We start from the raw sequence: 72,089 nt of genomic DNA on the forward strand, positions 1-72,089 counted from the left end.
GTGATACAAGAAGGACTTCTTGTACAAGAATGGTGTATAAGAAAATAGACTCTGCATACACACATACTTTTACAAATCTCCACAAGCAGCCTGATACATGTATCGTTGATTTTATCTGCCCCCACTTGTCCCACCTTTGCGGTAGTTATAAACAACCTTAACTACACATTCGGGAGATTTCCACTGCACCTCTCTGCCCCCACCTAACCCTTCCCAACTTCCTTCATGCTTCTGACTTGCCATCAGTGCAATCTACTTAGTGCTAACACTTGCCTCACCAGCATTTACATACTTAACACATGGCTTAACCACAAACCTCATCTGTTACCATGTGGTACATGAGTGGTGCTGTGGTCTAAACCACTGAGCCTCTTGGGCTTGCTGATCAGAAGGTCAGCAGTTCAAATCCCCATGAGCTCCTGTTGCTCTGTCCCAGCTCCTGCCAACCTAGCAGTTCAAAAGTACACCAGTGCAAGGAGATAAATAGATACCATTGCAGTGGGAAGGTAAATGGCATTTCTGTGCACTCTGGCTTCCGTCATGGTGTTCCATTGTGCCAGAAGCAGTTTAGTCATGCTGGCCACATGACCCAGAAAGCTGTCTGCGGACAAATGCCGGCTCCCTTGGCCTGAAAGCGAGATGAGCGCCACAACCCCATAGTCGCCTTTGACTGCACTTAACTGCCCAGGGGTCCTTTACTGTTTACCTTTACCTGTCATTGCCTGCAACTAGGAGATGCAACTGTTAGAAGCTTACAACAAGGAAACATTGCATTTTCCAGAAATAAGCCCTAGATTTGCACTGCTTGCTTTGCTATTTTCTTTGCTTTTTATTTTATTTAGCCAGGGTGCCTCCATTTTCTAACAAACCTAGCAACCCTAGCTTCCAGAGGTATCTGGGTAGTCAATGCTGACTTAGAATTAGACTTAAATATTGTGGTCTTTTTGTAAAATATCTTGACCTCATATCTGTCTTCCTCCAAAACAGTGCTGCCTGTGCTTAACTTAAAAGCAAGGGCAACTGTTTGCATTGTTGTTTGTTGGAAATTTGCTTGGGACTTCAACAGTAAATAGGTATGAGTCAACTATGGCACAAGTGGCCCAATAAATAGGTCATAAAGACCTTGGAGGAAGCTCTTGGTATAAATTGAAGATTACTGATAATATCTATAACAGTATGTGAAAGCGAAGTTTATTTTGGTTCGGTGGAGAGTTCCAGAGAAATGATAAAATCCACTGCCAACCATAATGTTTGTCTCTGCCGTGATAAGTGATTTCGAAGGGAATATTTTCCCACAAGAAAAGAAGAAAGTTTTGTTTGGAAAGATATGGAATTAAAAAAAGGTAAACACTTTCTGTTTATCCAGTAGTGGGAAATTAAAGAGATACAAGGTCTTAAAAAGTTAAATTAGGTTAAGTCTTACAAGCCATATGGGAGAAGAATTAGCTTCTCAGTCAAAGAAATAGTCCTGGAAAAAAAATGTAATTAAACTGCAAACAGTATTTCTTCATGAGGAAATACAAGTTAGCAGAATCCCCCCAAGTATTGCATATGTGCATGATTTTGAAAAACAGTTTAACCAAATCTGGCAATAAAGTCACAATAAATAGTCCCAGTGTAGATTGCATTGGAGTGTGTGCCATTGCTTCTATGTACTGTTTTGCCAGATGCTATTTATCTGAAAGAAAGCTATTTTTTAACAAAAGTGGGCCTGACCACGCTACAGAGGCCCACTATGTGGTTAGCATTTTAAGGTGTTGCTGACTGGCCGGGCAGGAGCAATACCCAATGACAAGCCATCCAGCAAGGCACCACCCTCGTAGCACCGGTTTGAATGGTCCTATTGGCCAATTTAAATGGTCCTTTTTGACAGGAATCAGCCCAGTGGCTCCAAGGCCACAGGATGATTCCCCACACTGGCTGTTAAGCGTTTGAGGCTTAGCATTGTGGATTGAGGCCAGAGCAAATGTTGCCCCTGGGAGTGTGGTGAGTGGCCATTCTTAACCAAAAGTTTGCAACCTCAAAGAACCGCATGCCCATGCATTTAATCTATTTTATTGGAACTCCTCTAACTTCTCAATTGATTTGCATCTTAGTGCCAAAACCAAAGTAATAATCTCTTCTCCCACCCCACCCCCACATTAGTAATTTAACCATTTGCCTCTGCTGGAGTCCTGATCGGGATAGGGTGCATTTGTCCCAATTCATACAGTAGTTGTGTATTTCTGCCATGGCAAGAGTAAAGGGTTAAGTCCCTTCTTCCTTCTCCATCTTCCCTGACATCACATTCTGTGCCACACCCCCAGCACGGCTATTTACATTTAAAAAAAAAAAAAAATCTGCTTCGAATCCCCGTGATGGGGTGAGCTCCCATTGCTCTGTCCCAGCTCCTGCCAACCTAGCTGTTCAAAAGCATGCCAGTGCAAGTAGATAAACAGGTACCACTGGGGTGGGAAGGTAAATGGCTTTTCTGTGCACTCTGGTTTCCGTCACGGTGTCCTGTTGCACCAGAAGCAGTTTAGACATGCTGGCCACATGACCCGGAAAGCTATCTGTGGACAAACGCTGGCTCCCTCGGCCGGAAAGCGAGATGAGTGCTGTACCCCATAGTCAAGTTTGACTGGACTTAACCATCCAGTGGTCCTTTACCCTCTTTTTACCTTTATATTTGTATGTGTTTTTTTTTGGGGGGGGGAGGTATTGCCACAAGCAGGTATGGACTCATGAGATTATTTTTGGTCTATTTCAGTTTTGGATGTATTCATTTCTAATTTTGTTCCATCCAATTTCTTTATTTTTGTTCATGACACACCCACACACAAAAATTAATATTTAAATACAGTGGTACCTCGGGTTACAGACTCTTCTGGTTACAGACGCTTCAGGTTACAGACTCTGCTAACCCAGAAATAGTACCTTGGGTTAAGAACTTTGCTTCAGGATGAGAACAGAAATCACACGACGGCGGCGCGGTGGCAGCAGGAGGCCCCATTAGCTAAAGTGGTCTTCAGGTTAAGAACAGTTTCAGGTTAAGAACGGACCTCCAGAATGAATTAAGTTCTTAACCCGAGGTACCACTGTAATACTGTATTATGTGGTCATCCAAGGTATGACTCTTAATACAGTTTCCCAGTCTTCTTTTACAGGTAGTAGCCCATGGGGACACTCATCTTTATTCTGTGCAGCAGTTCTGCATTGCAAAATTCAGATTAGTGTGAAATCCAAAGAATAATTGTGTTCCCATCCACCCATCAGTCCAAGAGCTGTAGATCAGGTCAGTTCACTGTGGAATATAAACAGTCAAATTCCTCAAATATTGCTAGTAACAACAATCACTTAATGAGCTGATTAACAGAGTTTTCATGTTTCATAGCCAGCATGTCATCATGAGTAGATACATTGCTGACCTCTGCAGTGCAATGCTTTCCCCAAAATGTTAATGGAACTCTGCACAGCCCACCCCCAGAATGTGCATTAGTTTTCAGAAGAGAGATAATGTAATTCAACTTTGGTTGCAGACATATTTTTGTTATTCTGTTAATTTTATTTCAGGGCAGAAAAGGTTACTATAAAAGTAGGTAAAATGGAAAGAGGGAGATGGAGATGAAAAGTGTCAGAGAATATGTGGTTAAATTAGTGCATTTTATCACACCTGGTTCATATTTTTAAAAAAATAAAAATAAAAATTGAAAGGCAGTTTTTTGCAAAATGTGGAAAGATTTTGGGACAGACTGTACACTATAGACCTCAGCTGTTTTTTTTTTTATTTTTTTAAAAAATGCATTTTTAAAATTGGGTTTTATAAACAAGAATAATGTTATACAAACAAGTAAATCCAAATTTTCTCGTGTCATTTGTATATCACAAAAATTGCATAATGAAGGTGGGAAAGTATCTGCAACTTGTTTCATTATTAGTGGTTAGTGTGTATATGTTCTTGGTTTATGCATTGGTTTTTGAAAGGGATAATAAAGATTTGCTTTGTAAGGCATTGTTATTGTTTCCACTGGGCAGGCAATAGTAAGAACTGGGAAATGACATTTTGTGGACCAGATGGAATGGAAGTAGTTGGCAGATTTAAATATCAGAGAGAGTAATGGGTCCTTTGAGATGTGAAAGGGAGAAAATGGCACTGCTTTATACAGAGAACACACTTTCCCCCCATACTGACACAATCCGAAAGAATTTACTGGGTTAACTAATGGTCACTTGTCTATCAGCTAAGATATTGATCTCCAACTGGTACATTGGGAACTTAAGGTATATAGGGAGATGGGGGTCACTACCACTGAACAAATATGTTGTGTAAATATAAAATGTGGGTCCCCAAGTGCATGTCTGGGCTAGAGATGTCTCCCAGGTCTGAAAAGGCGAAGGACTGCACTGCATGTGTTGTACCAATTTTGATGATTTTTCTTTCTTTTTTACTACATCCTTGCTTTTCTATGAAAATTGAAAACAAAGCATTTTTTAATAATAATAAATTAATAATGATAATAATAATAATAATGATAATAATAATAATGATAATAATAATAATAATAATAATAATAATAATAATAATAATAAACACTTAAAAGTGGTTCCCATGGGATTAAAGATGGATTTCAATTTTAACTTTTGGAACAGAACTCTACAAATGATGCACGATTAATAGTGTCTGGACGTTGCACTGTGAACTTTCGCTACCCCCTGTTTCAAGGGCTCTGCATGGCTGCTGTCAGTTTCTGCTTCCAACCTCTAAAACCACTTCAGTTGACTTGCAACTACTTCTTATCTCTTTCCACCAGCCACAGGGTCCAAATAAAAGCTTCCCTCCTGCAGATTGCTTAAACCTGCAGGAAATGTGCCTTTCTTCATAAGAGCAAGGATAGGCAGGCAGGCAAAAATAGGATACGAGAGTGCTCTGCTGAATAAAGTGCAGAGATGCAACCATAGAAGCAGGTTGCTTTTTCGCTGCTGTGTATTACCTTTGGGTCACATCAGACAGTTACAGCCCCATTTAAAAATAATAATAAAGATGCTATTGTCTCTAAAGAGGCTGGGCTGAGTTTTCATTAGGAGGTAGAAAGAGAGGGTTATTTCTTCCCTTCATATATGCATACTGCTACTCTTTCAACAGGAATCCACTCCACATCATGAAGCAGTGCAAATAATTCCCCAGGTACATTTCTGGCACTATGATAATGACCAATGAAGCCGTCGTTAAGTCAGTGTGGGCCATATGTAAAAATTCAGAGACCCACAGTATTCAAAAGACTTTGGAAAATAATAGCAATGTACATCCATGGACTGCACGTGCGGTTTCAACTTTCAATATTTTTAAAACCTGAAAACTGCTTTGCAGTTGAAATAGCTGCACTTGTTTGTGGAAAGATGATAGTCATTTTGGGCTTAGATTAATATCTTCTAAAATCAGCAGTAGTCTGAAGACTAATAATAATAATAAGTCTGTAGGCAGGGGAATGGATTTTTAATATTGGTATGATTGCTAATTTGGTGAAAGGCAGGTTATATACTATATATTGCATCTATATTTCCTTTAGGGGCTTCAAAGTAGCATACAGTATATTTGTAGGGACGAGGGTGGAACTGTGGTCTAAACCACTGACCCTCTTGGGCTTGCTGATTGGAAGGTTGGTGGTTTGAATCCCCCCTGATGGAGTGAGCTCCCATTGCTCTGTCCCAGCTTCTGCCAACCTAGTGGTTCGAAAGCATGCCAGTGCAAGTAGATAAACAGGTATCACTGTGGCAGGAAGGTAAACGGCATTTCCATGCGATCTGGTTTCTATCTCGGTGTTGTGTTGTACCAGAAGCGGTTTAGTCATGCAGGCCACATGACCCAGAAAGCTGTCTGTGGACAAATGCCGGCTTTCTTGACCTGAAAATGAGATGAGCGCTGCAACCCCATAGTCACCTTTGACTCGACTTAACCATCCAGGGATCCTTTACCTTTACCTTTACCTTACAGTATATTTGCTAGAAAACATATCCTCCCTAAGCACTTCCTGGACTTAAACCTGCGCATCATCAGCCTCCAACAAGGAGGCTGTACTTTTATGCCTTGATCTGAAACTGATAAATGAGTCTGATGAGGAAAGCAGAGACAATGAAGCTTTTTTCTCATACACTAGCTTTTTTCTCATACACACAGCTCTAGAAATCAGTGTTCTCCATTAAAATTGATCAGGAGCAACAGAATTCTTACACGTCTACAACCTTCATATGCATTCCCTAAAAAAACTCTGTAAGTTTCCTAGAGGCATCCAACTTTCTGCCATTGGAGACAGAGTGCTGGATTTGACAATCTTTCAATGTGAGTCAACAAACCAATTCATATGATCTTCCCATTTCTATTTCACAAATCCATCACCGTTCTATGCTTTGACCTCTCTTCAAAAGGGGACTATATGCTTTTCATGGATGTCTTCCAATGACTAATTTCCTAATGCTTCCACATGGCTCTGCAACTCTGAGAGAACCTACATACGAGATGTAAATTCAATAACCTACATGACCAGATGGGCTTGCTCCTTATTGTGAAAATGGTATGTTCTCAAAGATTTCCTTCTGGCTACATTCCAAAGAAGGAAACAATTTAATTATGTGCTAGTGCTGCGAGGGCCATTAGATTGCTTAAGGTTGAGCTTTCAGAAGAACCGGCACTCAAGTCCATTGAAGATTATGTGTATCTCCAACCGTACATGAGTCAATTAATAATGTGAAAATTTTCAACTAGAAGGAGGGCAGGATTAGTTCTTATGACAGTTTGTTAATTGATTCCTGTAGATATAATGCAGGCCATGATGACACCAGAGTCTAATTTTATTGAGTGGGATGTGAAGAAGACTGGGTGAATAATATTTCTCATAAAGTTCATTTTATAATTCCAGGTCCTGCATTGTGATTTTCATTTAAAGTATACCCTCTTATTTTCTTATCCCAAATGTCTTAATTAAAATTGATCCAAGTGACAGAATGTTAATAACACATTCAGTTATAATAATTTAAATTGGTTGTTCATGAAGGACTCAGGCGACAGGGCAAAACATCAGCTCCTAGGAATGGTAGTGTTGTGGCTGTTCCCTAACACATTTTGTGCCAATCCATTATGATGCTGTACCAAATTCACTAACAATGCAATCCTATATGAGTCTACTCAGAAGTAAGTCCCGCTGCTTTGAATCTTGCTCCTGAGTGTTTAAGCTGCATATTTATATTTTATTGGTTTTTCACCATTCCTGATTTTTTAAGAAATAAAATCTTGCTGTGAGACACCCTGAGAACTTGATTCTAGTTGGTCTATAAACACTATAAAAATCAACAACTAGATGAGTACATATCAGATTCATCAGCTCCTGCATTGCTTCCAGTTCTCCTTCAGTTTGGACTAAATGATATATCATACAGAACCAGAATTGAAATAAGGGCCATCACATATACTAAACAATTTTTGTTGCATCAAAAAACACAAAATGAGGTTCTTCCTTAAAAAACTGTGTGCTTATGTAGATGAGGGACCTTACATAGGTTTAACAAGAAAAGGAGTTATGAAAAATGGCAGATATAATTTTAAAGGGGACATAAATCCTTTCACTTCATGATATGAGAGAACCTCCTAATGCAGGTTAAATAGACCCAGAGGGGAAGTTATCCTCGAACAGTTTTCAGTAGGATTTTATTCTTTGAAGTTGCTAGCACTGGATACTGTCAGAGATAGGATATTGGGCTAGATAAACGGCTGGTTTGATTTAGCGTGGCAATGCATCAGGACTCTGCTGAATCAGCTCTGCTGATTTCAGGGACAAAGAGCAGTTCAAGTGGATCAGATATACTCATCCTAGAAAGGAACAGGTCTGAATTTCCCTCCCTGGTTCTCTTTAAGTGGCAAGAAGCATAACCTTGAGCAAGCTAATTGCTCTCACTGTGCATTGATTTCTTTATCCCAGCCTTTGTCAACCTGTTGCACTCCAGATACTTTAGACTACATCTCTCATCAGCCCAAGCCAGCATGACTGCCATGTGGCCTGGGGTTAATGAGAGAAAACATCCGGAGGGCACCAGATTGGCTGATTTAGTCCCAGATAAGCAATGACATTCAATTTTTCATGGGTCTATTTGTTTCCTTTTTTAAAAAAATTAAATGTATGTCCTACTTTTGACCTGTCAAAAGATGTCTACATGCAATAAACCCAACAGGAAACAATTTGGAATGAGTCAACAATTATTAAAAGAAACCAAAGCTACTATCAACTATTTCCCATTTTATCCCAAAGCCTGGTTGTAAACAGCCTCCTAAAAAATGGTAAGCATGCTGGCCTGATGTGCCTCATTTGCTGAGAAATGCTACACAGAAGGTGTTACTGTGGAAAATTTTAAGTTTGACCTGATTTTGATCAGTGAAGTCCAAGACCTTAATGCACATGGGGAGAAAGCTTCCTTTAGGGAACCTCACTCCAGGCCATTTTGGATTCTGCAGGGAAACACTTTCAGTATGAATTGGTCCTGCAAATATAACTGAAAGCCAGTGCAGTTCCATGCTCACCCATGCTCTGGTACAGGATCATGGTCACCACATTATGTTGGTGCTGACCTTTAAAGCCTCCAATAGCCTTGATCCTGTATACCTGAAGGAGCATCTCCATCCCTCATCTTTCAGCCCTGACACCGAGGTCCAGCTCTGAGGGTCTTCTACCAGCTCCCTCAATGCGATAAGTGAAGTTACAGGGAACCAGGCAGAGGTCCTTCTTGATAGCGGTGCCTGCCCTGTGGAATGCCCTCCCATCAGATGTCAAGGAGATAAACAACTACACAACTTTTAGAAGACATCTGAAGGCAGCCCTGTATTAGGAATGTTTGATGTCACATTGTGTTTTTATGTTCTGTGGAAAGCTGCCCAGAGTTGGCTGGGGCAACCCAGTCAGATAGGTGGGCTACAAATAAAGCAACAACCTATTACTGGAATGTTTGTATACTTTTCAAAGGTAGCCCTAAGCAGATTGCATTACAGTGGTCCAAGATGGAAACTAACAAGCATATATTATAGTGGCCAGATGTCCACCCTCCAATATCAGGAGAACCTGTGTCCCTCTAGCATGGCCAATGGCCAGGGATGATACAAGTTGTTACCTAAAGAGGAACAGATTCACCATATCTGTCCTAGCAACAGACATAGTTGGCAAACTGGACAAAACCAGTAAGACTTCTTTCTGCACCAGTGTTCCATACTGATGTTCAAGCAGCTATGTTGGGTCCAGGTGAATCTCTAGACCAAGGGTAGCTAACTATGGCCCTCCAGATGTTGTCAAACCCTATCAGCCTTAGCCAGCATAGCCAATGGTCAGGGGTGGTGTGGGTTGCAGTGCGATAACATCCGGACAGCCACAGGTTACATACCCCTGACATAGATTGTGGGACTATTCCTGAAGGAGGTTGTGATCCCATAAAGAACAGGTTGGTCCCTACTCCCCATATCAACAAGGGTCCCCAAAATCAACAACTCTTTCTTATCAGGACAGAGCTTAAGCTTACTACCCCTTATCCAACTGCAGGCAAGAATTCACCACCTCCCATGATCTCTATTAGAGGAATTCGATTTGAATAACATCTATTTGAGGAATTCAGTCTCTGTGAGTTCCACTATGAACTGACATAATTCACACCACTCAGACCAAAGTTTAATGGAATGATGCGGTTAAAACAAATGGAAGATCTATCTAGTTATGTAATTTGTCTAGATCCTGAAATCATATTTCTTGGTAGTATTAAAGATCATGTACAAATGTCAAAACAGCCAAAATTTGGGTCTATGCTTTTAACACAAAGATCTTGCTTCTAAATGGAAATGAGGAGAGATCACCCTTTTGATAACAGAAGGGTGAGATGCGCAATGATGCACAGATTAATTAAATTAACAGCGTATGTGCAAAGCAGATAGAACCCACAAGCGAAGCATTTTTAAAAGTGTCCATTTGTCTCTTTAAAGTGTCTCTTTTAATGATAATTGGAGTAAAAAAAACTGGGTTGGTTAAGAACTTGAGCCAAATCCGAATGTATTTGTGGAAATTATCTGCTGTTAGTTAGTAACATGGGCAAATGATTTGTGTATGTTTTCCCTCTGTACTTGCTATAAAGTGCTATGCATGGCAGTATTAATCTCCATCTAGGATTATTGTAAGTATGATTTAGGATTAGTTAAAATCAATTTCAAACTTTTTTAAAAAAGGATACATCTGGGTCAGGGGGCTATTCCCATGTGGGGTGGTAGTTCATCTATCAGTTCATATGACGGAGAGGTAGAAAGTTATAGTATTATTTAGACTTACCAGTTGCTTGTTACCTAAAAGATCTCCAAATAACTTACATTTTAAAACATAAACATAAATCCATTATATCATTTTAAACAATATAAACCATTAACATTCTCATTCAGACAATCAAACAATTTGTCTGCAATCACAGACAAATAAAAACAACATTGCCCCCAGCCCCACAAAGTGTGCTTTGGCAGCACACTAACATGAGAAAAAAATGGTGGGTAGGAACAAGTCTTCACCTGGGATCAAAAGATGTCAGCCAATGTCCCTGGCAGACCACAACAGAGAGAGTATTCCAAAAATGGGCAGCCAGAACTTGGAGAGGTTTATCATATACAGCAGCAAAGAGGAAAATATTTGTGTTGTGGGTAATTTGGGGGGAGGGGAGATCCAGCAGTAAGTGGGGACTTCTCTCTCTCTCTTCCTCAAACCTAGTGGGCTGCCACGAAAAGGAGAATTCTGTTTTGTTAGGGGTCTGAACTGATTGCTTTCAGAGGGCTTCACTTCTTCTCTTTCTCCTTCCATCTAGTGGAGTAGTGTGAGGGTGCTGCAGAGGATTTGTTCCAAGCACAAAATTGTTAGGTCGTCCATAATTTCAACTCCCGGTGCTGCCTCAATACAGCTGCATGCTTCCGTCACTGGGCTCCATTGAAAACAGGAACCAGGAAGTGAGCTCTCCAGACAACGGAATGACTCTTCTTTTATTATCTCTGCAGCTGCAATCTCCTGGGTGACGTGGATGCCCTTAGGCAAATGAATGTGCATGGATACTCTGTCAGTTTCCCTCCTCTCCAACCAACCGCACCTCCGTGTGGCCCCAGCCACTGGCAACCTGCACTATGCCACTGCTTCAATCACTTTATTGCAGCTCCCCCTCCCATTTCTCCCCCTCTGCCCAACTTCCCTCACTCAGGGTTCTCCTCCTGTGTGAAATTATGCTGAGGCCTGCATGTCATCTGTGGCTTTCCCACCCCTTTCCTGCCCTGTGTTACTCTTGGTTTCTGAAATCTTGCCAGAAGCTACTGCAGCTGCCACTGCTTTTCTACCAGTAGTGGAGGGGCTGGAGCTGGTGGGGCACCCATGGGAGCATAGCCTTTTGTGGTTCTTCCACCTGAAGCAGCTGCCTCAGCCGGCCTCACTGGTGGGTCAGCTCTGCTACATTGACCCTAAAGCAAAATAAAATTCTGTGCAGGCCATTATCTTCTTCCTCACCCCTTCAAAGCTACTAGACTAATGACAAACTCTTGAGGGTCTCTGACCTCCAGGTGTCTCTGTATGCTGTAGAGCTTTCGCCAACTGGATGCCCTCATGATGTTTTTGACTACAATTCCCTCAGACCCCAGCCAACTTAGTCCTAGTCCATAACATGTCTGAGGAAGGCTGATTTATAACCTCTCTCACACATCTCTAGATGGATATCTCCTTCTAATGGTGACTACCCACCATCACCAGCATTTTAATGTGCCTAATTTGCCAACGAGAAATTCTATCTGTCTGCTAAAGATAGCTTGGATCAAATAATCAAAGAGATTTCTTTTCACATTCTCAGTGGCAGAGGAGTGATAAGGATGAGAAGGAACAATTTCTTTTTGAGGAATCTAATCGCTCCCGCAATAAAATACAAGCAGCCTTTATAGCCATGCAGGGGAAGTCAATGTGAAACAATTTGTGACAAAAACATGCTTTCCAGTGCAAAACAACTGATAATGGAAACTCCTTGACCTGGATTCCATTTTTCTTCTTTTTGGAGTAACCAATATACTTCAGCAGGAAAGAACAGCTCTCAGATTGGTCCAGAAAAAAGGCAATATACAATTTGTGCATTAGGTGACATGGGTTTCTATTATATATATCTATATAGGAGAACATCAGGAGATATTTGGTTTTTCCTCTCTATTACAAACTGCTTTTTAAAAAAAGTAATATTGAAAGGAAATAGCCTGTGCTAAAACAACTTATGCTCAATATGCAATAAACTTCAACAAGTTCTCTTTCACAGAGGGTGGAAGGAACACTCAATAGCCTGAGTTCTCCTGTGCCCTTTTACTACTGGGGCAGAAATCCAGAAGAAATTGCTCAGGGCCTACTGAAGTAATGAGACATTTGAGTAGCCTAGGTTGCAGGAGCAGCTGCTGGGAAAGTGCATCACTGCAGACTTGGGCTCCCAGCAATGGTGTCCCTGCCACATACTAGTTTGGTTCAAGGAGAAGAAAAGGTTAGTAGTTAGGTCAGATTAGTTTGACTGCATTGCAGAGCATGCTACATTGCATATGCCAGTGCTCCCACCCTTAATGCAGATATTAATATTGTGCAGCTTGAAGCAATTGGATGCACAACAACTGACTCCTTTTGGAATAAAACATTGTCCAGATGCATAAGTATTGATTCAAAGTTTTACTAACCAGAACTTCTTCAAAACAGGTACAAAAAAGAAAGAAAGATCCATCCAAATAATTCCAGAAGACATGGTTGTCAAAGAAGTAGGCCCATCTTCTTAGAAATAAAATAACTTATAATCTGGCAAACAGATCTCTTGCTCTGCATTAGCCTGTATTCCAGCCCAAAGCTGTTGAGCTCCTTGAAGGAGCCATTTTCACATCCTTCTCCCACAGTGCCTGGGGAACAAAGAAAACAGCCACCATCCTTCAGTACAGTGAATTTACAATTTAATACCTTCATCACATGATCTAAAGTTAAACACTCAGTAAAGTTACAAGTGGTAGCCATGTTGGTCTGCCATAGTAAAAAAACAAACAAACAAACAAAAAAAAACCTTCCAGTACCACCTTAGAGACCAACTAAGTTTGTTATTGGTATGAGCTTTTGTGTGCATGCACACTTCTTCAGATGCATGCACAATTCTTTAATTTTGTTTCAACTCACTATAAGAGCAGAGAACATCACAGTTAATTATCAACTAGTTAAAGCTCAGAGAGCTCTCAGTATGCTGCCATGGAGAATCCCCAGTGTTAGCAATACAGATACAGGCATTCTCCATTTCAGTGTCAATGAAACAATTATACTTAAGAACCCTGACCTTGCCAGTGTCATGCCCCACCCCTGAAGCATCCTGGGATATGGCAATGATGCCATTGCCAGGAGGCATTGCCCTCCCTGTCTACTGCTCTGCCAGGTAGATACTCATCCAGGAAGCTTTTTCTACAGCTTTGGTTATCGTAACCAACTTGACTGGATTTTTGTGTGGATAAAAAGTGGGGGGAAGAATTAAGTCCTTTGGCTTCAGCTACTGAGGTGGGAGGTATGATATAAGTGTAATAAATGCATAAATAAATGTACACCAGTTGCCAGCTGGCATCCACCTATCTCGGGAAACAAAGGAAGAGTGTGCCATTGGAGGTGATATCAAACTGTTGGAGAGTTACAGCACCTGCTGTGGCTGTAGAGGTCAATATGGGAGAGACATGTTATGTTGCAGCTGGGGCAAATTTAGGTGTCAGCTTGTGCTAATTCAGGTGTACCATTTCATTTATTCTTTCTGTGCTCCTCCCTGCAGTCATTCTTCCTCTGTTCTTTGCTGTGGATATACAACCTGACTGATGGTCTCCAGGTGTTGCGGTTGTCTTTAAGCTGCACTCACATGGCAGGGTTAATGTAACCTTTGCAGGCATCTTTGTAACACACTTGATCTGCCAACAGGCCTGGTGCCTGAAGCCAGCTCCCCAAAGAGGATCTTTGGGGATCCTGCCATCTTCCATTCTGTGGGCGTGACCAATCCAGTGTAGATGTCGCTGAGATAGCAGTGCAAACATGCTGGGAATGTGGGGTTAAAAGAGAATATCTTTGATTGAGACTGTCCCACCCAAATAATATAAGGTTGTATCTAACTAAATTTTACCCAGAGCAGACCCATTGAAATTAATGTATCTGTTTGTTTTGTCCATAAATTTCAATGAGTCTTCTCTGAATAGGTCTGACATTGAAAACAACTCTCTTAAAGCAGAGGGATGGGGTCAATTTTAGCTAAGCAAACAGGATGCATGGGTGAGGGGTGCTGAATCTCACCAAGGGCTTTTCGGTGACAGCACTGCAGTTGTGGAATTCTTGTTCATGGCTGGTATGCCATAATGTATTTCTGTATGACCAGATCTTGTTTTTTAGACAGATGCTGATACCTTTTTTTTATTCCAATAGGTATTTTATTATTGCTTCCTACCACGTTCATGGGACGCAGGTGGCGCTATGGGTTAAACCACAGAGCCTAGGACTTGCCGATCAGGAGGTCGGCGGTTCGAATCCCTGCAACGGGGTGAGCTCCTGTTGCTCAGTCCCTGCTCCTGCCAACCTAGCAGTTCGAAAGCACGACAAAGTGCAAGTAGATAAATAGGTACCGCTCTGGCGGGAAGGTAAACGGCGTTTCCGTGCGCATCTCTGGTTCACCAGTCATGCTGGCCACATGACCCGGAAGCTGTACGCCGGCTCCCTCGGCCAATAAAGTGAGATGAGCGCCGCAACCCCAGAGTCAGCCATGACTGGATCTAATGGTCAGGGGTTCCTTTACCTTTACCTTTACCACGTTAATGCCGTCTCCTCTGGTTTTAAAAATGCCCATTTTTATTTCATTTTTAATTAATATTTTCTTTTATTGTGACTGTTTTTGTTAGCACCAATAATTTAAATACATAAATAATGTGTGCCAAGCACCAGGAGTAGGATTTAGGTGTAGCATGGGCCCCCTCCATCTCTAAATTGTGCCTTGAGTCAATCATGATTTTTTTAAAAAAATCTGTCCAGTCTGAACTATGTTACAAAACATACAGTTCTGACTTCAAATATTCATTGCTTTCTATGCTAGGCTGTAAAGAACTTGGGGGAGGGGGGGAGAGAGAATCCCCAAAGCTATAAATAACTCAATCCCTCTCTGTATGACCAGTTGTAGATGGTGATGTATTGATTGAAAGGAAGGTTCATGCTGTAGAGCCTTTTAATGAAGGCTTAGCAACGACCATGATTTAAGACCATGAAAATGTTCTGTAGAGGTTGCTAAGAAACATTTAACAGGCACGTATCAAATCCTTAAGCCTAAGGATGAATTGTTCACTTGCTACCCATAAATTATGGTCAGCCAATGTTTAAGGAGACAGTGATAGAAGTGTATTATTGGTTCACAACAAACATCATCAGTGCTAAACTGCAGCAATAAATGCCATGTCCCTGGTGAACATCTTGGCTTAATAGAGACTCAGAGTTTTCAAAGAAAGCTCACCACATCCATCACAGGATGTAGCGAGGATAGTATCTTGGCAGCCTTTGCTACAGTATGGCTTCCTCCACACAATATCAACGTAACACTCACATTTATGAGCATAGCTGAGTTTTAGGCTAATTTGTGGGTCATTGTATGCAGTGTGTGTGTACTTTAAAGGAAGTCACAGTTTTAGACCGTGTTCACTGGCAAAGTTAAAATTGACATGGAAATCCTGCAAACCTGTGAAAAAACTCATTGAACACAGTGAGATTTGCTTCTGAGCAAATGCACGTGGGGCCACAATGTACGTTTGGCAGTGCTTTTATTTGAGTCAAGAAATGTAACATCATTTGGCACTAGAATAATGAACTCCTTCCTCACTCCACTAGAAATGAGCTCCTATATTATTATTATTTATTGAATTTATGTACCGCCCTATACCTGGGGTCTCAGGGCAGTTCACAGATTGAACCTGGGACCTTCTGTGTGCAAAAGCAACTACTTTTCCACTGAGCTACAGTACAGCCCTTGCCCAAGATAAGAGGAACACAGAAAGCTGTGTAATACTCAACCAGAACATTGGTGTATCCAGTTCAGCGTTGTTTACACCGACCAGCAACAGCTCACCAGGGTTTAGATATAGGATATAGGAAACTCCCTTACACCTTCCAAGTCAGACCACTAGTCTATGTCATTTAGTGAAGTCTACACTGACCAAGGAGTCATTCCCAGCCTTACCTGGAAATGCCAGGGATGGAACCTGGGACCTTTTGCAAAGCAGATGCTCTAACACAGAGCTATGGTCCTTCCCCATATCATCTGTTCCATGTCCACTGAGCATGCTCTGTCCTCACTGGGTGGTTTTGGCCCCTACCCCTGTTTCTCCCTACTTCTCCCAACGCTGGGGTTCTATATGAGATCCCATCATGATCTCTAACCAGAATATATTGCATTGCAACTAGAAAAATCAAAGAGGAGTGGGTGTGGTCCAGCTGGTGATAACTGGCTTTAAGTTGCACAGACATCTGTTGAGGATGCTAAAGGTACAGTGTCTTATTTATTTATTTCCCACCTTTCCTCCAAGGGGCTGAAAGTGGCATACACAGTTCTTTCCGTTGCCATTTTATCCTCAAACAAACCTTGTTGGGTAGGTAAGGCTAAGGGAGAGTGACTGGCTCATGGCCATCCCATGGGCTTTATGGCTAAGGGAATATTTGAAACTTGGTTTCCCAGATCCTAATGCAGTGCTATAACCGCTATATGAACTAGGAGAGGGTGTTTATTATGATAGGATGTGGGGCCCAATTGGGGTATCCTAAAGCTATTCAAGGGCTTTATTAGCAGAGCTAACAAAACTTACCTGTTAATAGTTGTTTAGCTGGAGTGGTGATAGACAAATGAGCTGTTGAGTCCTATTCTGGTGAAATATTTGTAAGACTTTCAAAGTTAAGTTACAATACATACTCTGAATATGATTTGTGAAATTTCCTAAGTTCTGTATGTATGTTTGGGCAGATAAAGACATGTAAGGAATATCTAGCTAGCACTAGAGTTAGTACTGAAGAAGCCACAAATGAAATGATATAGTAATTTAAAGCAAACAACTCTCTTGATGCCGTCAGCAGAGCCAGACATATTGGTGTAGCAAGTGCTGAACTGATTAATAGAAAGCTCCTTACAATATGGAGTTGGGTGCGATTCATTTTGGAGGAGGACGAGTAATTGCTGTGAAACAATGAAAAGTTGGTCCATTTAGAAATCTTACTTGAGATTGCTTTGTAAGAAACAACATGAAATGAGCAAAGTCTATTGTTCAAAAATCCCTTTTCTGCTGACCCTGGAAAAACGATTAAAGGAAAACTTCTGCAGTTGTTAAGACTTCGTTTTGTCTAAAATGAAATATAGAACCAGGACAGTTCTTCAGTATGTGTTCTTAGCAAAACTGTTTGATCCAAAACCCAAATGAATTTAGAGGGTCCTCTGATTTTAATCAGTCAAATTCAAAAGTGAGTAGCAGTTTCGCTGAACTTGGGTTTGTACATGAACTGTCACTGAAATACTGCTACACCTGCATTAATAGGAAATTGATGGCACAGGTATGTTTAAGGTGGAGATGGGCAAGCTCTTCCCCTCAAACCAGCCAACCACCAAGCCCTTTACCACTTATGAGCTGAGGAGTCGCAGCTGTAGTGGTGGCTGTCCTATAAGTACAATAGGGGCAAGAAAGATCAGACACCTCTCCTCTCTGGTACACTCATCACAAGCACATGAAGAAAAACTGGAAAATGTACATTTTAGAAGACATCTGAAGGCAGCCCTGTTTAGGGAAGTTTTTAATGTTTAATAGATTATTGTATTTTAATATTCTGTTGGAAGCCGCCCAGAGTGGCTGGGGTATAAATAATAATAAATAATAATAATAATAATAATAATAATAATAATAATAATTACATTGGAAAATTTGTCCTTACAAAATGCATATTTCCCCTCAAAAGCCACCAGGAAATTAGTGGATTTCCCCTGAGACATACTAGGGCAGGGGTCGGCAAGGCTTACCGGGCATGGGCCGGATCACTCTCGCAGAGATCCTCCGTGGGCCGGGCCAGTGCAGCGTGACGCTGGAAATTGCATCTGTGCATGTCTGCGGCACCAGAAATTGCTTCTGCGCATGCCCAGAAACCGGAAATTGCGCCTGCGCAGAAGCAATTTTTGGTGTCTGGGCATGTGCAAAAGCAATTTCTGGCACCACTGACTGTGCAGACATGATTTCCGGCATCTGGGTATGCACAGAAGCAATTTCCGGAGCCACGGAAGAGAGTCCCCGCACTGCACTGCACCGGTTTAGCGCAGCACGGGGGGAATCGCCAAATGGACTGCTTGGTTCGGGGGCGGCTTGTGGGCCAGTTAAATGGTCTCCATTGGCTGCTTCTGGCCCATGGGCCACAGGTTGGGGACCCCTGGACTAGGGCTTTTTCTCCTGGAACTCAGTAGCAGTGCTATTTTTCTAGAAACAAGAGATACCAGAACTCACCAGGAATGCCTCCCTTGTTCTCTTATAATAGCAGTGGCGCCCACCTGAGAGGTACCAAAAGTGAGTTCCAGTGAGTTCTGGCTGAAACAAAAAGCCCCCTTCTGCCCATTGAGGTCAGCTTTCTTTCAAGGGAATAAATGAGACATGGGCATGCTTCAAGGACTGTGTCCAATATAGGAGAGGCTGACCAAGTGGATATTTTAGGAGGTATTTACTGAGACTTTCCTCAGGCACCATAAAAGGTATTATTGGGCACACTGGCACCCATAGCCCCCACATTGGCACCCCCTGTGCTAAAGGAGCAAAATGTTGGCTCATGTAGATGCAAAAGAGTGGCTCTTTTATAAGAGTACTTGATGGCTGTCTGCATCTAATTGCTACATAACTCAGGATGCCATAAGGTGAACATAAAGGTAATGTTAATAAAAGCATCCAGGTGATAACAGGATGTCTAATGATGTGCATGAATCTGAAGGGAATGGAGTGGGAAGGAACATTTTCAACTCAGGAGGAATTGTAGTCAATATTTTCCAAAAACCAACAGTAGGTAATTGCCTTATTAGAGTCTCCTGCTGCCATTTCTCTAGAAACAACAGCAACAAAACCACAAAATTAGATCAACAAGGGGCCTTTTCTGCAGAAGATCTGTGCAAAAATAACTGCAGGCCAAGCCAGTGTTGGATAGACTTGATTAGGATTTTTTTTTAATGTCCCCTCCCTCAGCACAGTGACCACAGTGAACTGACCCCTCCCTCAACACAGTGACCTGGTAACATCAACTGTCCCTTGCAAAGAAGCTAGGAAAGAAAAGGGACAAGGACACCACCCTATGAACCTGCTCCTAGTAAGACTGAAAATTACTAGGAACAACAACAACAACAAAAATGGATTAATCTGCCATCGTGCTTTTAACAGCAGGACAACGAAATTTACTTTAACCTGTGTCATCTTCAGATGCTGTCAGTAGCTTTAATTTATAAAAGTCCCATTGATTTCAATTTAAAAACTTAATATTTTTATTAATGGACTTCTAGTAAAATCTGTAGGGATTTGCATTGTCTAGTGGTGGCTGGATTGTGCCCTATTATTTTATTTTTATCTTCCTCAACAGTCGATGTAGCTAAGATGATCACTCAAGCACCCTCACAAACTTACAGTGTGAACCATGAGCTATCCATCCAAAAGTATAACATCTCAATTCCTCCTCTTTTTAAATTTTCCAGTCTGGGCTAAGTGGACCTTGAATAACACTCACATCTGTTGAGCAGTTAAGGACTGGATGCATGTTTAAGTGAGCTCATTGATTAATGAAAATGACGGAGCCATTATAAGAGGATAAACAGCTTTGAAAGCAGTCACTATAATGGAGATTAAGATTTGGTAGGTAATGACCCAGCAAGTCAACACAATTTAGCTGGTGGAGACCTTTAAATGGATTACACAAAGGTTTACCTGTTCTTGATGTATTACAAATGACAGTGGGTAACTCTTCAAATGACAGACTACTTTAAAGTGTGTTTGGTTTCTGTGTGCATTTTAAGCTAAATTATACAACCTGTGCATAGGGGAGTGGACAGCCTCAAAACTGGAGTAGAGTAATCATCAGGAGTGCCAACTTGGCCTCACAATTGTGGGTGCCTGGGGTTGTGGGTGCCATGCAACATGCATGACCTTGGTACTGAAATTTGTGGATGCCTGAACCCTTCATGGGGAATTTGTGGGTGCTCAGGCACCCAGGGCCCTAGGGAATTGGCACCTATGGTAATCATCAAACATATTATTAAGACATGCTGACAAAGATTGGCAACTCCGCCCAGCAACAATACAAGAACAACAATACTGGTAGCAACAAGTAGCAGAGAAATAAGAGATCTGGCTGATAAAAAAAAATGGTTTAGACAAATTCATTGAGGATATGGCTATCAATGTCTAATTGAAGCCCCCCATTTAAAGGTACCCCTGCCCGACAGGGCCAGTCGTGACCGACTCTAGGGTTGCGCACTCATCTCGCTCAAGAGGCCGGGAGCCGGCGCCGTCCGAAGACACTTCCGGGTCACGTGGCCAGCGTGATGAAGCTGCAACTGGCGAGCCAGCACCAGTGCCACACACGAAAACGCCATTTACCTTCCCGCTATAAAGCGGTACCTATTTATCTACTTGCACTTAGGGGTGCTTTCAAACTGCTAGGTGGGCAGGAGCTGGGACCGAACGATGGGAGCTCACCCCACCACGGGGATTCGAACCGCCGACCTTACGATCAGCAAGTCCTAGGCACTGAGGTTTTACCCACAGCGCCACCCGCGTCCCATTTACTTTAACTCTTTATAGAGATGCTTGGGCTCTCTTCTACGTCAAATGAACACACATACAGAGGGAGGTGGTATCATGACAGCAGGCGCTTCTGCACAAGATAAGGAATTTTCCTTTCCAGGGTTATAGGTTGACCAGCAATGGTTCTATGCACCAAAGAATACACACTTGGCAGAGGCAAGGGCTGCCACTACTACATATTCATGTTCTGTAGAAAAGTGGGGACACCTGAAAAGGGCTTTATGTCTAAAGAGATCCTCTTTTGACCCAAGACTTTTCTCCACAGACAAAGAGACTGTCTTTTGATTTAGGAAGGAATTACAGGGTGCTTGGGGGGGGGGGATAGAGCTAGCTGTAAGTGGCAGGTGTCACAAGCAATGTTGTCAACTAACCTATTAACCTATTAACTGATCTATTAATAACGTTCTCTCACATAGTCAGTACTAGGAACTGAAATAGTTCTGGGCTGAACATTTATCCAATCCCAGCCCCCCTTCCCTGTCAATTAATGAGAAAAATGTTGGTTTTGGAAATTTTCAAAGGAGAGAGAGTGAAAATCAGTTAAATTCTCATATGTGAGGTACAGAGCGTTCACTTTTGAGGTGGCTGAAGGGTATTTGTAACTGTCCAGAGTGCTGAAAAATATACTTGAAAGAAAAATTTACACACACCACCCTCAGCCACCTCACGATAGGGATAAGCAGATCTGTGCATTTTGTTTTTTCTAAGTTTTGCATTTTTCCAGTCTTAAAGTTTGTACTCCACATTTCCACATCAGTTTCTGGACATTTTTTTGTTAAAGTGCTCACGAAAATTTATCAATGTATTTCTCCGAATATACACGTTTGTGTGCAGTTTTGCCCTAATAAGCACATTTGTACAAAGTAATGTGTTTTATAATGCATTATAACACAGTTTTGTATGTTATTTTCAACAATGTATGCATTTTAACAAATATTTTAGCCTTGATTGTTTGTACACATTACTTGTCTAGTGAAATGTGTTAGTATTTGTAATGTAATTTCATTGGAAATGTATTTCACAAGAATAAATGGTATTGGGGGAAGGAGGTGGCAGTTGGCAAATGGTAGTTGGCAGTTGGGAATTGGCAGTTGATTGGTTATTCTGTTAGTTCTATCTTGACTGCGAAGGTGAGATGTTTGGGAACTTCATGCAGACACTGTCAGGAGAAGTTTGAAAATAATACTTGTTGTTCAACTGTTACCAACCTGACAAGTAAAAAGATTTGTCTTCAACTATTTGTGTAAGACATATTTTTTGTCACAAATAGTTTTAAAAGAACACTGTGAAATTTGGAGAAGTGCACATTTTGAAGGGTGACTATATTTCAGTCCATGTATGGTGTTGGAAAGTGTGAATTAGGTGAGGTCGCTTTTAAATAAAAATTGATTCCAGTTTCTCTTCCATCCCTACTTTCAAGTACTAAAGTAAGCTCAAGCTCCACACCCACTTAAATTCTAAAGAAATTCTAGTGTCCTGAGAATAAGGCACAAAAATTGAAGCTTTTTTCTCAGGGGTGAAAACCTCTGAGAAACTGGGGGACAGATTTTGGCACAGATCTGAAAAGCCAGTGAAACCTAAATCATCCCTGACTTTATCCATAAACTGCTATGTTCACATCATATTTGGATCCCTCCCTCTCTCTATCTCTCTCTCTCTCTCACACACACACACACACAGAGAGAGAGAGAGAGAGAGAGAGAGAGAGAGAGAGAGAGAGCGCTTACCAAATTTAACTCTGGTTCTATCCCAGTCTGCCAAACTCCTTTAAAATCAGGTTTACTAGGTTCTCTCTCACAGACTGCACTCTTTCTCTTCTGTCTCTCTTGAAAGAGTCATAGCTATTTGATAAGTGAACATTATAGTAATGTTTTGACAGGTCAGCATGTTCTCATACTATAGATTTTTAAACACAGAATTAATTAATTGATCTGCCTATAGTACCACGTTTCCTTCTAGTAATTAAGCAGAACTTTAATTTCGCTTAATAACATAATCATTGATTTTCCCCACCTGCCATATTAGGATTAATTTAATCTTTCCATGCTCATTGATTTACAAATTCATCAAGGTATGTTCAATTGTAACTTCTATGGTTCAAATATCCCCCACCCCCGAAATTATTCTCAAATTAAGTGCTACTATATTTCTGAGTCATTCTTACACAGTCTGTATAAGAAAAGGAAAGAAGTTATGTTGGGTATCCAAAGCAATGATACAAAATTAAAATTTAAAGGGAAAGCATTCACTTAGGATGCAGCATGTCTCTGGCTCAGCTAGCTGCTTCCCAGGCTTACCTGGTGTTAAGTCCCCAACGCCAGCTCAGCTGAAGACCTATGCTCAAGGGAGGACCTCTGAAGATGATCTGCCATTGGAGGCAGATGGATCCAACTGGTTTCCAGACAGCCCTCAGGGATTTTCTGGTGGATGAGTACCTGTTGAAGCCTTGGCCAACTTATGGAATATCTTGATGCCTTGGGCCATTGACACGATTGCTCTTGAGCACCCTCTCTCAATTCATGGGAGGAAACAAGCTGGGAGATGTCTGAACACGAGTGGAGGAAGACTCTAATGAATGAAACTGAAAACTGATGATGGCTCATCATCAAGCCTACCTAGTGGCAGTGGAGGCAGCAAAGAAGGCATGCTTTGTTGCGCCCATTGCATCTTTATTGCACCATCCAACAGAACTTTTCCAGGTAGTGTGGGTCCTTTTACAATCTGGCCCGAAGGAGTTGGCAAAACTGATGGCTGCCCACTGTCATTCATTCGTGAAACATTTTGAGGATAAAATTGCTTGTTTCTACTGTGGTCTTGACTCCACTGTTACAGCAGATGACTTTCACTGAGTGTCCAGAGTACCCTCTAATCCTGATGTGTTGGTAGGTATTTGGGTTGGTCAGGGTGACTACTTGTGATCTGGACTCTTGCTTGTCTTGGTTGACAAAAATTAGCAGGAAGGGGACAGCTGCCTGGGCCAGGAAGGAGATTAATGTCTCATTGCAAGAGTGGGTGGTTCCTGCCTGCTTGAAGGAGGCAGTGGTAAGACCACTCCTTAAATTCTCCCTGGATTTGGAAAATCTGAGTAATAATCAGCCAGTTGCCAATCTCCCCTTCTTGGGAAAGGTTCTTGATCAGGTGGTCATAGACCTGATCCAGGGACTCTTGGAGGAAACTGACATTCTAGATCCATTTCAATCAGGGTTTAGGCCCAGTTTTGGCAGAGAAACTGCTTTGGTTGCCAGGGAAGAGATAAGGGGAAAATGCCTCCCTGTTAATTCTCCTTGACCTCTCAGTGGCTTTTGATACCATCGACTATGACCCCCTTTCTGGAGCAACTGTCTCAGCTGGGGGGGGTGACATCACTTTGTAGGAGTTCTGGTCCTACTTGGATGATAGTTTCCAGAGGATGATGCTTGAGCAGTGAAACTTTGCACCAGTTTAACTTACACGAACTTGCTTTATGCCAGTTTCTTTCGGATAGGATTGCTTCCTTAAGTTGCATTCCTAACAATGTCTGCTCAAAACAAAGTCTTATCAAATTCCATGAGACTTACTCCCAGGAAAGCGGAGTAAGGATTTCTGTCTCACAAATTTACAAGGAGTTTCATGTGATGTGAACAATCATACCTGCAAGGAACATTTTCGAAGTCATCTTTTTTTTATTGCTGAACTATTGCATTCTTTTTCTCTCCCCATTTCCCGAGCAATAGGGAGTTATAGGGGCTGCCTTTTATACATCCTGTTTCCTTTCAAGAAGATAGCTCTGGAGACTTCCTTCAGATGCCTGTTTGTTCAGAAAGAAACAGAACACGGGGGAGCAGGCAAACAGCTAAGCAGGCAGTACCAGTCCCTAAAGCGGTATCAGTTCCCCAAAGACAAGCAGTGTGCATTAATGCTCCCACCACCCAAGCATGGTGGTTGTTTTTATCCAGCCAGTCAGCTGAACAAGTCAGGCTTCTTTGTTGATGCACTCAGATTTTCTTTCTGCTTCCACTTGAAGTGATGGGATGTCTCCAAAAGCTAGTAACCACCAACCACCCAACGCCATTAAGGTTCATTTAAAGACAATTTCAAGCTTTTGATGCCCATTGAAGAAGGTTGTCCTAATTTGTTGGTCATATTGATAGTATAGTGTGTAGTAAGTAGGGTCCCTCCAGACCCTCCAGACTGGTGGTTTTCTAACAAAAAGCATTTTTTAAAAAACAGAAACACAAAAGAGCTGCCTTTCGGAAATTCCCCGCAGATGTCAATTTCACCTTTGAATTGAAAACAGATGAAACCAATAGGCTAAAAAAAAAAAAAGGACTGGAGTTTCTAAAGAGTGGCAGAACAAGGGGCACCTAATCTTAAAAGACTGGGGATCAGCACAATGTAAAATCATAATATTTATAACTGTAAAATTAATGTGTTCAAAGTGTTGGTACTGACCTTTAAAGCCCTAAATGGCCTCGGCTCAGTATACCTGAAGGAGCATCTCCACCCCCATCGTTCAGCCTGGACACTGAGGTCCAGCTCCGAGGGCCTTCTGGTGGTTCCCTCACTATGAGAAGTGAGGTTGCAGGGAACCAGGCAGAGGGCCTTCTCGGTAGTGGCACCCACCTAGTGGAACGCCCTCCAAACAGATGTCAAGGAAATAAACAACTACCTGACTTTTAGAAAACATCTGAAGGCTGTTCTCAGGGTGTACTCAGGGAAGTTTTTTAATATTTGATGCTTTTTGTGTTTTTAATATTCTATTGGAAGCCACCCAGAGTGGCTGGGGAGGCCTGGCCAGATGGGTGGGGTATAAGTAAGAGATTATTATTATTATTATTATTATTATTATTATTCCCTCCAACATTTCTCTAATGAAAATGGGGACACCCTAAGGAAAAGTGGGACATTGCAGGATCAAATCAGAAACTGGAATGGCTTCAATAAATCCAAGACTATCCCTGGAAAATAGGGACACTTGGAGGGTCTGCTTTTCTTACAGTAGCCCACTAGATGACCATGGGAAAGCTGCAAGTAGGACCTTGAGTAGGACTCTTCTCACCTGAGCTTACGAGCACCTAGCATTCAGCGGAATACTCCATCTGGCAGCAGAGATCTTCTTTGTCCCTTTACCTGCCTTCTCCCACCTTTCTGTGACTAATAATAATAATAATAATAATAATAATAATAATAATAAATTTATTTATATCCCACCCTCCCCAGCCAAGACCGGTCTCAGGGCGGCTAACACCCATTATAAAACAAATTGATTGAAATATAACTTAAAAACAAGATTAAAATACAACATTAAAATATTAAAATACAGCCTCATTTCAATGGAAACTCAAATCAAAAACTTTTTGGGGGATGAAAACGTCAAGTCTTCATCCAGGTTAACATACAAAGTTTAGATAGACAACATCCCTACAAGCATAATTGCAACTGACTCACCTGTCTTCTCAGTTTGGCAAGAGGTCTCCCGGCACCCAAACAAGCAACAATGGATTATTTCTGCTGTTACAAGAGGCCAAGCTGAGTACACAACCTTATCCACCAGGAACATATATTTATAAGTGTAAGATTCTACAGAACTGCAGCCAACTGCTGACATATGCTGTTTGAAGCACATTCGGCTAAGCTTTGCCCTTACAAAAGCCCCGCTGAAACAAAGCGGGGAGGCGGCGGTTGCATTGGCTGATTGCACCCTTTGAAACTCTTGAGTGTTTTTTAAACAGCTCCATTAGAATTAGCAGCTGACAAGTGCAAAAGTGGATGCAATGTTTTTGTCCAAGTGCATTTTACAATTACAGACAAACAATTAAGCTGCTTTGAGGGAACTAATCCTACACTTGAGCCCTGTGATTCTAGCAAGCTTTTGTCCGATGACCACTTAAGCCATATTTCCCTTATCGTTAATGCAAGTGAGCTGCGGCAGCCAAAAAGCATCGATCTGTGGCATCGAAAGGAATACTTTTAATTGAAACAGCAGACATTTAAGATACTGACAAATAGGAAGCAAAGCTGGAGGGGGCGGGGGGGGAGAGAAACAGGGAGAGGTGCCTTCTTAGCAGAATATTTGTTAGGGTTGGGTAGTGGGCAAAACATTCCTCGCGAATAATGGTCAGATCAAAATGGCGGCCTGTGCATTCACACAAACCCATCTACCCACCGAACAAAACTTTCCATTAGGTTCCCCAGTTTCCGGGAAGGTTAAGGGGTGAGGAAGAATGCCTATAAAACTCCAGGTAACTTCATGTCTTGGCAAGATGCATTCCCTAAAACACTATACAGTAGATGAAAAAGGGGAGCTCTGTTATTCACCCGGTTGCCTGGTCAGAATTGGCCTTCCTCCCTTTCCTCCATCCATCCTTACTCTAGAGCTCTAAATGGGCAGATTGAAACTTAGTTTTCACTGGGATGTCAAGATTCACCAACGAGAGACAGTTGGAAAATGGCATCAGAGGAGATATTCTGTATATTTAGAATGATGAATCAGGATGCCATACCCTCCAACGTTTTTCCAGTGAAAATGGGGATGTCCCAAGGAAAAGCAGGACATACCAGTATCAAATCAGAAGCCAGGAAGGCTTTTGTAAACCTGGGACTGTCCCTGGAAAATAGGGACACTTGGAGGGTCTGGAATGCCTCTGAACACATGCTCAGCCCAGAAGTTTGTTTTCAGGACTAGCAGCCAACTTTGGGAGGTAGTGGGTAGCTGTTTTATGGCTTTTGTTCAACAATTACCGTTGCAGATCTACTGCAAATCATCCCAAGAGTCACCAGCACAACCCAATCGACCTTTTCCCCTATCCTTCTTCTGGAGTGGAAGGAAGGAGGTGGATGGAGGAAGGCTCATAGACAGGTAACTACATGATTTGGTGAAGAAAGAGCTTCTCCATACAGGCTATGGTGTGAATGGACATGAAACCCTCAACTTCTTGAAGCGAAACATCAACATCATAATCATCAACATCAGCAGCAGAAGCATCACCTCATTGTATACCATATTCAAAGTGTCTTACAACATGAAAATATCTACATAATTGTAAACATAGCCACCCTGTTCACTGTTTTATTGAAGAGTCTGTTCAGCTTTTGTAGCAGGTCTGGGCCTGGTCAGTGTCTGGGTGGGAGACCATCTACGTAGGAACCACACGAACACTACTTTGAGTTGCAAAATGCAAGAGAGACAGAACGTAGGGGTGACATAAATGCACAAAATGATGCAGTCTCTGGGATAGTTTCTAAAGGAGCCCGCATGGAATTAATGCTGAAATCCCTCATTAAAACAATTGTTCCAGTTCTACAAGTGACTTGGCTACGCAAACACTACTGGAGAAACTTCTCTTTCCCACTTTTGATCAAGGGAAGTTGACATAGCAGTGAAAGTGTTGAGCTTGAAGTACAGTAGTGGGTGCTTAGCTCCCTGCTCAACCATGAAGCTCCCTGGATGGATCTTAGATTCATTTTATCTTTATCTATGTCTTTTGTTTGCTGCTTTAAGCTTCTTCAAGGAATGGATACAGAGATACTCTTCTTATTGAGGTCATCTCTAGAAAACAGGTATTAACTGTATAGTAGAGCAGGAGCACTGTATGGGAAAGATGATATTATTATTATTATTATTATTATTATTATTATTATTAAACTTTTTATCTCACTCTTCAGCCAAAAAACAAAAAAAGGTTGTTCAGAGGTAAGACAGTCCCTGCCCTCAATTTAAGATAATGTTACAATTAACCTGAGATAACCAGTGGAAATAGGTATTCCTGAAAAGGCACCAAAGTTTAATTCTCCAGTTGCTTTTCATTTGATAAGGATTATTATGTTTGTTTGCTCTATGAAGACGGAATAATATTTACAATTAATTGGGTGTACAGGATGGAAACAATGCTTGGAAATGCAGTTTTGTTATTGATGGGTATATATTAATGTGTATAATTTGATTTAAAATAATTACCATTTTTTAAAAAAAAAACCATGATAGAGTTGGGGAATGCCTATGTTTCAAGAAACTCCCAATCACACCGTCCCTGAGCAAGGAATATAGGAGCATTAATGAAAGAACAAACATAAATAAGGGTAGATTACAGAGGTTTTGAAGCAAGAAATTGATTCAGAATCAGGGGAAAGTTCTTTTAATGCATGTTTTGCTGATTTATTATCGCTGTACTTCAGGAGCTTACGAAAAATGCATTTACATCCATCATCCTCTTTCAAAAGGTTGATGGAAATCAGCCTCTCTGCCAAAGCAAAGAAATACTTGGTATCAGCAGACTCCCCAGACAAAACAATGGGGTGTAAATCTAGTTAGTCGGATCACATGGTTTAAGTCCATTGAGGCAGGCTTTACATCACGGCAATCAATCGCAATCGCTCTCCGTTGGTGTTCAATGGTCATGTAACATTTCCCATTGTAGAGACTCATGATACAGTTAGCATTTATGCTCCAGCCAGCCTCACGTTCCTAGAAGGACTGCATGGTCTATGGGGGGGTAAACTGAGAGCAAGGATGGAGGAAAATAAAGTCAGGGTTGTCTATAAAATTAAACCTTAACACCTTCCAAACAGTAACCAAGCATGCTTGGGAATATTGATTTGTATATTTGGAATATTTGCCATGTTTTATTCTTAATATCATTTTTTTTAAGCCAGAGCCAAGAACTACTTTTGAAACAAGAGTGCCCCCTTTAGTGAAAAATATTATTATAATTATTATTCAGGCTTTTTGGTGCATCAATTACAACACTTTTCCCACGCAGCATTCAGTTTTTACTCGCTACCAACATCACAAGATAGTTTCCTTTGGGGATGTGTAAAGGTATAATACTTCCTTATATTAGTGTGTAATATAATCACACGTGTCTACACAGTGAATAAGGTAACATGCTATTAGGGATGTTTGAGAATTCAGACAAAAAATGGAAACAGGAGTGGCAGTTAATGATGCTCACTTATTCATTCAATGTTTGGAATAGAAATCAACCCAGCAGATGCAGCTGGTATTCATTGTTGTTTTCAGTCTGCAAATGATATATAATTGATTACATTTCCTGGTCCATTTGCATTGTGTTTCCTATGCATTGAAATTAATGGAGCAGAATAAAGGAATGACAACATAACTCACACTAGTTATGCAACTTTGCCACAGGAGACCACAAAATAAATAACAACTAAAGCATTCAAGGCAGATGTCCATCAAACCTCTGCTTGAAAACCTCCAATGATGGAGAGTCCACAACCTCCCAAGGGAGACCATTCCACTATCGAACAGCTCTCACTGTCAGAAAGTGTTTCCTGATGTTTAGTCGGAATCTCCTTTCTTGTAACTTGAAGCCATTGGTTCGAGTCCTACCTTCCAGAGCAGGAGAAAACTAGCTTGTTCTATCTTCCATGTGACAGCCCTTAAGATGATTAAGATGGCTAGCCTATCTCCTCTCAGTCTCCTCTTCTCCAGGCTAAACATACCCAGCTCCTTCAACCATTCCTCATAGGGCTGTCAGCATCCGGGGGTCAAAAGGCCACCTGGCTAGCCCCCAGCTGGATCATCTCCCTCTCAGCCTTTACGCTGCGGAGATTCATCGACCTCTGGCTTCGATGTAAATCAGAGACTCAAGCTAGCTGACTTGAGCACACTATATGTAGCAGTGTAAACTGCACAACAGAAGAGGCTGAGGCTGTGGATACATACTAAAACTATGGATTTATTTTACATAAATCAGAACAAAGAAACATATCGTCTCTCCTTGCTGTCTTCTTGGAATCTCAAAAGAAAAGCAATACACAGAGTGGAAGTTCTCCTCACGGGACCCAGCAATCTGTGCTGGAAAGTAAACAGACATGTGACATGCAACAATCCCATGTCTGCAACAAAAGGTGCAATGGAATAGCCCAACATTGGCTTGATAGACCTCAGACTTTTTGCTTGCTGAGTTGGAGCAGCAAAAGGAGCTGACAGCACCCCAGCATCTAAAGTATTGGAGAGTGATCAAATTACTTTGGCACCTGAGACAGAAAACTCCAAAAGGATTATTGTTGGTGGCAAGCATCATCATCCTTTAAATATCTAACCATGTGCTGCTCTTTCATGACACACAAGATCGGCTCTGCCTTACGTGGCTGTCTCCCTCTGCCTCAAAGTTGCATAATGGCACACAACATCAGTGATAGCACATAAATCTTGTTGGTTGATGTCAGGGAACTGCCATCAGTGCCGGAGGGAGAGAGCAAGATCCAGAGGGATTCCAGAGAGCGTCCCGGGATTGGGAGAGGCAGCCCATCTTCTGGGGAAGAGAATCAGCGTAGCACCAGTGGAGAAGGGGGGCAGATGGGGGAAGCGGCGAGGCGGTCCCATGACTCCTTGCCGGGGACCAGCGGGGAGAGTAGGGGTCCTCCACTGCCTACGCCCTCCTTGCGCAGAAGGCTTTCGCGCAGAGAGAGTAGGAGGAGACTAGGCGTCAAAGAGCTTCTTTGCTGGAAGAAGTTTAAGAAACGCCCACTGACGGATTCTGCCAGCAATTGAGACAGCCATGGGTGAGTGGCTGTCTGGACAGAAAAGGTTCACTCAGGCAACCCAGCCAGGTGTTTGCACCGGCTTACGCACGAGCAACCCCTAGAACCACTACAGTTGAGAAACAGTACACACCGTGCTATGATTACATAATTACAACATCTCACAATTACAGCAATGCCAAGAATGCTATCCCCAGAAGAGACAAGCATGGATGAGAATTTTGGGCAGGCAATTGAACAAATCTTACCAACCTCAGGCAAGTCAATTTCTGGCAATGGTGAAGGCAAGTCTGAATGTGCATGGGGGTGTCAACAGCTTCTTGAATGCATTAGCATCCCTAATGAAAATGAATTTTGTTTAGGTACAGTGCTAATGGCTCTGACGGCCTAATTGCCACGCACTGACTGCCAGCTATTAATTAATTATTATTTTATCCTATAATTTATTTACCCTGGAAAAATGCCACATAAACACAGCATCTGTTTCCCTCTAAGCTCTCGCTTCATTTTACAGCTGAGCAGCAGGAGGATCCATGAAGTTGAGTTGACTTGTCCAAGGTCACGGAGATAGTAATTGACTTTTATTAGAGCCATGGAGGACGGCTGGTTAGGACGTCGACTCTTGGCCTCAAAGATCCTACTTGTTCTCAGCATCTAGCAAATGGAGTCACACAGAGACACAATGTAATTCTGCTTCAAATGTATCTGTTTGCTTCTCCTGGGGAAACTTAGAAGACTAGAGCAAACAGGTAGGGAAAACAATAGGAGGTTCCCCATTATAAGTCCACAGTAAACTCTGTCCTCAAGGTCAGAAAATGATGCAATGCCAAAGACTTCCCTACCCTCTAAAACAGCAATGTTTCACTTCCTTATCCCCTATGGTTTCTGTGGATCAGATTTTCTCCATTTTAGTCTGTTATCAATACTCTTGTACGCTCTACGCTAACCTACACTAACATTTCATTTGAATAACAGTTTATCCAGATGATTTTCCAAAATTGATAATAGAAAATCAATTCATAATAATAATAACTGAAATGGAGAACACTCAGTTTTCCTTGCCTTTTAACCCCTGCAGTTCCTTTGCATCTGCTGTACCTCCCCTACCATAAAAATGCATAGTTTCTGGGCCCCATTTAAAGTCCTGGTTTTGACCTATAAAGCCTTAAACGGCTCAGGACCGCAATACCTCAAGGACCACCTCTTTCCATATCAGCCTACCCAGACCCTGAGATCATCTTCTGAGGCCCTTCTTTGTGTGCCTCCTCCTCGAGAGGTTCAGAGGGTAGCAACACAAGAACAGTCCTTTTTTGCAGTGGCTCCCCATCTGTGGAATGCTTTCCCCAGGAAAGTTCGCCTGGCACCTTCATTATACACCTTTAAGTGCCAGGCAAAAACATTCCTTTTTAACCAGGCCTTTGGTTGATCTGATTTACATCCTATGCCCTTTTAAAATGTATTTTTTGTGAGGGGGGGCTATTGGGTTGTTGTTTTTATTTTTATTAGATATTTTGTGGTTTTATATCTTGATTTGATTCTGTGAACCACCCTGAGACCCCCGGGTATAGGGCGGTATATAAATCCAATAAATAATAATAATATGCGTGAGGATTCATGTGCACTGATAAGATGCCAATCAGAGTCAGCTAAATAATGATGCCACAGGATGGGAGCTTCTGTGCACTTAGAATTAAAGGCCAGGGTACGTCATAGCACATGCTCAGGCTATAAGTGGTTTCTAGCAATGGGACTCATCTCACAGTCCTTTCACTTGCTAATCCACTCATGGATCCCTGTGAAATGTTATTTATTTCCACAGCCTCTCTTAGGGGTGGGGGAGTCTTGTTCTTATAGCCACAAGCATCCTCCACTGGCTGGTGTACAGTATAATCATTTTCCTCCCTTCTTAGTCTCCTGGGATATCCATATATTATTATTATTATTATTAAAAAATAAAATAAGCAACAGAGATCTAGGTGATTTGGATTGTCAAACTGCCAACAGCAAAAAAAAACTGAAAGAGCAACTCTGTAGAGCAATTTGCTCCAAGCCCTCCTCAGTTTTAATGTGGCTCGATCTCATCAGCTCCCAGTATCGATGTCTGATCATAGAAACCCCGCCAAATGAGGTGACATAAGAAGGGCACAGCTGAATCAAAAGCTGTGCCACCAGTCACAGTTGGGTTCTGCTCGAGTTTCATTAAAATTTTAATTGGAACCAAACTAGGCCGTCACGGAGCTCATGAGTATTTCCTGTTCATTCTGCCTTAGAATCAGATGTTCAAGGACTGGCAAATTAGCAAAGAGCATGTTTACACTCTGCTCCCCTATTACAAGAAGTGATTATTTGATAAGCAATGAACAGCAGCCAGGAAGGAATGCCAACATTTGTTGACAGCTTCGGTGATGTGTCTCGGTGATTACACCTCATTCTTCTGGGTAAAAAAAGGATCGGCAGCCTTGGGCAATTCTCCTGAAACTGATGTGTGTGACTCGGCAACTGTCCTAAATGTCAAATAAGCCTCCACATTGAAAGACAGCAAGAATTCCAGAAACCTGTGAATAATAATAATAATAATAATAATAATAATAATAATAATAATTTTTATATGTTGCCAATCTGACTGGGTTGCCTCAGCCACTCTAGGCAGCTGCCAACAGAATATTAAAAACACAATAAAACATCAGACATTAAAATTTTCGCTATACAGGGCTGCCTTCTGATGTCAGATAGTTGTTTATTTCCTTGACATCTGATGGGAGGGCATTCCACAGGGTGGGCAGATGATTGTGACCACATGATTTACTAAGGGCTGGTTCACAAAAGCAGGTATATCACTTTACAGTGAAACCTTGGTTCTCAAACGGCTTAGTTGATGAACAAATTGGCTCCCTAATGCCAAAAACTCCCTAATGCCGAAAACTGGGACACTTACTGGGAAGTAAGTGTCCCAGATTTCAAACATTTTTCGGAAGCTGAACATCCGACGCATCTTCTGCTTGAGTGCAGGAAGCTCCAGCAGCCAATTGGAAGCCACACCTTGGTTTTCGAAAGGCTTCAGGAGTCAAACAGACTTCCACAATGGATTAGGTTTGAGAACCAAGGTTCCACTGTATTTAGGAAGACGAGCATAGGCAATGCCTTATAGTGAATCAGACCATTGGTTCATCCTTCTCAGTTCTGCCTACACTGAGCAGCAGCAGCGTTCTGTGATTTCAAATAGGAAACATCCTTGATGAGGACTGAACCTGGGATTTTCTGCATGCAAAGCAGATGCTGTATCACTGAGCTACAGCCCTGTGCTGGGATTGTTATTGTTGTTTAGTCGTTTAGTCGTGTCCGACTCTTCGTGACCCCATGGACCAGAGCACGCCAGGCACTTCTGTCTTCCACTGACTCCCACAGTTTAGTCAAACTCATGCTGGTAGCTTCGAGAACACTATCCAACCATCTCATCCTCTGTCGTCCCCTTCTCCTTGTACCCTCCATCTTTCCCAACATCAGGATCTTTTCCAGTGAGTCTTCTCTTCTCATGAGGTGGCCAAAGTATTGGAGCCTCAGCTTCAGGATCTGTCCTTCCAGTGAGCACTCAGGGCTGATTTCCTTCAGAATGGATCGGTTTGATCTTCTTGCAGTCCATGGGACTCTCAAGTGTCTCTTCCAGCACCATAATTCAAAAGCATCAATTCTTCGGTGATCAGCCTTCTGTGCTGGGATACCTGTAGCCAAAGGTGTGAAATGACTCCATTGTGATGCATCATGTTTGAGTTTATATGGAATTTCAATATGTCCAATTTGATTCATGAGGGCTCCTTTGCATGTCCAATGAAATAAGATACTTTGGGTGGGAAGAGGCCTATTGATTCAAGGAATAGGTGGCACACATGGGAATATAGAGCCAGAGGAAGAATGTAAGAATAGAAGAAATGCAATGGGAAGGAAATAAAGAGAATCATGGCAATAGCTGGGATTAAACATAGCAACACAACTTGGTTAACAAAACATGAAACAATAGCTGTTACATGCCCTCCAGTTTTCTTCAGATAAAAAAAGGGACATTTCTCACTGACCAACTGACCCTCCTCTCACACACACCATTTTTTGCCCTCCCACTATGTAGAGCATTTCCTATCTGTATAGCTGTCAACGTTTTCCTTTTTTAAGGGAAATTCCCTTTTCCAAATAGGATTCCTCGCAAGAAAAGGGAAAAGTTGACAGCTATGCCTATCTGCCACCACCACAACACCCATGGGACACAGAACTCATGCCCCCCCCCCCGGTCCTGAGAAAACCCCTTAATCCTGATTTCATTCTTTGGTAGATTTACAAAAAGAAAAACACACGCCAATAAATGAATTTTAGAAATGCACAAGTTTAGATACGGTCACACAAAGAATTTTGTAAATGATCAAGACCCCTTGCACTCCCTTCTATTCCCCCCGTCCTAGGGTTGCCTTATTTTTTTGGGAACAAACCCAGATTGCTCAGCATTTTGGGGACGCCTCCAACAAAAATAGTGATTTTAAACTTTTGGTGCTGCTTCCGCTGCGTTGCCATACATCCGGGTTTCCCCTGACATTTTGCCAATTCCCTCCCTCACGTCATTTTTACACCCGAAAACCAGGACAAGTCAGGAATTTTCCTGATGTATGGCAAGCCTACCTTGTCCTTCCATGCAGGGCAGCCCAGCCCTCTGACTGCCCCTCAGAGCTTATGCACCATGTGGGGCTGGGCCCTGGCGGTGGCAGCCTCTCCTCCTCGTCGCCTATTCTCTGGAAGCTGCTACGAGCTGCTCAAGGGAGGCAATGGAGAGGCAATAGGATGCTCACTCACAGCTGCCACTGCCACAGTCTCTGCTCGAGACAAGCTCAGGCTCACCCTCCCTCCTGAGCTCAACCGCAGCAGCAACACTGGCAAGATCAAATCAGATGCTGGGATGACTTTCGTAATTCTGGAACTGTCCATTGAAAATTGGGGCACTTGAATCATATGCCGTTAACAGATGTGAGCAGGAGTTGATTACAACCCTACTTGTGGCTGGGAATAAGGCTGGGAATAAGGCCCTCCTGAGATGTCCCCCAGGGGGCGCCACCTGCGCCGAGCAGTGAGCGTCCCAGGGGGCGTCACCTACAGTGAGCATCCCAGGGGGGTAGGGCGGTGATGTCACCCCCTTCAGGGATGCCACCCAGGGCGGACCGCCGCCACCCCCCCTTCCTCCGCCAGTGCCCCTGGCACAGCTCATTCACCCAGGATCTGAACTTGATCTGTTCACTTTGCAAGGAGAGATGCTTTTGAGCAGCCTTCCTCAACCTCAGCCCTCCAGATGTTTTGAGACTACAATTCCCATCATCCCTGACCACTGGTCTTGCTAGCTAGGGATCATGGGAGTTGTAGGCCAAAAACATCTGGAGGGCCGAGATTGAGGAAGCCTGCTTTGAGGGAGGTTCGCCCACTAGAGCTGTCTAAAAAACAGTTGGTTGTTGTACCATACCTCCAGTGCCATAGGCAGCAGTCTCTTCCTCTGAGTGTCCTGCCGTTCCTTATTTCAGCTGAGGTAGTCCTCTGAGAAACCATCTCATGCTCCCCATACTGCTAATGTGGGGTTTTTTTCATCCTCCATCTGTTGCTTCATTTACAAAAGGACATGATGAAAAATCAACATAAGGAGTTCGCCAGGCAGCCACAGTCAACCGATTATCAAATCACATAAAAACTGCCCGGTAGATAGAGCGCCCTAGGGAACGTGAAAAACATGCCAGCCCATCAGGGCTTCCATTAACAACAACAACAAAACCATTCTCATAAATAGCTCTAGCTTCCAACTCCAATTTACCTCTCACTGTTTCTCTGTTAGACATGGCAGGAACAGGGCCTGTAGAGGTCCTTTCCTGATTCCTGCTGCAAGCCTTGAAAGCCAGTATAAAACCACATAAGACTTTGGGTGGGGGAAAAATGTAAATAGCCAACGGGGCAATCTTATCTCTAGCCAGGGAATATCAGGGCAGAATGGAGCACCAGGACCACCACCATATCTGAAGCCCTGCAGCTTGCAGTGGCTAGAGAAGAGGAATGAAATGGGCTTTCTCTGTTGTTGAGCCGGCAGTTCAAGGCTGGATCAAATACATGAACCAAAACACAGTCATCCTTTGAAATGTGTAGTTCTCCAAATTTTGCAATGCAAATCTCCAACCTTACAATGTCTACAAAAATGCATTTATGAGGGCAAAATGTGCAAAAAAAAAGTATATATTCATGGAAATAATACACAAAAATGCATTATATTAAGGCAGGGATGTCCAAAGTCCATTTCGGGGGCTAAACTGGTCCACCGGTCAGTTTCATCTGGCCCTGTGGCAGTTTATTTCCACAACTTCAATCCTAAAAAAAGCTCAACAACATTGGGGTAAAAATCATAAAAAAGCTCAACAAGTTCAACTAGGTCAACAACTTTGGTCGGCCCTTTGGTCGGTCCTCATAGCCCTTCACTTCATCAAATCTGACCCTCTTTGAAAAAAGTTTGGACACCACTGTATTAAGGGAAATGGCTTGCAAAAATGTGTATGTTAGTCAAAACAACATATAAAATCCCGGGGAAACCCAGCCAGATGAAGGGGTTGTTGTTGTTGTTGTTATCTATTAAGAGACATTCATGCTAAAATGCTGATGAATTTTCCAATATAGATAGAGATAGATAGATAGATAGAAATGTGGAAAACTGAATTTAAGCCTGGAAAATGAGAAACTGAAATTGACAGAGTCACCTATCCCTGCATATGATCCTGCAGATCTTTGGTAAGCCCTGTTTTGCCCTACCTCTGATGAAGGTTTGGCCTCATTGAGGGGCAGTATTTCAATATGAGTAGAAAAATTACTAAATTCATGGTTTTTGAAAGGATGACATCTGACGACGGACACCAACAGCAAGTAGAGGAATCGGGAAGATGTTAGTGTACACAACCTCATGCCAATGTGGTAGTTACTGTGGGCCGTCAGCTGTGTAATATGAGGTAATGCATGTTCTTTGTACTTTTGCCCATTTACTGTATTTATTTTCCCAATTTGAACTATAAAATGGTGATTTTCTTGAGTCAAAATGAGAGTACTCCTAAACATTTTTTAAAGAAAAAAGCACTGTTAATATAATTTATGAATCACAACCTGTGAGGCATCCCAAAGTGATTTACAATACAATAAAAGTGTATATGAAACAATGGCATATATAAAAACTGTTAAGGAAGTTCCTTATAGAAAAACACTTAAAAAAAAAAAAAAGTTGGTCACATATAAAACAATTAACAACAACTATTATGTATATAAAATACATCTCAAATCCATAAAAGATACAACTGGGATAACAATATCTATTTAGAAGGTTTGTTGAAAAAGGAATGTTTTCAACAGTTGCTGAAAGGATAGTAGAGATAGGGTATATCAGATATATAAGAGGAGGTCATTCCAAGGGGTAGGTGCTGCCACACTAAAGGCCCACTTTACATTGCATGGGATGGACTTCCTGATAAGTTGAGATCTGCAGGATGCCTTCTCTTGTGGGGTGCAGTGATCAGTTGGATATCCAGGGGATGAGACAATCTTTTGGGAATCAAAGCAGTCCAGGAAAGAGTCACACTTCAGTGGCTCCTTCGCTGTTAAAAGGGGACCCCTTAAATGGAAGTATGGTATTTGCCCACTCATTATGGAGATGTTGTACTGGGGGAGAGAGATAAAGGGTTAAAAGGCTGACCAATAAGAAAGCCCAGGGGCGGAGCCTAACTGCGTTTAAGGCTCAACACAGGGGTTTTGGCAGTTAATTCAGTTGGTTTCTTGTGGGTGGGAGGCACAGGAGTCAGAGTGGGTTAGAGACAGAGGGGAGACAGAGTGAATCGGATTACAGTGTTTCAAAGTATTTAAAACTTGTTTGTGTTCACAATAAACTGGAATCTTTGTTAATACGTTACAACCTGACTGAGTCTGAATTTGTTACCGGAGAAACCTGGTTGGTGGCAGTGGAAGAGATAAACCGTGGTGGTGCAGGGTCAATAGTCCGTGGAAGGACCGGGGGGCCCATGTGAACGCCATAGGAAGTTTCAAATATGATTGTTAAACAGCTTTCAGTGCAGCTCCGGGACCACCATTTGGGAAGAGTGGGGACAGTTGCCTTGCCTCCTGCATTTCAGATCAAATTTGTTATTCTTCATTAGCCCCAGAGGCATAGGAAGGGGCAGCAGGGGGGCTGTGGCCCTGGGCACACATTTTTTAGTAGATGTAACCAGCTGCCCCCACAACAGGCACAGAGCCTGGCAGCTGATACATGGCAGCGGTTGGGTTGGTCTAGTGGGCAGATGGATGGAGGTGTCAGGGGTGGGCAGAGGAGGAGGAGTGGTGGAGACCACCGCCCCATCTTGTCCCTTCTGGGGAGGAGGAAGAGGAAGACAGTATAGAGCTACATCAGGGGTTTGCTGCAGGTCACATATCAGAGGCAGATGAGGGGAAAATTGGGAAATAATGGAAGAGGAGAAGAAGGCAGGGCTGGAGCAGCAGTTGGCTGACACATTGTCACTAGAAAGCATTCCAGACTCTCCATGTCCCAGAATCTGGCGAGTCTTAAAAGTAGGAGAGTAAAGAGTTCAAAGACTACTTCTTTGTGGAACAGGAATTCAATAATATGAAGCAGCACCCATCATATTCAATGCTGGACCGCAAAGCCATCTTCCTAGCCCCCTCACTTGTCAAGGTTAGATCCTCACCATACTCATCCAGATCATATTCCTTGTTCATTATATTCTCCTTCTTTATCTTTTCAAATACAGAGAAAAAGCTGCTACAGAGTGGAGAAAGGAAATGTGGTTGTATGAATCAGTTACAAAGTCACCCATATAGTTGATTATTTGATGGGTACAGGGTTGTGAATGTATATCTATTGGCCTCAACTTGATGGGGTAAAAACTGGCAAACCAATCTAAAACTTTCCCCCAATAGTAAAAGTTAATATAGTCCCCAAATAAAACTATTCATCACCTGTTATGGAGATCCATCTTGACAGTGCTGAGATGCAGTCTGACTGTTAACTGTTTCTGGCTTTACCAAGACTTAAAGCGTATCCTCTTTGTGACATCACACATGACATCAGAATGGCATGTTTGCATTCAACCTAGACTATCTCCATGCCAACAGCAATGGCCAGTAAACTTCTGCAGCCAAGTAACCATCAGCCTGACTACCCAGTTGTTTCTCTGTAGACTATTGGATGTCTAATTTTTGGTCTCAAAATCAAAGCCTGAATAAGAGCTGGGTATAATCTGAAAACCTGCTTCCACTGTTAAAGAAAACAAATTGTCAGGGACTGGGCAGAGGAGGAGCAGAAGGGTGGAGACCACCTCCCCACCTGACCCTTCCAGGGAGGAGGAAGAGGAAGACAGCATAGATTTACAACAGGGGACTTAGAGAGGTAGCAGCTCAGAGGCAGATGACGAGGGAAATTGGGAAATCATGGGAGAGGGGGAGCAAGCAGAGCTGGAGCAGCAGCTGGCAGGCACCTTGTCACTAGAAAGCATTCCAGACCCTCCATGTCCCAAAATCCGGCGAGCCTTAAAAGTAGGAGAGCAAAGAGCTCGAAGACAGAGGGCACTTAGTGGTACCCATATAATGATTCCTGGTGACTAGCCAGCTTCCCAGCAGTAAGCAGACTCCCGTCAGTTCAAGATAGTTTTTATTACACAAGCAAACATCCTGAGTGGAGCTTTACACTCCTCTCAGCAACAATAGATGCGCTAACCTGAATTTGATTTCCGCTTCCAACAGGATCTATGCCAGAACCTTGTATGTCTGCCTCTTCCCTTTCGCTCGTCTTCAAGGCATTCCCAATGCTGTGTTCGAGGGCTGAGAGTATGACTTGTCTCTTCTCCACTGTCAGTGGACAGAGTCTCTCTCCAATCTGTTGGCAGCCTATCCTCTTGTTGGCCGTTTTCCAACCCTCCCTCTTCATCTGAACTAGGAGTGTGAAGAGAGGGCTGCGGGGTATCAGTTTTGGAAACCAGCCCTCATCAGAATCATCAGCCTGTGAACTGCTAGCTCTGAAGTTTAACCCTTATGTCTCCTCAGGAAAGCCAGCCTCTTGTTCACTTTCAGAGGCTCACCCTTCTGCTGGGTCATGGGGGGCCATGTTCCTGACAACCCATAGAGGAAATGATGATAATGACGAATGAGGAAGTGGGGGAGATGGTGGGGGTGGAGATTCACTCTGGACAATGCCATTATCCAAGAGGCTGGGTTCTATAGCCTCTATATGGAAAGTCTGAAATAAGAAAGTAGTGTAAGAAACTTTCTACTTTCCTGGATGTAATAAATATAGGGGTTGCTCGTGCGTAAGTTGCCGCCACTCCTGGCTAGGTTGCCTTGTTAAACCTTTTCTGCCTGGACAGCCCTTCACTTCGTGGCTGTTCAGTCGCTAGCAGAATCCGTCAGTGGGCGTTTCTTAAACCTTTTCCAGCATAAAAGCTGTTTGACCCCAAGTCTCCTCCTACTCTCCCTGCGCAGAAGTCTTCTGTGCAGGGAGGGTGTGGGTAGCGGAGGACCCGTGCTCTCCTCACTGGTCTCCGGCGAGGAGTCCTGGAGCCCCCTTGCCGATTCCCCCATCTGCCCCCCTTTATCCCTGGTGTTACGCTGATTTCCTTCCCCAGCTGGTGAGCTGCCTCTCTCCCTGCTGGGCCCTTCTCCAGCATCGCTTGAGAGCCTAGCCTCCGCCTCTGGCTCCGATGTCAGTTCCCTGACACTGGACAACCAACCAGGAGCCACTGACAGCATCCTGACAGGAGGCAGCCAGCGAGGAGCCTATTGGAGGCAGGCTCCATTCACCCTTCATGTAGACTCTGTGCATGTCCCCTGGTGTGTGCCCTCACCCCAGCTGCCCAATCCACCAGAGGGCATAACACTTGTCCTGCCCTGGAACACCAGTAACTCATGCTACGCCACTGATCAGCCCTATTTGGATCGTCTCCTTGCATAATTTAAACATGTGAAGAAGGTGTAAACTGGACTTCAGCAGTGTCCCCTCATCGTTATCACCTTATCCATATTCAGCATGCCATCTGCAAAGGGGCCTCTAATCTGCACACTACAGACGTACTTCCCACACAGCTAGATACCTAGGCAATCCTTGATGACACATAGGTTTCAGAAACTTGGGCCAAGATATATGGCACACATGTTAATTTCTATATTAGCTCAGGTAATTCTATGAATGATAACTGATACTGAAAAGTCGTGTGCATTTCAGTTACCAAACTTTAATATAATGTAGTATTATTGAAAGAAGGGTGTGGGTGGGTGAGAGACTAAGGGAAAGGAAAAGAATTACAGTTCCAAAAGAAAACAAAAAACCCTCCTGTCATTATATTTTATCCTAATAAATTTCTGGCTAAACTTTTTCTTTTTATCGTCTCCGTTAATTTGCTTCTTGCACTGTTGAGTTCTATCGCATGCCGAGTGCCGTTCCAAATATCTATTGCATTACCCTAATGTTTCCTAGGGATTATGACTCATCTTTAGTAAAAGCTGTTGCAGGCAAAAATGATGAAGAGATGAAATCAACAATTCTAATAATATATTTTTTAAAAATCCTAGCAGGAGCTTTTTTTTTCTCCTGCAGAAAAGTAAATCTAAAATTTCTTCCTTTTTAACCCTTCATCATACATTTTTATGGAAGGGTTGTGTGGAAGCTTGAGAGACTGAAGTCTCAAAATTCTTTTTCCTTCCTCAAACTCCGCGAGGAGAACTTTGTGCTGGTAAGAGATAGACCATCCCACTGCCCAATTAACAGCAGTCTATGCTAATGATTTTTATTACAGCTGTGGACAGCCTCCCTGCCCTGTGATCTTGATGAAGGACCCTTACCCAAAGTTGAACCAGGGATTACCCACCCTACCCTATATCTGAATTACTTTTTTTTAAGGAAACTGATCTAATGAGTCTGGATAGCTCAGTTGCTTAGAGTGTGCTGCTGATAATGCCAAGGTTGCAGGTTTGATCCCCGTATGTGACAGCTGCCTATTCCTGCATTTCAAGGGGTTGGACAGGGTGGCCAACTCTGAAGAGACTGTGATCTATTTCCAGAAATAAAATCTGGCAGTGATCTACCCCCCTTTTTAAGGGGTTCAGCTCTAAGTTGTTGATGAGCTTGGGGGGGGGGAGAAGAAAGCCCCCCCTTTTAGGGGTTCAGCTCAAAGTTGAACTTTTTTGGAAGGAGGAAAGCCCCATTTTGGGGGTGTTAAGGTACAGGAGGGGAGTTCCACTTTTTTTGGGGGGAGGCAAGGAAAGTTGGGGTTAAGTCACTCACAAACACATCGCTATGGATGAAAACAGCCACACAGAGGAAACTCCATCTTCCCTTCCTGAGTTCAAACAACAATGGAGGGCGGGACGAGGGGGAGGGGCAGGAGTCAGATTTACAGATGCAGAAGAAAGGGAGCCAGAGATCAACCGCGATCTAGCAAAACATCGTAGGGATCTACTGTAACAGTAGATCGTGATCAACCTGTTGGATATCCCTGGACTAGAAGATACTCAGGTTCCCTTCCAACTCTACAACTCTATGAAACTGTTATCTATGAAACCCTAATCAGACATTTGGTGGAAGGGGGGACAAGATGCCAATTTGCCTCTCCCTTCCCAGACTGCAAGAGGGTTTGCAAAAGAGTGCCCAATAGCAGTTGAGTGAAGGATTTAATTCCTTGGGGTGCTGCTTCAAGGGTGGAGCACTGAGCCAGAATAAAATGATAAACTGCGACTTACTGATTTAAATTATTGTGGCGATCACACAGGGTCCCCAGATGTTTAATGGTCTATTGATCCCTGTGCCACCACTGTGCTCGCTTCCCCGCTGCCACCAACCCGTTACTGTCTGGTAAAACACTGAGTCCAGACAGTTGTTAAAAGTGAACCAAAAAAAACCACCAAGTTTATTTTACAAACATTAACAAGTTTGTGGTTTCTCAGATAATATTCTTGTCAGTATCTTTACTTTAGTTTCTTTACCAGCCTATACCTTCCTAATACCTTCTGACTGATTATCTCAACTGTTTGACTGACTCCTCTTAACAAATTCTCTCACTATCTCACACCAGCCCAGCCCAACCCACAGACTTATCTTCTCTGTCTCTTCTAACTCCAGACTGTCTTCTCAACCACCCTAACTCTAACTCCCCCCAAAAAACCTCTGTGCTTAAACCTTATACACAGTTAACTCTGCCCCTTGGGTTCCCATTGGCTAGTCATTTTACAATTAGTTAACCCTTTCCTTATGAACCCAGTATGATGTCACACACCTAGGAGGGCAAACGCCACAATGATATAATTGATAAGTTTGCATCTCATAGAGCTAAAAAAAAAATGTAACATTAAAAAGCACGAAAGGAGGATGGCTGTGTTTCAGTTTGCGTATTGCTTCAGAAAGTGCAAATTGCCGTATTTACGAGCATGTAATGTGCCATCAAATTGAATGCACACCTCAATTTTCAAAACCTTGAATCCCAAAAACTATTTGCTGGTGAATGTAAATGCACCATCAAATCTAATGTGAACCCTAATTTTCGCAACGTAATTTGGCCCCAAAAGGGTGTTCATTACATTCGAGTAAATATGGTTGCTAAATTTGCGTTTCAATGTGAACTGAGTCAAATTGCTCCCCTATCCTTAGTTATAAGCTTGCGGGGTTAAAAGGTCATTCTGTCTTGAAGTTGTTGTCTTCTTGGTTCCTGAACTTTCTGGTCAGCTTTGCCATTTCAACATATTCCATCATCTTAATTGGCCATTGATGTCTTGTGGGGATTTTGTCTTCTTTTCATCTCTGGGCCAGTAGCATCCGTGCGGCTGTGGCTGTTGTCACATACATAAAAAGTCTTTTCTGCTCCTTTGGAATGTCGGTACCTATAATTCCTAATAGAAAAGCTGGGGGGGGGGGGTTGGTTTGTTTTTTACAAAAGTTATTTTAAACATTTTTTTCAATTCATTATATATCATTTCCCAGAAAGCTTTCATTACCTTACATGACCACCACATATGATAGAAGGTAACTTCTTTCTCTCCACATTTCCAGCAGGTATTTGTACTTATCTTATACATTTCCGCTAACGTACTGGGAGTCAAATAGGACATTTACTACCTAAAATGGATTTCAAGGACTGTCCTATGCAGTTTTGCTCATTTCTAGGCAAATCCAGGGTTTTTATCCCCCCAGCTAGAACTCACCAGAACTCAGGTGGGCGCCATTGCCATTATAAGAGAATAAGGGAGGCATTCATGGCGAGTTCTGGCACCTCTTTTTAGCATAACTACCGTATTTTTCACTCTATAAGATGCACCAGACCACAAGACGCACCTAGTTTTTGGAGGAGGAAAACAAGAAAAAAAAGATTCTGAATCTCAGAAGCCAGAACAGCAAGAGGGATCGCTGTGCAGTGAAAGCAGCAATCCCTCTTGCTGTTCTGGCTTCTGGGATAGCTGTGCAGCCAGTATTCGCTCCATAAGACACACGCACATTTCCCCTTACCTTTTAGGAGGGAAAAAGTGAGTCTTATAGAGCAAAAAATACGGTAATTTCAGATACTTGGGGGGAGCTGTACTATTTACACCAAATAATAGGCTGTCACTTTTAGCTCTAACTTTTTTTGAGGGGTGGGGTAGAAGAAGAAAGGATAGCACTGATCAGCTAGAATCCTCTTGGAACTGCCAATAAACCATTGCTCCTTGAAAAGCGCTGCATTTTTTATTACACTTTTGGTAACCAGGATTGTTTTTAATAGACCTGGGCAACCCCGTTGAGAAAACCTGCTGCTTTGCAAGTAGATGTTTCTTGATGTGCCTTAGGATTCTAACCTAATTAAAACTCAAGAGGATTTGTAAAGTCAGAAAGATGCAAAACTCCCAATAAATTAATGGGAGAATATTTATGCATGAGAAAAACAAGAATAACGAAGGAAATAGGTCATTCTGAAAATGCATCCAGGGATAAGGAGAGAATGAGTCCTAGTTTATGATTGATGGATGGAGAGATGTCATCCATTATCATTTTGAAAACACAGTGGATACAGTTTACATCCTTATCTCTTGTTACAAATCAACTCATTATTTGGGGGTCTTTATAACTGAGCATAGTTTCCTAAAGATCAAGAATTTCTCATTTCCCATTCCAGTAACATCATTTTTCTTACCATCTTTTTGAGATATGACTCAATCAATTATTTTCTGAAAACAAAAAGAACAAAGGAGGTCAGATAATTGGGAATTATTATTGTGCTAGGTAAGTTTGTTTTGCTATTCTTTCTGTAACTTTAAAGGTATTTATTTTAAATAATCTCTCATTTTTGTTGATGACAAAAATGGATATCGGACCATCGGTATTATTATTCTACAGTGCCCTTTGAGATCCTAAAACCTGGAACTTCAAAGTGCAACATTGCCTGCCTTCGTAATGATGTCAGGTGATTGACAGGTCGGTGGCCCCATCCACCTGTCAGATTTAATCCTGCCCAGCAGCCAGAAAAGGTTTCTTATCCCTGACCTAAAAGGGGTGGTGGGTTCTCCTTCACTGGTGATTTTCATGGACTGGATAGCCATCTGGGATTTTGCAAGTATAGATTTCCTGCATTGAAGTGGGTGTTGGATCCAGCCTTAAACGCTATGATTCTGTGGTGATTGCACAATCTGCTAGTAATGACTCTGGTGTCAAGGAGAAGAAACAATTTCCTTCCCATTCCAGCATTATCCCTGAGAGCAAGTGAGTTTCTTCTATGTAACTGAATGGCTGCCTGTTTTAAGGAAGAGGTCCTAGCTATAAAGGTAATCCAAACAATATAAAAAGCTAATAGACGATAGAGAATCTATCTTCCCACATTAAGGAAAGATAAGAACATTCTTTGAAACACTAGCAAAAAGTTCAGAAACCTCAATAAGAGGATGTTAAATATATTAGAAACAGAAAGCTTGCCAGATCATTACTAGAGCCATTGTACTTTCAAGGTGAAAGAGATGTAGTCAAGGAAGAAAGATACTGCTGAGAAGCTAAATGAATTATTTGCATCTGTCTTCATGAAGGGGGCAACTGGAAGAATAAAACTGTATCAACTTACAAGTGAGTGTTTCTTTTCTTTTCTAAAGTAGTTCTAAAAGAGGTTGCAATGGAAAAAGGCGAGCAAGAACCAATTTTCAGTCAGGCCTGAAACTTCCAAATTAATAAGAGCACCTCCAACTTTGCATAGTATAGAATAGAGCATAGAAGCTTCTGCATGTCTGAACAGACCCTGGAAATCAACTGTGTACACCCAAGGCACAGTGATCTGGATCCTTGGGACTGCATGTTCATCAAAATATCTCCCTGCTGTGCCAAAACTATGCAAATGTCATATTTCTCTGGGGATCAATGGTGGGGCTTTGAAGGGAAGTGGGAGGCAGGTCTGATATGGCCCCTTGGGAGATACTTCTGAAGTGAGATGCATAATATGAAACAATGTCATTAGCAAATATTAACTTACAGTCAAATACAATATCTGAAGCCATTTGCAATTCAATCTGCAGATTATTTCCTCCATCATTCCTGGAAGCATTTTAAGTGCACAACCTCATTATTGCATTACCTGCATTTTATGTCTCAGCATTCTTAACAGTCATGAACTTTTGCCTTAATTCCATTCAGATTATTTTCTATCATGGAAGAGCAAATAACAAACAACGGTGCATTCTAGTGAAGTTGTTAGATTGATTTTCCTGTAAATATTTTTGTGAGCGTGCATCAATTTTCATCGATTGCTTTGCTTTGCATTCTAAATCTCTTCATGGGAAAAAACCAAACCAAACCCAAGAACATGACATTTTATAACTTTCCAGCTAGTACCCATACAGAGGCAGCTGAATTCAGAAAGAAAGAAGGTAAATACAGAGATATTTATTATTATTATTATTATTATTATTATTATTATTATTATTAGTGTCCACTGTCCAAACTTTCAGGTCTCTTCTAGTTTCTTCATTGGGGACTAAAATCACAACCTGCCCCAAACTGATTTTTTCAGCCCCAAAGAATTCCCTACTAATGATTGAAGCTTCATCAGTCTCCTGTATCTCCTTATACCAATGTGCTTTCCCTCTCTTCTCGAGGGCAATGTTGTAAACCACCCATGATCTATGCAACTTAAAAAACTGTTAAGCTCCAAATATCAGGAATGTCAACTAGGTGTGTGTGTATAATTCATTTGTTCTGCTTTTCACAGCATATTGCTCTGATCCAATGCTCCTGAACTTGCTTGTAGATAAGTACTTGGGCTGAGAAATTTATCAACATACCATCCAAAACCGGTTTGAAATCCATATCTTAATACTGGCTTCATAATTTTGACCTGGCAATATGTTGCGAATAATGATGTATGTTAGGGCTGGGTGATATATGCATAAAATATGCATTTCAAATAAAGATGCACAATTCATATTTTACTGGTGAATGTATTGAAAAGCTTTTAAAAGTGCATATGTTATATTAAAAAGTGCACACAGTGGGATGCAATGGCACACAAAGTGAGAGAATGGGACAGAACAGACCTGGGATTGAGTGCCAGAGAGACCGAAACAGGATGAAATTAAAAGCTTGTCCCATCTCTGCTGTCAAACTGCTACCTTCTATCTCCTTTGAAATAAACAGGGCAAGGAATCTTTCTTCTGCTTTTTCCTAGGAACACAGAGTTGCCTTGCACCTGACCTGACTGTTTGAAGCATCTAAACCAGCGCTTTCTAGACAAATCTGAGCTACATTCTCTCTCTCTCTCTCTCTCTCTCTCTCTCTCTCTCTCTCTCTCTCTCTCTCATATCATCTATCTATCTAGAAAAATAGGGGTGGTTGGCTTTTGCTGTCCAACGCCCCAAGCGACTTAGTCCCCTAAGCCCATCATCGGTCAGAGATCAATGGATGGAGGCAGGATGCAGTGAAAGCAAGGCAGATCTTTATTTTTCTGTTCCCTTCCCTCCTAGCAAGGATCTCAAATATAGAATAATTATAGATAATTGCACAACATAAGCACACATACATAAATAAATATATAAGCCACATGTCTAAAATAGTACAGGAGAACAATCCAAAATCCATCTTGGCTCTCCTAAATATTTCCTCTGCCTCCTTAATCCCTCTTCCCTGTGAATACGTAGGTTAGATAGCAATCAGGGGAAGTTCCTGAAGGGATTCCTCTCCTATATCTACGAACCCCCTTCTGTATTAATTGTCATTGTTTGCCCAGATGCTCTGCATTGGGGAATGTTTGACAGGAATCCCAATTGTCTTATCAAATGCTAATGTTTTGCATAAACTGTGTCAGGAACTACATGAAACTTGCTAAATCCTCAGGAATATCACTCCATGGCCTGCCTGAGCCACAGTAATGTGTGATGTACTGTATTTTTTGCTCTATAGGACGCACTTTCCCCCCTCCAAAAATGAAGGGGAAATGTGTGTGCGTTCTATGGAGCGAATGCAGGGGGGAGGCAGGCAGGAAAAGCCCCCAAAAGCCGCACACAAGCTCTGCGTGGCTCTTGCGGGTTTTTCCTCAGGAGGGTAGAAAAGCCCACAGGAGCCGTGCGCTCCTTAAAGGGTGCACGGCTCCTGTGAGCTTTTGCGGGAGGTGGGGGGTATTGCCATAGCAGTGTGCAGCCTCTCCCTGCTGGAGAAGTTGTGCGGGGCTAAAGAAGCTATAGCCCTGTTCAGCCTTTCCTGGCTGGAGAGGTTGCGCGCGGCTATGGCAGAAGCCAAGACAGCGAGTGGGACCTGGGCTTTCCTGGCAGCCCTGAGAAGCTTGCAGAGCTTCAGGAAGGCTGCGCGCCTTTCCGCTGCTCCCCGACCTGCTCTTTGGGGCTGGCGGTGGGCTTCCCCCACCAGCCCCAAAGAGCAGGTCGAAAGGAACCCGAAGCCTTCGGAGCACAGCGGGAACTCCCGCAGTGCTCCGGAGGCTTCGGGTTGCCTTCACTGAAGCCTGGAGAGCGAGAGGGGTTGGTGCGCACCGACCCCTCTCGCTCTCCAGGCTTCCAAGGTAGCCGCCTGAAGGCGACTGAACGGACCTTGAACGGCACCTTGTTTTAGAGGGGGAGAACAAGGAAAAAAAATTCTCCCCCTCTCTGTGCAGTGTCTCCTGCCGCTTCATTGAAGGGGCGCTGGGCAGAGAGGGGGAGATTTTTTTTCTCTTGTTCTCCCCCTCTAAAACAAGGTGTGTCCTATGGTCGGGTGTGTCCTATAGAACGAAAAATACGGTGATTTCAGACTGTTTGTAGTGGGGATGTCCTTCTTCTCCATGCCAGAATGTAAACCCTTAAAAGAGTTTTTTTTCTTGGTTCTGGGTCCTATAATGTTATCTATCTATCATTTGATTTACATTGCACTCTTACTCCCTGGGTGCCAATCATCCACATTAAAGCACACACTCTAAAACAGTATAAAGCAGTTGTAGCCAAACCTCAGTTCCCAAACACCTCCGTAATCGTATGTTTTGGCTCCCGATTGCCAAAAACCCGGAAGTAAATGCTCCGGTTTTTGAACATGTTTCGGAACCCGAACGTCCGACGTGGTTTCCACTTGAGTGCAAGAAGCTCTTGCAACCAATTGGAAGCCGCACCTCGGTTGTCAAATGTTTTGGAAGTCAAACGAGCTTCTGGAACAGATTACGTTCAACAATCAAGGTTTGACTGTACAATTAAAGGCATTCCAAAATGGATCTTGGATGAACCAGCAATACAAAATGGTTTCACACTCCACACACACACACACACACACACACACACACTGAGATATTTTGTTTGAAATATCCCAGTGTGCTTTTATGTGCCAAATCGGAGCAGAAACTTTGACTTCCCAAGCACTCTGTTCATTATGGCAGAGCTGACCTTTTTGAACTGGGATGATGAAGTTGTTTAAGGCTGACTTGGCCAGCAATCCTTCCTGCATTCTTTCACTCTAGTGATTAAAACACTGCTGGCAATGGAAATAAACCCAGGATGGAATGCATGCAACAAACAGGTGGAAAAAATAAAAGTGGATAATTTCCTAGTAGCTATCATGTCATGATTGCAAGAATTGTCTGGCATTTATTGCATTTTGATGCAAAAATTGTAAGGGGATTCCAAAAATTAATTTGGGTGTTTTGTTTTTTATGTTATGCATTTTTATATTGTCAACCACCCCGTGTTCCTCAGATGAAGGGTGGCGTAGACATTTAATAAGTAAAATAAAAATAAATCATGCAAAGTTCTTAAAAGTCCAAGGTAGGACTTTTTATCTGTTGATACATTAGCAGCACTCCATCCTTATGCAGATCCATGGATATTTATAGCAGAAGTGTAATGCGGTTTTTCAAGAAGTGCTAAAAAGCTAGATTTCTACAGTCTACCCTGAAGCAGTAGAAGGCTTCTCCCCTTGTCAAAACTCTGCTGAATTTAACACCTGGTGATTGGTACTGTGTTCTTGTTGTCAGTCACCAAATGGAGAAAGCTGTTAAGTGCTAATGGGGAAGGGAAGTCTAGAATACACAGTGCTGCATTCTAAAGAAAAAATAATTTAGTTTCCGGGCGTATCACTGTGAGCTGGGAATAAATGTCACCCTTAGAAGTGATAGCTCTACGAATATCCAACAATGATAATGCCTCTTTTTTGTGTGTGCTATTAGGGCTCTACTTGGAAAATGATTACTAAAAAAAACCCGGTAACATTCTGCACACTCCCAGCAAAGAAGTGCAGATTATTCCTCATTTAGAACATTTTATACGCATAGATTAGAGAGATGTGAAAAGTTCCATGGCAACTTTTTGTTGCTATTTATTATCTTTATTTCTATCCTACTGATAAATACTTTTTAAAAAAAAGCAAACAAAGAGACTTACAATTATGAAAATGGTTATACAAATGCTAGAATTATAGTTGATAAACTAAACACAACAGTGCCTTCATTTCCATGCCTGCTTTTAAAAAGGGGGAGAGATAAGTGAACCTGAGCATGTAATTTCATTGTGTACATTTGTTTTTTAAACTCTTGTTGATTTCTGTCTTTTTCTGGTAATTTTATTATTTCTATTGGGGTTTCTTTTAAAGTCTGTGTCTATTTCTGTTTTTAATGAATATTGCATGCTATTTTATGTCAACCACTTAGAGCAGGTGTGGGGAATATTTGGCCCTTCAGATGTGCTGAAACACACCTTCTTTCATCCCTGGCCATTAGCCACACTGACTGGGGTTGATAAGAACACACCCTCCAACATTCCTCAGGTGAACATAGGGACATTTTTCACTCCCCACTAACTTACCCTCCTCAACCCCCACTTATGCCCTCCACCATTCTAAGAAAACCCTTAATCCCAGCTTTATTTGATTTTGGGGTAGATTTACAAAAAGAAAAACATACACCAATAAATAAATTTTAGAAAGGGGCAAAATTAGACACAGGCACACAAAGCTTTTTTTAAAAAAAAAAAAAAATCAAGATTCCTTGTGCTCCACTCTGCTCCCAATTTCTACCCATGTAGGTTGGTATTGCTCCTCAAGAGAACTATTATCTCTGGTTAGCTTCCTGATTTTGCACACAGTGTGCCAAGTTACAAGCTCCTCAGGCCAAGGGCAGGGCCTATGTGGGGAGGGACTGTGGCCTAGTGCTAGCTTCCCTGCCTTGCATGTACCCTCAGGATCAGGTGAAGGGGTAGATGATGTCAGTGATGAGGACAAGTCTGTGATGGACCATACAAAGTACTAAACAGAGCTGGCCTGTGTTCTCCATCTCCAAATCCTCACAGTCAGCAGCTAGTGTTTGAAGCTGGGGATCCAGCTGAAGTGTAGGAGGCAGGAGTTTCTTCTCTGCTGGTTTGAAAAAGACAGAAACTCTTCTAGTATTTATTTCAACCCTGGCCAATCGGCAAACTCCATACTGCTTGCTAATCACCACAGCTGATGTGGCGCAATTTCTTTTCTGTGCCCAAATAGGACCCTGGGACCTGACCTATAATGATCCTTGGCAAGCAGCCAGCCTGATGAGCAGTGAGAGACTCTGTTAGTTCCAAGATAGTTTTTATTTACAGGAAAACACATCCAGAGTGGGGCTTCCTGCTTCCTTTCATTTACAGTAGTTGCCCTAGTCTGAATCAGAATTCTGGTTCCAGCAGGAATGACACCAGAAACCTTTCTTCTGACCCCTCCCTTTCCGCAAGGCACAGAGTTTTTCCCATCTCCTACTACGGGGACTAAAAACTTGGCCTGTCTCATTCCCAGAGCTTTCTGTCCCAGTCTTATCTGATAGTTGCCTAGCCACGCTTTAGCCGGCATCCAAATCCTCCTCTGTGGGGGGCTGTGGGTTGTTCCACCTGAAAACTAACCCTTCTCCCTCACCTACAGATTCAGTCTCTAGTTCACTTCCCAAGACTGCTCTTTCTGCTACACTATTGGGGGCACGTTCCTGACATGACCATCCTCACTAGGCTTGACCAGCTGCAGGATAAAGCAGCCCCTCCAAGTATCGCTATTTTCCAGAGACAGTCCCGGATTTACAGAAGCCATTTCAGTCTCCCTTCAAAGCCAGCATGGCACAGGGGGCCGGGCCTCGATGGCAGCAGCTTCTCTTCTTCCTTGCCTGCTCTCCTACAAGCTGCCCACGTGTCAGAACAGGATTCTCTGACAGGCAAGACAGAGACTGGAACAGTGGAAGAACAGTGAGAATTCCTAAGAGATGGGGAGGAAGCAATTAGCCCCAGGAATTCGACCTTAGTACACACAGAAGGGGGGATGGAACGTAGAGAGAAGAAAGACAGTTGCAGAGCACTGAGAGTGAAACAGACACAGAGCGACTGGAAATGATCTCTGCCAAATGTCATCGAGCTATGAAAGTTCATGAGAGGTGTGAAAAAGAGCGGAAGAGACGGTGGGGGCTTGTCTGTTGGAGGAAGGGGTGGAGCTCAGACTCAGCAACATCAAACTTGGGAGAAGATGCCGAAGACTGAGCTCCGCAGTAATTTATGAGTTTGAAAATAAATCTGAGATAATTACTGTCAGAGTTGTCTCACTTCTCTGGGGGAGACCCAAGCCATTACACCGCAGGAGGAGGTCAGCAGTGGCAGCCACGGAGAGGCCATGGAGAGGCTATGGGATACTCTCTCTTGCAGCAACAGCCACTCAGGAACTGTGTCGGCTCATCCTCCTCTCTGAGCTCGGCTGTGGCAGCACCATTGAGGGAAATAGGGACATTCCAGGATCAAATCAGAAGCCAGGATGGCTTTCGTAATTCCGGGGCTGTCCCTGGAAAATCATGACACCTAGGTTATGAATAAGAGTTGTAGTTCAGCAGCAGAGATTTAGGAAGTAATCCTATAGCAACATCTGCTGGGGTGAGCAGGACAGCATTTAGTAGATCTCCGGATGGTGCAGGAGGTTCCTGGCATACTTGGGCTATACCAGCTTAGCTTCCTCATCCTTGGCTCAGCCAGAGAATATCTCCAAACCATGAGCTGGCTTTTATGATTGTGAATAATATCAAAGGCTGCTAAGGGACCAGGCAATATTTTCCTCCATTGACTAGTAAGGGTCATCCATCAAAGCAACAAATTTTCGGTTTCAAAACCAAACTGGAAAGGCAGGAATAGCTGTTTTTTGATACCATTATCTGACAGCATCAGACTGTTATAATTTAAGTAGCAACTACAGTGGTACCTTTGTTCTTGAATTTAATCCGTTCTGGGAGTCCATTCAACTCCTGAAACCATTCGAAAACCAAGACCTGGTTTCCAGTTGGCTGCAGGAGCTTCCTGCACTCAGGCGGAAACCACGTCAGATGTCCGGCTTCCGAAAAATGTTCACAAACCGGAACAGTTACTTCCGGGTTTGCGGTGTTCAGGAACTGATTTGTTTGACAACTAAGCTGTTAAAGAACCAAGGTACCAGTGTATTTTATTTTCAGAGGATGGAACTCGATGGGATGTTGTGGCTCAGGCAGTAGGGATGACTACCTATTGTACCATATGCTGGGATAACCTGCATATACTAGTATGAATCAACATCTGAGCTACTAGAGACCAGGTACTTGAACACAGAATGGCTCAGTTAAACTGCGCAAAGACCCAGTTCAAAGGCAATCAATCATCCTGGCAAGCAAGAGTCCTTATCAGAGTTCAGGCCTCTCCCTATTTCGCCTATGGGCTTGTATTCTGCTGCAGACTACCTTAGTAAGGGGAGCTTTCATCTTGAAGAGTCAGAAATCATCTGGGCTGCTGGATTCTTCTGCAGAAGATACGGATGGGCCTTTTATCCAAGGTGCATTGCTGTGAGCATAGTATATTGTGAGCATCTAACAAAATTTGATGAATGGAGAAAAGAAAAGGGCTTTGATAATGATAGATGGGGAACTCTCCTCAGATAGAGCTGTGACCACAAAGATCTTGTCCGCAAGAATATCTGCTTTGGTTGAAAATGCCCATCTCAGTCTGCTGATTTACCCTTGTTCTTTCAAAATAGAAAGTGCTGGATAAACCATTAATCCTTCCTAAGATGCAGAGGGCTTTTATTGGGTCTTTACAATCAATTTGTATTGATGCACTGTAAGTGATCAAAGCCAATATGCTAATTGTCAAAATGTTACAGGGGCGTTCTGTATGCACAAGTGATGAAGACACAAATCCTGTATTACACCGGATGCTTACAGTCATGTAGATCACGTCATTGTAAGCCCAACTTACTTCAGAGGCCATCTGCAGTACTTCATAATTAGAGGGTAGACTTATTTATTGCGGGAAAAGCAAAAGACTAAGTCCAATCCATTTGCTAAATGTTGCATCGGCACATGAGTCATTGAAATGAATGGGAGATGCCACTTCACAGTGAAAGGCTCTAATCTCTTTAGAGAAAGACATGTCTAGTTCTGTGTTTGTTCAGCACTTATCATTAAGTGGCTCACATAATATAAAGGCAATAGACTGTTCCTGCCCTGAAAAGCTAAGTATGTAATTAAAATGCAAATTCTAGTCTATGAGTCTGTATGCAACAGTTATATAGTGCAGGCTGGTGTGACCCACTAAGTCAAAAGTAGTTCACCTGTTATGTATGCAACCTGCCAAGTAAATGACAGTTGTCCCTCTATCCCAACACACTTTCGTAGTCCACTTTTGTAGACTGCTAGGGTTGGGGGATATTGAGCATAAAAAATTAATGTGTTCTTCCTCTTGACCCCTACCTTCAGCTTTCCACAAACACATACTTTTTGTTGTTTAGTCGTTTAGTCGTGTCTGACTCTTTGTGACCCCATGGACCAGAGCATGCCAGGCACTCATGTTTTCCACTGCCTCCCGCAGTTTGGTCAAACTCATGCTGGTAGCTTTGAGAACACTATCCAACCATCTCATCCTCTCTCGTCCCCTTCTCCTTGTGCCCTCCATCTTTCCCAACATCAGGGTCTTTTCCAGGGAGTCTTCTCTTCTCATGAGGTGGCCAAAGTATTGGAGCCTCAGCTTCAGGATCTGTCCTTCCAGTGAACACTCAGGGCTGATTTCCTTAAGAAGGGATAGGTTTGATCTTCTTGCAGTCCATGGGACTCTCAAGAGTCTCCTCCAGCACCATAATTCAAAAGCATCAATTCTTTGGCGATCAGCCTTCTTTATGGTCCAGCTCTCACTTCCATACATCATTACTGGGAAAACCATAGCTTTAACTATATGGACCTTTGTTGGCAAGGTGATGTCTCTGCTTTTTAAGATGCTGTCTAGGTTTGTCATTGCTTTTCTCCCAAGAAGCAGGCGTCTTTTAATTTCATGGCTGCTGTCACCATCTGCAGTGATCATGGAGCCCAAGAAAGTAAAATCTCTCACTGCCTCCATTTCTTCCCCTTCTATTTGCCAGGAGGTGATGGGACCAGTGGCCATGATCTTCGTTTTTTTGATGTTGAGCTTGCTAAATCATGCATGCATACCCCTCCAACTAAGGATGTCCTATTCCATTATGATGATTTTATTTATTAAAAATAAGTCCCTATACAGGGCTGCCTACAGATGACTCAAGTAACTCCATATCCTCCAGCATTTCTCCGATGAGAATAAAGATGTCCTAAGGAAAAGTGGGGCATTCCGGGATCAAATCAGAAACCAGGATGACTTCTGTAAACGTGGGACTGACCCTGGAAAATAAGGACACTTGGAGGGTCTGTGCATGTCATCATAAAACATAGAAATCCAACATAAATGGATGATGACATATATTTGGTGGGTTCCAAATTTTCCAAATCCAGAATAAAGTGTTCTTCTTGCACATGGGAAATTTTAGGAACTAGGTAGGGCTCTTAATTTATTTTTGTATAATGACAAGTACATGCTACCCATGTATTAGGTGTAAAAAACACACCCCAAAATGAAACAGTAACCTGTGGCATGCTGAAAGAAAATCACAGGTAACACTGAAGTAGGTGTGAGTACAATTCAAGATCCTAAAATTTGCATTTCTGTATGCATTTTAACCTAAAAATACACATTTTCCTATAAAATTTGATACTGATTCTTCACAAGATCCGTAGAAATATGCAAATTGAAGGATCACAGCATACCAATCCGCATATAAGTCCAGGGAATGTAAATCATATTGGTTTGCTTTAAAATGAGGGAAATAAAACCCCTGAACATTAAATGATATGGCTACCTGGAGCAGGAATTTCAACCGAAAGTTATAAACTCTCTTCTTTTCCAAGTATAGCTACATTCTGCAAAATGGAGTGAAACTCATCATTAAGGATAGGGCAGCAATTCTCCTCAGAGAAAACGTAATCGAAGAGTTAGCAAAGAAAAGCCTCTTAGAAGGAACAAGAGCAATATCACTCTTCTCATCACTTTTATAGGAAATTTAGCAGAGCAGCAATGAAGAAAAAAGTGGGGATTCACCATTTGTTTTTATTCAGAGGAATTTCTTCAAGTTTTTAGTTCTCCCCCAACCAAGTGTTGTGTAAGACATACTTAAACCCAATTCTGATTCAGGTAAGAAGAGATTGTTCCTCTTTTAAAATCAATCCCTACAATTTTGAGAGGGTATACATTTGCCTTTGGTATAGAAGATATAAAATGTAATTTGGAAAACACTAATTGTTTTGAACCCAAAGCATTCTACAGCTGTTGATTTTTTTTTAATTGTAAAAAATCCACATTTTCATGAGATTTGGTTCGTATACAGCTGAATGTAGGAGAGTTCCAAAGAATCATTGAATCTAATTATAATGATTTGATCTGGTTAAACAATATTATGCCTTTGGCAGGAGATTCATTTTAAGGCTTGGCAGAAATGCTAACATTTGGGCTAGATTTCATGTAGAATTCTTTAATGCTAAATTGAATTGAAGATGCACTGTGCTCAAAATAGCTGCTAAAAAGGCAGAGAGGAACCTTGAGGGAAAGAAAATTGAACAAGGGCCATTGCCTCCGATGATGCATTGTTTGTGTCACTATATTTTTTTAAAAAGTTATACACATTTATTTATTTTTTAAAGGCTATAACTGAAATTTCACCGCAGGGCCTAGTAAAATACTGCTTTCTCCCTCTATCTTTCAGTGCATTCCTGCCATTAGTTGGAGCAGGAAGTTGGTGTGCTTCCTGTTCCTGATCCAGACTGGAGGGGGGGGGGAACCTGCTTTGGATGAGTGAAGTTATTAGATCAAGAATTTAATCCGTGCTATATGAGAACGTAATGTACTGTGGCTGAAATCTGAGTGAACAAATAGGACAGTGCCCTAGGCTATAGACTCTGAAGGATACAGCAGAATACTAGAATTCCTACAGAGCCCACATGTACCTAAGTTTGTAAACATGACTTGGTGACACTCTTACTCTTTTGCTAAGGAGGCCTGAAACTCTTCTCACATACCCTCCAAGTGTCCCTATTTTCCAGGGACAGTCCTGATTTAGACAAGCTGTTCTGGTTTCTGATTTGATCCTGGAATGTCCTACTTTTCCTTAGGATGTCCCTGTTTTCATTGGAGAAATGTTGGAGGGTATGGCGTTCTCCGACTCCCAAGCCATCAGAAGGCAATCCTGTTTCGGAAGTTTTTTTTAATAAAAATGTTTAATGTTTTACAGTGGTACCTCGGGTTAAGAACTTAATTCGTTCCAGAAATCCGTTCTTAACCTGAGGTACCACTTTAGCTAATGGGACCTTCTGCTGCTGCCCCGCCACCGCTACGCAATTTCTATTCTCATCCTGAAGCAAAGTTCTTTACCTGAGGTACTATTTCTGGGTTAGCAGAGTCTGTAACCTGAAGCGTCTGTAACCCGAGGTACCACTGTATTATGTTTTTACAAATGTTGGAAGCTGCCTAGTGTGGCCGAGGCAACCCAGCAAGATGTGTGGGGTATAAATAGTAAAATTATCATTATGGAATGGGACGTCCCTATTTTCAACCAAGAAATGTTGGAGGGTATGTTCTCATCATACGTCAAACTTCACTCTCAGAATTGGAAAGACACAGCTACATCTGCTTTGGGTTCACCCTATGTCCTTATTCATGGATGATATGGCTATCAGTGGCAACTAGCCATAAAGACTATGCTCAGCCTCCAGTACTGGAGACCTCTCTTGCTGGAGCGGACAAGTGGGGAGAGTGTTGCTGTGACCAGGTCCTGTCCTCCTATGTTGCTTGGATTTTGGTTAAAAGCAAAAGAGATATATTAGTAGAATTCCTGGGTGACAAAGATCCAGGTTTGATGAGAGAACCCTAGCAGACATATAAAATAAAAAAGTAAAGTAAAGTGTAGAAATATAAGCCGTTAGACCTTGAAATATCCCCTTCTAATGCATGCCAAATAGAGCTATTTGTTGAGGGGCTATTATAGCTTGGTTGCTACAACTCTGAATTCAACAACGAATCATGCTGCAATTCTCACTAGCCTATAATCCTTTTTTGCGGGGAGGGGAGTGTGACCTACAAACTTCTGAAATTTTCTTTTATCTGTCTTTTCTTACAGTATCTTCTTTTTAGGGGACTGGGGGTCAGATATCTTAGCACATCAGATCTTCAAAGGAACCAATAGTTTCTGAATGAACCGTCTTGCAATATCTCAAACATCCTCCGTCCCATCAGTACCAGTCTTCGTCCTTGAAACCATTATTGTTGAAAATGGATTTCCCCACTTCTGGATGCCTGAACTTCTTGCTGTTATTGTACAGACCATAGCCTAGTCTGTCATTAAAAGTGTGATTTAACACAGCATGAAAAAATATTCAATGTGGAGTTTATTGAGAGTTGCCAGGAGGTAAAAAAAAACAAAAACAAAAACAAAAAACCAAGCACAACCAAACACCACCTGCACACTCTTATTAATATAAGGATATCTCAATGATAACCAGAGGTGTGACAAATCACAAGGTGTTAGTACACCCACACAACCTCTCAACAGTTTACTTTTTAGCCTAGAATCAAAGTGCATGTTCATACATATGTCTCATGGCTTGATTTCTGTACCTTTCTGGTTGGCAACTGAATGTGTGAAGTACCTATACTGAAAAAGTATTGTGTCTGACGTGTGTACAGGTTTTTTCATCGGTTTTGTATCTGCAATGGACATTTACGCATGCCAGTGATCACCACTTGATGTTGCCTTCATCAAAAAATATGTATGTGTAGCCCCTAATATTTAGAATTATTTACGCCATTTCATACTCTATTGTTTTTAAATTAAGAAGATGGAAAGGAAGAACAAACACAAACAGAGTCAGATGCTGAAACCACCTGAATTTAACTACACCACTATCTGTCGGATGATGTAGAAATATGACCTTCATTAACTAAACTTCAGGTTTAGTTAGCTGGTAGCTTGGCTAATGCCACTCCAACTACCTGAGCACAGTGTTTATGCAACAGGTCAGATACTGCTATTGTTACTTGGGTTTCCTGAGAAGGTGATCCTTCAGGTAACCTGGCCCTAAACTTTAAATGCTAAGCCTTCATAACTCAAAGATGAACCTCAAGGGGCTGTGTGAACTTAGTGATCCATTACTTCTCTGAAATACACCAGAGTTATGGATCTATAATCATGATTTGAAAAGCTCCCCCATTTCTGTCTGAGATAAACACCTCAGTGTAAAACACTTTGACTCATAAGTTAGACTCATACATTTCAGTAGAACCTATATCCCAGAAATCAGGCTTAGGATTCCAGTGTTAACCTAAAGAGTTTTAACATTTTCCAGAAAAATCTATTTCCTTGTTGATTGGAAACTCATGTGCCAAGGGCAGAATGTAAGAACTCTATGACAAGTAAATTTCCATCTGACGGGCTTTAATAATTTTTTTCCTCATTTTAAGACGACAAAATGTGACAGTAAAGAGATGACAACTTCACACTGAAGGAATGTGTAATAGAAGAAAGAAAATATTTAAAGCCATTTGGTAAATTGCAAGGTTCGTTTTTTGAATCTGTGGCTGTTGCAGAAAATAGACTGTGAAGTGATGCTTAGTCAACTATGCCCAATTTCCCAAGCATTTGCACTCATGAATCATTGTTTTATATTGTAAAATAAAATATAAATATGTCAGAAAAGGAAATGTGAATTGGAACATGGTAATTTAAGCCACCGCACTGTCAGCTCTGTAGGCTTTATTTGTGATCATTATTTTATGATCACGCAACACAAATTTTCATTTCTGTCAGCTCTGTATTATATCTAAAACTCTCTCTTTTTTGTGGAGGGCTGCTACTGTTAAATAAAGTTGTGCTTGATAAACACATGGTGGTATAAAACATGAAGAGATTACATAATGCACTGAGCTGTGTGACTTTATTTTCAACTATGTTTCAGGAAATGTTAGTCCTGTTTGTCTAAACTGAGCCAACACTGTCTTACTTTATTTAAAGAATACTTTCTTAAGCTTGAGGGTGGAATCCTTAAAAAAAATGGGGGCATGAAAGGACACAAATTAGTAAAGATATTCTGTGCTATGACTATAGAGAGCCCTTCCTTCAATGAAACAAACAGCCTGGCACTTATCCCTGCAAACACAGACATACATATACAGTGGTACCTCAGTTTTCGAACAGCTTAGTTCCTGAACAACTTGGAACTCAAACACTGTGTTCTGGTTTTCAAACTTTGCCTCAGAAGCCGAATGTGCTCCTGAGCTTCCTTTTTTACTGTTGCGCAGCAAATTTAACTCCCACCCCCATCGTAACTAAGGCTTTTTTCATCCTGTTTGTACCCTTGAGCAGCTAATTTAAGCCCCCCCCATTGTAATTAAAGGCTTCCATTTCTCTTTGCAGTATTCTGAGGTGATATTTGGTGCTTTTGTTTTTGCTATTTTTTGGCTTTTTCATTTTTGTGACTGTGGCTTGTTTTTCGTTTTATGATTGATATTGATTGTGTGACTGCGGAAATGGATAAAAGCCCCCACCCAAACAATGACTATCATCAGTGCAGGTAAGAAAAAAAAATAATTTTAATTTTTAATCATCTACAGTACTGTCTTCTTTATTTTATAGTACAGAACATTGATTATTGCTTTCATTTTATCGATCAATGGTCTTGTTAGATAGTAAAATTCATGTTAAATTGCTGTTTTAGGGGTTGTTTTTAAAAGCCTGGAACTAATTAATCCGTTTTGCATTACTTTCTATGGGAAAGTGCACCTTGGATTTGGAACGCTTTGGTTTTGGAACAGACTTCCAGAACGGATTAAGTTTGAGAACCAAGGTACCACTGTAGTACCGCTGATAGGAACACATTTGGGGATGTGCAGTTATTCCTATTTGCAGAAGAAGAGTATAGAACTGAAAGACCAAGGGAAAGCAGATATGCACAGAGGCTAAATTGTAAGTGAGACCGCAGAATGATTTTCCTGATTGCATGATATGGAAGTTAAGCCCAGGTGTCTTACAATTTTCATGCTTTGGAGCACACGAAGAAGCACTTAACTCTTCTTTTAAATGGTGGGTTTTCCGATTCTAGAATCTTAATGTATTTAATGGGCGAAACCATCCGAGTGTAGCCCTGTGCAGATATTCATTTTCTATGTCACTGCTATGCCCACACATTCCAACCAACCCGTAAACACATGTTCCAACCAACCAGAATGTGCACAGGGGTTGCTGAAGTTACCATCTGCCTAACCTTCATACGGAGAGAACTAAAATGAACTTTGGCACAAGGATTGTGCAATTAGTTCAGGGGCAGAGGTGCATTTTAGGCAGTGCGACCATATCTGCTGCACTGGGCCCCGAGCCTAGTGCGTGGTGCAGGGCACCACAGTTATGACGCAGTGAACTGAGCAGAATGGAAGGCAAGAGGCCGGGGGTGGGCGCTGGCATCAAATGTTGGTTGGCCTTGCACAGGGTGCCACTGAAATTTGAAGGACCAACGTTTGCCCCTGCCAGGGATGAGGGACCTTTTTCATCCTGAGAGCTCCATTCCTCTCAGCAGCCCACAGACAAAACTGGGTAGGCAAACTAATGCAAAATTTTACCTTTGTTTTACCTTTGTGCCATTGGCTACTTTGTACGTGGAACTCTCTCTAGCCTCTCTCCAGGCAAGCAAGAAGCAGCATCTGAGTTTAAGGACATTTTCCAGCCAAACAAATACAATTAAGGGAGTGCATGAAGCTGGGTTTGGAAGGGAGTGCGACCCAGAGGAAAGTCATGTGGTCTTCGGAGAAGCGTAGTGAATTGAACCAAAGGTGAAATGTTCCGGAAGTCCTGCAACTGCCATCTTGGTAGTCAAGATAACCCCAAACTAATGGGTAGTAATTACAACAATGAGCTCATATATGTTCATAGTCACCTGCTTTGATATACAGTGGAACCTTATGTTATGTACTGCCCTCCTTACGAATGCTTCGGGTTGCAAGCTCCTCTAACCTGGAAGTAGATGCCCCTTGTTGCGAACTTTGCCCCGGGATGTGAGCAGAAGTCGAGCGCCAGTGGCAAGGCAACAGCAGGAGGCGCCTGAAGTGAAGGACATGAGGCAGGAATTGATAATGCAGGTGAGCTGTGAACAAGCAAGCTGCCAGCTAGCTCTCTGGAGGCTCCGTTTATTGACACAATATGCAAAACCCAGGCAGATATATTTGGACTGTGACTTTTACACATCTTCCAGTCCCAAGATCGTGGGGTGGTACAAAGTTATTTTGGCAACTGTTTCCACCGTGTCATTTTCCCCTTGCACAGTGTATGACGAAGGAGACAAAGGTCTCAGAGACAAAGGTTACAGACAGGACACCGCAGATTACTGAGACTGCAAAAGGTTAGAGAGCAAGATGTTCAGACAGCTGTGGCTTTATCTGTGAGGGGGAGTGTGCTCCGTACCCCAAGGTCACGCATGCAAACCGCTGAGGCTGCCCGCGGGCGGGAGTGTGCTCCACAACCAAGCAGTCATTCCTACAGCACCATTAGTGAATGTGCGCCTCATGTTAAGAACGGTTTGGGGTTACAAACGGACCTCCGGAACGAAATAAGTTTGTAACCCGAGGTACCACTCTATAGTGGTACCTCAGTCTATGAACAGCCCTGTTAACAAGTGCTTAGGACAACAAACTCCACAAAACTGGAAGTAGGTGTTCTGACCAGTGAACTTTGCCCCGGAAGAAGAATGGAAGCTGAACACCATCAGGGGGAGGCCTCATTAGGGACAGCATGCACCTCAGTTTAAGAAGAGTAGAAGAAGAGTTTGGATTTGATATCCCGCTTTATCACTACCCGAAGGAGTCTCAAGGCGGCTAACATTCTGCTTTCCCTTCTTCCCCCACAACAAACACTCTGTGAGGTGAGTGGGGCTGAGAGACTTCAGAGAAGAGTGACTAGCCCAAGGTCACCCAGCAGCTACATGTGGAGGAGCACAGATGCGAACCCGGTTCCCAGATTACGAGTCTACCGCTCTTAACCACTACACCACACTTGGCTGTAGAACGCTTTGGTTTAAGAACGGGCCTCCAGAATGGATTAAGTTCGTAACCGAGGTACCACTGTACTCTTATCTGTGGACTTTTCCTCCAAGGAGCTGATATGCCCAAATTCTCGGCGCACTCCACTGAGCTTCATGGGCTCTGCTTTCATGTTTCTTTCAGGAGTGGTACTGTTTGGAAGACGAGGTGTCTCAGCAACCCCCAATAACAATCCCATGCCCTCCAACTTGAAGATTTTGCCAGACACTTGATGCTGAGAGTATGAACCCCTTGAAAATGGAGATACTATCTCCAGTTTCCAAAAGAGAGCCTGAATCTTCCCATGGAGCAGCACGGTACAAAAAGGCAGCAGTCGAGCCATCTTATTGCCGGTCCTATGCAGCAGTGGCAAATGCATCATTCTGCATATTACAGGAGATATATGAAGGACTAGGAGAACATCTGGTAGCAGGTCATCCCGTTTGAATCCCCCCAGTGTTGCATGGGGAGATGGATGATTGTCAATCCAATCAGGCGAATGACCGTCACATTAACTTGTTCTCGAAATGTCTGTCAGGCTACTGATTAAACCCTACTTGCCGTGGCTGAAAGCCAAGACTAATTATTAAAGCAGGTAATGTCTTTGACCCTTGCTCCTGGAACATATGTTTTCCAGCCTGTTATTCGGGGAAAATTCACTGGAGACAAACTGTGCACTGAGCTGAGATCAGGGAAGTACTTCTGTGCTGTTCTCTCCCCTCCCCTTATTTATTCCTCTCTTTCTCCGTATAATATTAAAAATATTTTTTCACTATTTATGTTGATTACACCAGATGTGTATGTGTGTTTTTGCTTATATGTTAAAGACTATTTTCTCCCATTTATGTGTTCATATTTCAATAAATATATCAATTAAAAATATGTGGGTAAAATTTCCTCCACTACTTGACAAGTTTTTGCAAACAACCATAGTTTCATGTACAATGTGGTAAATTTCCATCTGTCCATGATAAATGGACAGATCCCTCCCCACCAAGTGTGAAGTATTTGTAGGAACTAGCAAAACTCTGATTGCATTCTGTTACCACATTAAACTGCTTTCCTTTAGTTGTTTCTTCAGTTCTTTCCTCATGGGGAGCTGTAAAATATGGCTAATCTTAGTTACAATCTTATGTTTTCAATCAAATTGGTGGGTGCGGTGGGGTCTGAGCAATTTTAATAATTGCTGTAGGTTTCTTGTGATTTTTGCATTCTTTATTCGGCCATATTCTGGAAGCTTTGAATTTATGAAGTAGTTGGGAGGTGGGGAAATCAGTTGAATAACCTCCATGCACAGTGTTTTATTTAATATAATTAGTTTGTCATTGAAGATTTATAAGGCATTGTATTATGTGGAAAAGTTTTTTTGTTGCCATAAGAGCCAGACTAGCTTGAAATGAAATATGCCAACAGAGAATTTCTTTCTTAAAACACTGTGAAATCTAGTTAAGGCATTTTTATTGCATAGGAACAATGAACGCTATTAAGTTGTGATTTATAGTTTTAACATAATTGCCCACTAAAATGAGTGGAATGCATTACTCAGTGTAAGTAATGGGAAGGTGTAGGGAGAAGAATGAGCAAAGCCGATATCTCAAACAGTTTCCCAGGAGATCCTCTCAACTTGATTATTTTTTTAAAGACATTTTTTCTGACTAGTACATGGTTATGCCAAACTAATCTGTCACTTTAACAATCTTGTCTGTGTGCCTAGAGGATTAGTGTGAATAAGCCAGGAGTGATATACAACATATAAAACTGAGAAATCACACAGCAAAACAAACAAACTAAAAAGGTTTTTGAAAATCAGAATGTCATTGCCTGTATCACAGCAGATATTTTAGATTTACTTGTGAAGTCTGGACACAGATGCTTGCCAAGAAGTTTTGAAAAAAATCATTCAAGTCTTTAAATTTTATTTCGGAAAGAACATCATATTAAGGCTTATATTTGAAATGTTATTTCTTGTGTTGACATTTTCCACCCCACATCACTCCTGGAGACAGAACTATGCGTAACCTTGACCCGTAGAAAATAAATGCCTTGATGCTGCAAGAGGGACCCACAAATGGAAGCAGGTTTTCACAAGAACAAGAGATGTGGCTGCAGAAATGCAGGTGTGCATCTTGGGCAAGGTAAAAAGGTAAAGGTAAAGGTACCCCTGCCCGTACGGGCCAGTCTTGACAGACTCTAGGGTTGTGCGCTCATCTCACTCTAGAGGCCGGGAGCCAGCGCTGTCCGCAGACACTTCTGGGTCACGTGGCCAGCGTGACGAAGCTGCTCTGGCGAACCGGCACCAGAGCAGCACATGGAAACGCTGTTTACCTTCCCGCTATAAAGCGGTACCTATTTATCTACTTGCACTTAAGGGTGCTTTCGAACTGCTAGGTGGGCAGGAGCTGGGACCAAACGACAGGAGCTCACCCCGCCGCGGGGATTCGAACCGCCGACCATGCGATCGGCAAGTCCTAGGCGCTGAGGTTTTACCCACAGCGCCACCCCTTGGGCAAGGTACCTTGGATAAAAGGTAAAGGGAACTCTGACCATTAGGTCCAGTCGTGGCCAACTCTTGGGTTGCGGCACTCATCTCACTTTACTGGCTGAGGGAGCCGGCGTACAGCTTCTGGGTCATGTGGCCAGCATGTCTAAGCCACTTCTGGCAAACCAGAGCAGTGCACGGAAACGCTGTTTACATTCCCGCCGGAGCAGTACCTATTTATCTACTTGCACTTTGACGTGCTTTCGAACTGCTAGGTTGGCAGGAGCAGGGACTGAGCAACGGGAGCTCACCCCGTTGCGGGGATTCAAACCGCCGACCTTCTGATCGGCAAGTCCTAGGCTCTGTGATTTAACCCACAGCACCACCTGCGTCCCTTGTACCTTGGATAGTCACCTTTAAATTAGAAAAAAGTAGGGCAGAGAAGCCGGAAATTCCTTCATGTTGTCTCTGACCTTCATAGATGTTCTTTGCAAAGTTAGTATGGTGTTGTTTTTGAAGCAGTGGGACCTTTATTGGACTTGGGGCCCAAGAACATGCCCCACACCACTGCTTCAAACCCACTCCTTTGCAGAGGGTGTGTAACCGCACCACCCTCTGGAACTAGCTCTTTTCTTGTTTAAAGGTAAAAAAAGTAAAGGACCCCTGGATAGTTTAGCCCAGTCAAATGTGACTATGGAGTTGTGGCGCTCATCTTGCTTTCAGGCCGAGGGACACATACATTTGTCTACAGACAGCTTTCTGGGTCATGTGGCCAACATGACTAAACAGCTTCTGGTGCAACAGAACACCATGACGGAATCCAGAGTGCATGGAAATGCCATTTACCTTCCCTCCACAGCGGTACCAATTTATCTACTTGCACTGGTATGCCTTTGAACTGCTAGGTTGGCAGGAGCTGGGACAGAGCAATGGGAGCTCACCCCGTTGTGGGGATTCAAACAGCCAACCTTCCAGTCAGCAAGCCCAAGAGGCTCAGTGGTTTAGACCACAGCGCCACCCGCTCCCTTTCTTGTTTATGAGTTGCTGTACAGTGTTAAAGTTGGATATTCCAAGCCCATTGTTAACAATGGACATCTCCTTTTCTGTACCGTAGCTCAGTGATACAAAAAATCCCAAACTCAATCCCTTGCATCTCAAATTAAAGGCTGCAAATAGCATATGATAGACCCACCTCTCTGTCCTTGATCTAAGTGCCCAGGTGGCCCACTGCATTTATAAGCATAGCTTTCAACTCTTCCCTTTTTTAAAGGGAAATTCCCTTATTCCTAATAGGATTCCTCGCAAGAAAAGGGAAAAGTTGACAGCTATGTTTATAAGATGGTGGAATATAAGCTATTTAGCACATAAATATCCAATGTCTCAAGAGTATATGCTTGTGTGGGAGAAATAAGGGCACCATGCAAGCCTTCTTGGGGAGAGCACGTCGTCCAGAGGAGAAAAAAATTAAACACGTTGCAGCAGAGTTCTCAAAAATAGACCACAGGCAATTGTACTTCATCCAGCAGAGCTTTACTGCTACTGAAGACAAATGAGCATAATGGTCACAAATCCAATACATTCAAGATTGGCACAGTCCATAAGAAATCCAGGTGCAGCAGACTTAACCTTAAACTTAACAATGACTTATAATAAGACTAAAGCTTAACACTATAGCATACAGAGCACCACACGAGAACAAAGAGCTAGAAAGAGAAAGTGAGTGAAACCCAGGCTCCTCCTGGCCTGACGATTATTGTCAGCATGACCTTGACAGAAAAGATAACAGAACCAGTTTTAACCAGCTGTACTCAGCATCCTGGAAGGAATAACCCAAACATCAGAAAACTTCTGCCTGTTTCTTTCACATAGAAAGAAACCTTCTAGAACCCTCTTGTACTAATCAGAATAGGAAAGCTCTCTACATATCAGATCAATACTTTCTGTACTAAGAGATGCAAATTGACAGAGCATCCCACAAGTGGGGAGACATAGCAGAAAAGGCTCGTTCTTGTGTTGCCACCCGCCAGACCCGGTGTGGAGGAGGCACACAAAGGAAGGCCTCAGATGATGAACACAGGGTGTGGGTTGTTTCATATGGAGAGAGGAGGTCCTTGAGGTATTGCAGTCCAGAGCCATTTAAGCCTTTCCAGGTCAAAACCAGTGCCTTGAATTGGGCCCGGAAACTAATTGGTAGCCAGTGCAGTCTCAACAGCTTTGGCATTATATGCTCAAACCATCCTGCCCCAGTGAGCAACCTGGCCTCTGAATTCCACACCAGCTGAAGTTTCCAAACCATCTTCAGAGGCAGCCCCACATATAATGCGTTGCAATAATCTAACCTAGAGGTTACCACAACACAGGTAACAGATTTAGGCTGCCCTGTTCAGATAGGAGCACAGCTGGGCCACCCACTGATGCTGATGGGAGACACTCCACACCACTGCTTCAAACCCACTCCTTTGCAGAGGGTGTGTAACCGCACCAAGAGCAAGCCACCCCCCATTCAATTTCCCCCCCTGCAGTCTGCAATGCTACACAACCTGGCCACAGGTAAGTCATATAGGGCTTTGTCTGTATGTTTTAGCTCCGTATCACTGATCAAGATAGTTCTTTTTCATTTACCCTCGAGATTACAGCATAGAGCTGGAAAAAGAAAAGGAAAAGAAAAAAGATAATAATCATGCTTCAAAAATATGCTTCCAATCAAAAGGAGGGAGGGGAATGCATTAGGTTATTTTAACAATAGAAGGTGTGAATTATACTAGTGGGTGGGATACTTTAATAGCTGCAGGTGGTGAAATGAAATTTGAGCATCGAAAAGCTCCATTTCATTATCCCCAATTTTTTTCCTCCGTTCTCCCATCCTGGCTAATTATATCCAGAGGAATCATATTGCTCTTTCATGTTGCTTCTGAGACATTCCTTTTATTGCTGCTTATCTCTGGATGTTTACAAGTTCAGGCTGCAAGCAAATCGTAATCTGGCCACGCCAGTTTTGTGGATATGCAGGGACCAACCGAAAGAAACGATCCGGCACCATTAAATGAATTATTTAAACCGTTCGGCTGGTTTGGCATAAATATTTACACAAACCACCGTGGCAGGCAAATTGTCATAGGGCTAAGTCCCACGGAGGTATTACGGCTGACGACCGACGAGGAGGCACTGGATGTGACTAAAGAACAAAAGGAACAATAATTGGATTAAGCATGTGCCGAAATAGCAAGATGAAGTGATTTCCTGAGAATGTTGAACCGGGGCTTTATTTGAAGCCTGAATTAATCTGGAGAATGGAAGTCAGCAATGCTAATAATTGCCTTTTGAGGATGCAGTTGTGTATTCAGGCGACTTAAATAGTCAAACAAAATCATGCTCATTATTAGATATATTTTTTTCCTGAAATTATTATTACAGAAATTGACAAGTGGAACTGGAGCAGGAGTTGGTAATGGAAGATAATAGATGATAATGATTTGTAATTTGTTTGGGGAAAGTGATTTGTAATTGTGAGACACTAGGTATTTAAGTTCCCTTTTCATGTAATTTTCAGTAGTTTAATGATATGCTTGCAGAGTAATGTTGCTTTTCCTGGAGAGCTGAGATGGCCAGCTGGCTACCCCTGGGCCAGATGCAGTCCACACAGCACATTTCATCTTGTCCTTGGTGGGTTTATCTCCTAAATTTTAATCCAGGTGTAGGGCGGAGGGCAGAAATTCCATTGTTTGCCTTTCGATGGGAAGAAATTAGTGGTTGAAAGTAGTAGGAGAGTACATCCATTTCACATTTTAATGCTGAATTGTGAAGTCTACAGCAACCTTCTCCAAGTGGGTGCCCTCTATATGTTTTGGACTACAACTCCCATCAACCTTTGCTTCTTCTGTTATAGAACCAAACTCATACTCACAGGGGGTCCAGGTTGGCAGGCTGTGTGGCAAAATAGTCCCCTGAAACCCTGCTCACTATCTGAGGAGAGAGGACTCTGTTCTCCGAAGAATAGCAAGGTGAAAAAACAACATATTAGTTTTCATGTACATAATGACTATCTGTACCCGAGAAATGCCCCAAGCATCTGTTCTCTATTTTTTGTCTCTGGCTTAGCCCACCAATGACATATTGCCCCAGGAAATTTGCTGAGAATGAGGCTGAAAATGGTCCCCATTCATGCCAAGGACTATTATCTATACACCCTGAATATAAGTTTCCAAATTTGAGGGTTTGTGAGCTACACCTCAGTAGTGGAAGACATCTTATTTGTTGCCTTCCCCCAACCATACCAGGGTGGTGTAGACCGTATGGGATATCATCCCTCCAACC

At 42.4% G+C, this 72,089-nt stretch overlaps 2 long non-coding RNA genes across 4 annotated transcripts in view; both read right to left on the reverse strand.

Annotated features, from left to right (window-relative positions):
- Positions 1 to 12,695: 12,695 nt before the first annotated feature.
- On the reverse strand, positions 12,696 to 41,177 carry LOC308482100. 3 transcript variants are annotated; one of them, XR_013989005.1, is made up of 7 exons: positions 40,388 to 41,177; positions 36,864 to 37,106; positions 26,312 to 26,371; positions 25,923 to 26,017; positions 24,515 to 24,671; positions 23,182 to 23,429; positions 12,696 to 12,931 (listed from the first exon to the last, which is right to left on the reverse strand). It is a non-coding gene; the product is annotated as an uncharacterized lncRNA (long non-coding RNA). The 3 variants fall into 3 exon arrangements; XR_013989004.1 differs by lacking the exon at positions 24,515 to 24,671; XR_013989006.1 differs by lacking the exons at positions 12,696 to 12,931; positions 23,182 to 23,429; positions 24,515 to 24,671; positions 25,923 to 26,017; positions 26,312 to 26,371 and adding an exon at positions 29,124 to 29,345.
- A 28,710-nt stretch (positions 41,178 to 69,887) lies between these two features.
- Positions 69,888 to 72,089, reverse strand: part of LOC308482148 — a 6,015-nt gene continuing 3,813 nt past the window's right edge. Inside the window, exons 2-3 of the long non-coding RNA XR_013989087.1 lie at positions 71,680 to 71,754; positions 69,888 to 70,950 (exon numbers count right to left, since the gene is read on the reverse strand). This is a non-coding gene — a long non-coding RNA (uncharacterized lncRNA). The remainder of the gene's footprint in view (positions 70,951 to 71,679; positions 71,755 to 72,089) is intronic.

Source organism: Podarcis pityusensis (genome assembly GCF_964106645.2).
Source record: "Podarcis pityusensis genome assembly, chromosome: 7".
NCBI lineage: Eukaryota > Metazoa > Chordata > Lepidosauria > Squamata > Lacertidae > Podarcis > Podarcis pityusensis.